This window comes from Salmo trutta, chromosome 24 (genome assembly GCF_901001165.1).
Source record: "Salmo trutta chromosome 24, fSalTru1.1, whole genome shotgun sequence".
NCBI classification, from domain to species: Eukaryota; Metazoa; Chordata; class Actinopteri; order Salmoniformes; family Salmonidae; genus Salmo; species Salmo trutta.
In genome coordinates this window covers 33,621,487-33,682,434 of record NC_042980.1, presented here as the reverse complement: position 1 = coordinate 33,682,434, position 60,948 = coordinate 33,621,487, and the positions used below count along the sequence as shown (strand labels likewise).

The window sequence follows — 60,948 nt, the reverse complement described above, 5'->3', positions numbered from 1 at the left end:
GAGTCGCTTCTGAGGAGAAATTTTATTCGGCTGTTTAGGCTCAATGCATACTCCCGGTCGGAATATTATCACTTCTCTACGACATAAATGGCATAAAAATTGGTTTTAAACAGCGGTTGACATGCTTCGAAGTACGGTAATGGAATATTTAGACATTTTTGACACGCCAATGCGCCATGCGCAAAACCGGGAAGAAGCATTCTAGAACTCACGAACAAAACGTCGCTGTTTGGATATAACGATGGATTATTTGGGACCAAACCAACATTTGTTATTGAAGTAGAAGTCCTGGCAGTGTATTCTGATGAAGAACAAGCAAGGTAAGAACATTTTTCTTATAGGAAATGTGATTTTGGTGGATGCTGACCTGGGTGGGTATCTAAATAGCTAGCCCTGTAATGCCGGGCTATGTACTTAGATTATTGCAAAATGTGCTTCATCCGAAAAGCTATTTTAAAATCGGACATATCGAGTGCATAGAGGAGTAATGTATCTATAATTCTTAAAATAATTGTTATGCTTTTTGTGAACGTTTATCGTGAGTAATTTAGCAAACTGTTAGTAAATTCAACGGAAGTTTGCCGGGGGTTATGCGTTTTCTGAACGTCACATGCTATTGCAAAAAGCTGTTTTTTGATATAAATATGAACTTGATTGAACAGACATGCATGTATTGTATAACACAATGTCCTAGGTGTGTCATCTGATGAAGATCATCAAAGGTTAGTGCTGCATTTAGCTGTGGTTTGGGTTTATGTGACATGATATGCTAGCTTGAAAAATGGCTGTCTGATTTTTTCTGGCTGGGCACTCTGCTGACATAATCTAATGTTTTGCTTTCGTTGTAAAGCCTTTTTGAAATCGGACAGTGGGGTTAGATTAACGAGATTCTTGTCTTTAAATAGCTGTAAAATAGTCATATGTTTGAGAAATTGAAGTAATAGTATTTCTAACGATTCAAAAATCGCGCCACTGGAATATCAGTAGCTGTTACGTAGGTGGGACGAAATCGTCCCACATATCCCAGACAGGTTAAACTTTTAGACTATTGATACCGACAGAATAATAACAAGTCTTTGATATTAATTACTAGTCTGCAGCTAGAAATTCGGTGTCATTGAACGCGAAGATCGTCGAAACATCCATCTATAACGACATTAATGAATGTCGCTTTGAAAAATCCATTCTAACCGAGAGAGAGAGAGAGAGGGAACTCTCCAACAGGACGAACCTTTCCAACAAAGATCACGACGACACACTGAGCGTAAATATATATATTGATTGCAATTGTTTCCGAATGAGTGAGCGTTCATGTGCAAAGGATTAGCATATCAATTGGTAACAAGATTGATTATTTTTAAATGCTATTATTACTTAATCATAAAGTTGATCTGCTAGCTAACACAGAGGACGGATCTGTTTATGGCTATGCAGCTATGTTGGAGGCTCAGACACTGAGACAGCAGTGTAAGTAACTATTATTGTAAGTCTGATTAGGCCAAGGGAGTATTTTAAATGTGTAGCTAGTATATGTAGTATATATTTTTTGATGAATTCTGGTATTTAAACAGCTGGATTGCTAAATGAGTTACCAGTGTCGTGTCTTTGGCTATGCCGGATTAATTGATATGACATGCTATTCTATAAAATCCTTTCTCTGTAATTAATATTACCTGATTAAGCTAATCATGTAAATGTAATTAACTAGAAAGTCGGGGCACCACGAAAGAGTGTTTATAGAGCTGTTATCTTCCGTATAAACTCTTATAGACCTAGTAATATTTTACATCAATAGCAGTCAACAAGAGGTTACATTTTTGTCAAGGGCTTATATAGTGGAGGGAGAGAAGGGTGTGTTTCATAGTTTATAACCAATGTCTCTTCACAGGGGCGGGCCACTGTGAGCAGAGCTCTAACCTTATGAAAACCCAATTCTCTCATTTGGAAGCTAAGATTGCATTTCATCTTTTCACAAATAGTTTCAAATTTAAACATTTAAATTGCACAAAAATTCCATGTGAATCTGATAACTAGAATGTGTAGACTTTCCACGATACAGTTTGTCATCCTATTATTAATAAGAATGTCTCAGGTGACAACCGAACTGACATCATATTCATTAAGTACCAACGCATATTCTCCACTGGTTGGATTACCGAAATATAGTTCCTTTCCCCCCACCGCTTCATGTTCCCAGACTCTCTATGTTTAACAAAGGCTATTCAAGAGTCCTTCAGTAGAGTCAAGGGAGAGAGGGAAGGGAGAAAGGTATTTATGGGGGGGGGGGGTCATAAACCTTACTCACAGGCCAACGTCATGACACCAGTTAGCTTGCTAACGTTCCTTAGCCTCAAACCCCAGCCATAGCTGCAGTGAACGGCGCCGTCTTGTGAAGTTTTTACAGGCCTACTTGAAAAAACATGTAAATTGTTCACTTTTACAGCCACTGAAACATGACATGGCTATGCTTTAAGACTAGCTACATAAAGGTGACTTAATATCGAGGACTACTGACGTCAAACATCTTTTTGTATTTGTAGGCAAAACAACAGCTGTCACGATTCCCACCGACGGTGGCGCCCCCTCCTGCTCGGGTGGCGCTCGGCGGTCGTCGTCACCGGCCTATTAGCTACCACTGATTCCCTTTTTTGGTTTTCCCTTTTTTTGGTTTTGTGCACCTGTGTTTAGTGTGGTTAATTAGCGGGGCTATTTATGTTAGCTGGTCCGCTTCCGTGTTGTGCGGGATTATTTCTAGGTTGACGGTTCATGTTCGTGTCGGCGCTATTTTACGCCGTGTGTACTTTCTCCCCTGTGTTTGGGAATATTTTGTTTCAGTAGTGAGTGTACATTAAATACGCCACTACCCTGTGCTCGCTGCTTCCTGTGCCTCATTCCTTCACCACGACTGCCAATCCGTTACAACAGCTGAAGGTCTAAAACTTCAGGCAGGCTGGCTGGCTAGCTATAATTTCAATACTACATAGCCTTAGCTGTGCTAGCTCACGATTAGCATGAAAACATTTACAAAGCTCACATATTACTCATTTGATCTAGGACAACCCTGTAAAAACGATGCTAATATCTACAACATATCAGCTTTCTAACAGCACATATATTACTTTTGAATACCATTTGAAATATTAATATTTCATCTAAGCCTATGATGTAGAAATGAACAACTTCAGACATAAACCAGGAATGTTAACGTTAGTACTATGGCACTGTTTGAACAGGAATCGCAGTTCCATGGTCTCTATTTTCATAAAACTGTCGTCTTGCAGAATGGAAACCATGCAGAGGAGCCTTGAGTGGGCTAGGGGGAGGCTGATAAATGTTGCTTCAGCAGATGACCGAACTGATCAAGTATCTCAGTTCATTCAGGAGATTCGTACCTCTGGCTAGCATGCACAACAATGTAAGCAGCATTGTAGTGGATGTGGCTGGGCTTACTGTTGAGCAATCAAACCAGGTAATGTGATAGGCCGTAGATTTCTTTCCACTCTTTGTTCTCCTGCTGCCCATTATATTCGTTTTTGGTCAACATTTCTATTTATGTCTTTAAAGTCCAATATTATAAAATGTTACTTGGCCACAATTTATGACAGTTACTATAATTTAAAAGTATTTTTGGAATGAGGGGGGGCGGGCGGTGTCACAATACATTAATAGCCTAAACACAGTGTTGTACAATTTTTTTCAGAGGCAATACAGGCAAGTGTGTGGCCTACAGCCTCCTGTGCCAGAACTGAAAGAAATTGCGGAATATGACTTCAGAGAGAAGTTGGAGAAGGTAAGTGACTTTATACTGTTGATGGATGTTATGTTACTGTTAATTTGCACTAAGTAAAACAAATAAAGTAGGGTTGTAGTTGTTCATGAATACTTTTCCACATGGATTTGGTTTCCTTTTGTTGGCAGTCAATCTTTTTAAGGGTAGTGATAATCAGTTTAGTGTTTTGCTAATTTGTCCCAAAACACTGTTATTTAACTATCTAAGACCCAGTTACCTTGCCGTGTTGTGCATGCCAACCAGGTGAGAATCACCAGAATTAACTGTGATTCTTGGTGAATCAGGTCTTCTCTGCTGCTTTATCAGCCTCCCCTTTGACCACTCCAAGCTCCTCTTCATGGTTCCCTTCTGAATGACACAATTGTGTGAAAATAAAGCGGAAGGAATGGGAACCGTATTCCTTTGAAGCAGTAGTATATAGTACTGTGTATATGCCTAAAGTTGTTATTTTACCCTAATACGCTTAGATGGAATGTAAATATTCCAAAAACAAAGTGAACGTGCACATTAAAGTTTAATCTGTTCGAAAGCTGAAATGTTGTTGATGTTAGCAAAGGTTTCACAAGGTTGTCACTGGCCAAATTTGCTTTATGTGAGCTTTTCAGTGTCTTCATGCTAATCGTGAGCTAGTGCAGCTAACGCTAGCATTGAAATGACAGCCAGTCAGGCTGAAGAAGTTGCCTACCTTCAGCTGTTGTTTTGCTATTACAAGGCTATGGGTTAAAAACGTAACTCGATGTCCTGCTTCAGATTTTATTTTATTTATTTATTTCACCTTTATTTAACCAGGTAGGCAAGTTGAGAACAAGTTCTCAGTACTAGCCGAAAAGTCACATTTAGGTAGCTTTCTTCCTTTAGTCAATAATAAAGCAAAATACAGACAACATAGTCCAAAAATCAACAACTACCAGGATTTTGAGCAGGATGTTTTTGGAGTACCTCCATTGTCTAATATATGTATGCCTGGCCCTGCATTCAAGCAACAATCTTGCTAGAATGTAATTTACCTCGATAGTATTAACATAGTTCAATAGTCACACCCTGATCTGTTTCACCTGTCTTTGTGATTGTCTCCACCCCCTTCCAGGTGTCGCCCATCTTCCCCATTATCCCCTGTGTATTTATTTATACCTGTGTTCTCTGTTTGGCTGTTGCCAGTTCGTTTTGTTTTGTCAAACCTTCTAGCGGTTTTCCCTCTGTTCCTGTCTCTCGATTGTTCCTGTTTTCTAGTTTTCCCGGTGTTGACCATTTCTGCCTGCCCTGACTCTGAGCCTGCCTGCAGTCCTGTACCTTTGCCCCTTTGTTCCATATCCAGTGTGTGCTCTGAACGCTTTGAGCTGAGTGGACTCTGGCAATCCAGATTGAATTTACCAACATACCAATGGTTGTGAGCTCAAGTTTGTGCTAAAAGCATTGTGCTTATTTATACATATTGTACATAGTTAATGAGAGACTAGGTTGGATGAGAGACATGGAAAAATGCAAAGAAAAATAAATATTTAAAGAACAACAACCTGAGGTTCAAGGAGGACCTACGGGTTTGTTCCATAACCAGTAGATGGTGGTACAGGCTTTCAAAGAGGTAACACACAGCCTATAAAAAGCCAGGAGTCTGCTAGTGGGGTGGAGACTAGACTCTCTCATCCATGATCCACCACATGGCTCCTATAGCTGATGTGGCTTTCCTACTGGAGGACATTTTTCTGTCAGCATTACGGCAAGAAACAAATGTCTCGGCTACTTCAGCAGAGGAACTTACAATCATCAAAGGTTAGTGGCCTATTACGTTTACAGATGCATCAGTTCTGTTCCATTATTACTGACCAATGTAGACCCGTTTGTTATTTTGTGAAAAGGTTTGGGCTACATTGCAAAATGTTTATAGTCTTCAACATAGAGTTATGATTGCAGACCATTGATCGAATAAATTGCATCTCATTCAACATCATTTTACATTTGATATAGCTTAGCCTATATAACGGTCTTACGTAAACAATGAATAGGTCCTCATTAAACGCCAATCTCAAAATGCAATATAATTCTATAATTACATTTCCCCTATGACCCTAGAAATGAGAAGAGCAAAGCATGTTACTGAAGCTGTGCTGTGTGATTCTACTCATCATCCAGAGGGATACCGAAAGTAGGTTTCCAATTGATGTCATGTTTTTGTCTCTTTTTTTCTTATTGACACTAGGCTAGCAATAAAAATCCACCAAACACACAATCCCATCATTAAATTGTAGTTATGGTCCTTTTAGGGAACAATAAGACACACACATCAGCTCAGTATGTTACTATGCTTTTAACTCAGTATGTTTACCATGTTTATAACTCAGTATGTTTACTATGTTTTTAACTCAGTGTGTTTGCTATGTTTTTAACTCAGTACGTTTACTATGTTTTTAACTCAGTAGTTTTGAGACATGTTAAACAGGCACAAGTATCTGGGAATGTATTGAATATTTTACTCTTGATTAAGTGTTAGAATAGAGTCAGGGCTTTTGGCTTATTATTCTAATATATTTTTTTATTTCACCTTTATTTAACCAGGTAAGCTAGTTGAGAACAGCTTCTCATTTACAACTGAGACCTGGCCAAGATAAAGTAAAGCAGAGCGACACAAACAGCACAGAGTTACACATGGAATAAAAAAGCTTACAGTCAATAACACAAAACAAAGAAAGTCTATATACAGTGTGCAAATGGCGTGAGGTGGTAAGGCAATAAATAGGCCATAGTAGCAAAGTAATTACAATTTAGCAGATTAACACTGGAGTGATAGATGAGCAGATGATGATGTGCAAGTAGTAAAACTGGTGCGCAAAAGAGCAGAAAAGTAAATAAAAACAATATGGGGTGAGGTAGGTAGATTGGGTGGGCTATTTACAAATGGACTATGTACAGCTGCAGCGATCGGTTAGCTGCTCAGATAGCTGATGTTTACAGTTAGTGAGGAAAATGTAAGTCTCGAGCTTCAGCGATTTTTGATATTCGTTCCAGTCATTGGCAGCAGAGAACTGGAAGGAAAGGCGGCCAAACGAGGTGTTGGCTTTGGGGATGACCTGTGAGATATACCTGCTGGAGCGCATGCTACGGGTGGGAGTTGTTATCGTGACCAATGAGCTGAGATAAGGAGGAGCTTTACCTAGCATAGACTTATAGATGACCTAGAGCCAGTGGGTCTGGCGACAAATTTGTAGCGAGGGCCAGCCGACAAGAGCATACAGGTCGCTGTGGTGGGTGGTTTAACCTGTTGGGGATAGGGGGCAGTATTTGCACGGCCGGATAAAAAACATACCCAATTTAATCTGGTTACTACTCCTGCCCAGTAACTAGAATATGCATATAATTGTTTGATTTGAATAGAAAACACCCTAAAGTTTTTAAAACTGTTTGAATGGTGTCTGTGAGTATAACAGAACTCATTTGGCAGGCCAAAACCTGAAAAGATTCCAAACAGGAAGCGCTCTCTCTGACTATATCTTGGCCTTCTTGATCATCTCTAACCAAAACAGGGGATCTCTGGCATAACGTGACATTTTCTAACGCTCCCATAGGCTCTCAGAAAGCGCCAGAATGATGAATGGTGACTTTGCAGGCCATGGCTGAAAAACAGTAGCGCATTTGGATAGTGGTCGATCTGAGGACAATGAGACTAGAGGCCCGTGCACGAGCCGACACCATGTTTACTTTCTCTCTCTTTGAACGAAAACAACGACTCCCGGTCGGAATATTATCGCTTTTTTACGAGAAAAATCGCATAAAAATTGATTTTAAACAACGTTTGACATGCTTCGAAGTACGGTAATGGTATATTTTGAATTTCTTTGTCACGAAACGCGTCGGGCGCGTCACCCTTCTTTACCCTTCGGATAGTGTCTTGAACGCACGAACAAAACGCCGCTATTTGGATATAACTATGGATTATTTTGAACCAAACCAACATTTGTTATTGAAGTAGAAGTTCTGGGAGTGCATTCTGACGAAGAACAGCAAAGGTAATCCAATTTTTCTTATAGTAAATCTGACTTTGGTGAGGGCTAAACTTGGTGGGTGTCTAAATAGCTAGCACGTGATGGCGAGCTATCTACTCAGAATATTGCAAAATGTGCTTTCACCGATAAGCTATTTTAAAATCGGACATAGCGATTGCATAAAGGAGTTCTGTATCTATAATTCTTAAAATAATTGTTATGTTTTTTGTGAACGTTTATCGTGAGTAATTTAGTACATTCACCGGAAGTGTTCGGTGGGAATGCTAGTCACATGCTAGTCACATGCTAATGTAAAAAGCTGTTTTTTGATATAAATATGGACTTGATTGAACAAAACATGCATGTATTGTATAACATAATGTCCTAGGACTGTCATCTGATGAAGATCATCAAAGGTTAGTGCTGCATTTAGCTGTGGTTTTGGTTTTTGTGACATTATATGCTAACTTGAAAAATGGGTGTCTGATTATTTCTGGCTGCGTACTCTGCTGACATAATCTAATGTTTTGCTTTCGTTGTAAAGCCTTTTTGAAATCGGACAGTGTGGTTAGATTAACGAGAGTCTTGTCTTTAAAATGGTGTAAAATAGTCATATGTTTGAGAAATTGAAGTAATAGCATTTCTAAGGTATTTGAATATCGCGCCACGGGATTACACTGGTCCATAGAGGATAAGGGGCTTTGGTAACAAAATGGATGGCACTGTGATAGACTGCATCCAGTTTGCTGAGTAGAGTATTGGAAGCTATTTTCTAGATGACATCGCCAAAGTCGAGGATCGGTAGGATAGTCAGTTTTACTCAGGTAAGTTTGGCGGCGTGAGTGAAGGAGGCTTTGTTGCGAAATAGAAAGCCGATTCTAGATTTGATTTTGGATTGGAGATGTTTGATATGAGTCTGGAAGGAGAGTTTACAGTCTAGCCAGACACCTAGGTATTTGTAGTTGTCCACGTATTCTAAGTCAGAACCGTCCAGAGTAGTGATGCTAGTCGGGCGGGCGGGTGCGGGCAGCGATGGGTTGAAAAGCATGCATTTGGTTTTACTAGCGTTTAAGAGGAGTTGGAGGTCACGGAAGGAGTGTTTTATGGCATTGAAGCTTGTTTGGAGGTTAGTTAATACAGTGTCCAAAGAAGGGCCAGATGTTTACAGAATGGTGTTGTCCGCGTAGAGGTGGATCAGGGAATCACCCGCAGCAAGAGCGACATCGTTGATATATACAGAGAAAAGAGTCGGCCCGAGAATTGAACCCTGTGGTACCCCCATAGAGGCTGCCAGAGGTCTGGACAACAGGCCCTCCGATTTGGCACACTGAACTCTAATAACATATTCACTAAGTAGTTTCAGCCTAGACTGGACCCAGATCAGTATGTGCTCTGGCCATCTCCTCTGACTATGGCTACCCAAATGTGGTTCGGGTCAAAAATTGAGCAATTGGCACATTTTGTTTTTGCAATAGCCACATTTCAGCATCAATAAGATATCATAGTTCATAAGCACAGCTAAATACTAATAATGGTCTTGTCTATGTGTTTAGGTAATCTCTCTGTTTATTAGAGTTCATAAGCATCTATTCTACAGGTATCTTTTGGACTGTATTTTTGGCTTGTGTTTCTCTTTAGGTACACAGGTGATTGGAGGACGCAGGACTGTGGTACAGGGGGAGGATGTGGACTTATCCTGCAGACTGATAGAGACAACCGAGGATCTCGAACAGATAACGTGGCAGAAAAGTACTTTGGAAGAAACACCGAACCATAATTTTATGCTAATTTATCCCAATGGGGTTACTAAGTTTATTGCACCAAATGGATTGAGTGGTAGAGTCGAGTTTATAGGGAACCCATCAGAAAACCTTGGATCTATTCGAATAACAGCTGTCAGACTGTTGGATGAAGGCAACTTCAAATGTATCTTCAGTGTTTTCCCCAGTGGAGCATACAATACAGAGATACCTCTGACTGTGCTTGGTAAGAACTCTTCCTTTGCTCTTTGCATCACTGTTTCTACTTTTGACAGTGTAGAAAAACTGCATATGATAATCAATACTAGAAAGCTAAAAAGTTGTTAAGTGAAGCAAGACCAGAAACCTCATTTATAGGTTTTTCCTTACCACAGAAAATCCATCTTCTCCACACTTAGAAAAAAGGGTTTCCAGAGGGTTTCCAGAGGGATATGATCGATCTACAGTGGTTTGCAAAAGTTTTCACCCCCCGTGGCATTTTTCCTATTTTTGTTTCCTTACAACCTGGAATTAAAATGGATTTTGGCGGGGTTTGTATCATTTGATTTACACAACATACCTACCACTTTGAAGACCCCCCCCCCCCCCAAAGTCAATACTTTGTGGAGCCACCTTTTGCAACAATTACAGCTGCAAGTTTCTTGTGGTATGTCTCTATAAGCTTGGCACATCTAGCCACTGGGATGCTTGCCCAATCTTGAAGGCAAAACTGCTCCAGCTCCTTCAAGTTGGATGGGTTCCGCTGGTGTACAGCAATCTTGAAGTCATACCACAGATTCTCAATTGGATTGAGGTCTGGGCTTTGACTAGGCCATCCAAGACATTTAAATGTTTCCCCTTAAGCCACTCGAGTGTTGCTTTAGCAGTATGCTTAGGGTAATTGTCCTGCTGGAAGGTGAACCTCTGTCCCAGTCTCAAATCTCTGGAAGACTGAAACAAGAATTTCCCTGTATTTAGTGCTATCCATTATTCCTTCAAATTCTGACCAGTTTCCCAGTCCCTGCCAATGAAAAACATCCCTACAGGCTGATGCTGCCACCACCATGCTTCATTGTGGGGATGGTGTTCTCGGGGTGATGTGAGGTGTTGGGTTTGCGTCAGACATAGCGTTTTCCTTGATGGCCAAAAAGCTACATTTTAGTCTCATCTGACCAGAGTACCTTTTTCCATATGTTTGGGGAGTCTCCCACATGCCTTTTGGCGAACACCAAACATGTTTTTTTCTTTAAGCAATGGATTTTTTCAGGCCACTCTTCTGTAAAGCCCAGCTATGTGGAGTGTACTGCTTTAAGTGGTCCTATGGACAGATACTCCAATCTCCACAAAGCTCCACAGCTCCTTCAGAGTTATCTTTGGTCTCTTTGTTGCCTCTCTGATTAATGCCCTCCTTGCCTGGTCTGTGCATTTTGGTGGGCGGCCCTCTCTTGGCAGGTTTGTTGTGGTACCATATTCTTTCCATTTTTTAATAATGTATTTAATGGTGCTCCGTGGGATGTTCAAAGTTTCTGATATTTTTTATAACCCAACCCTGATCTGTTTTTCTCCACAACTTTGTCCCTGACCTGGTTGGAGAGCTCTTTGGTCTTCATGGTGCTGCTTTCTTGGTGGTGCACCTTGCTTAGTGGTTTTGCAGACTCTTGGGCCTTTCAGAACAGGTGTATATACAGTGGGGCAAAAAAGTATTTAGTCAGCCACCAATTGTGCAAGTTCTCCCACTTAAAAAGATGAGAGAGGCCTGTCATTTTCATCATAGGTACACTTCAACTATGACAGACAAAATTAGAACAAAAAAAATCCAGAAAATCACATTGTAGGATTTTTAATGAATTTATTTTCAAATTATGGTGGAAAATAAGTATTTGGTCAATAACAAAAGTTTATCTCAATACTTTGTTATATACCCTTTGTTGGCAATGACACAGGTCAAACGTTTTCTGTAAGTCTTCACAAGGTTTTCACACACTGTTGCTGGTATTTTGGCCCATTCCTCCATGCAGATCTCCTCTAGAGCAGTGATGTTTTGGGGCTGTCACTGGGCAACACGGACTTTCAACTCCCTCCAAAGATTTTCTATGGGGTTGAGATCTGGAGACTGGCTAGGCCACTCCAGGACCTTGAAATGCTTCTTACGAAGCCACTCCTTCATTGCCCGGGCGGTGTGTTTGGGATCATTGTCATGCTGAAAGACCCAGCCACGTTTCATCTTCAATGCCCTTGCTGATGGAAGGAGGTTTTCACTCAAAATCTCACGATACATGGCCCCATTCATTCTTTCCTTTACACGGATCAGTCGTCCTGGTCCCTTTGCAGAAAAACAGCCCCAACGCATGATGTTTCCACCCCCATGCTTCACAGTAGGTATGGTGTTCTTTGGATGCAACTCAGCATTCTTTGTCCTCCAAACACGACGAGTTGAGTTTTTACCAAAAACTTCTATTTTGGTTTCATCTGACCATATGACATTCTCCCAATCCTCTTCTGGATCATCCAAATGCTCTCTAGCAAACTTCAGACGGGCCTTGACATGTACTGGCTTAAGCAGGAGGACACGTCTGGCACTGCAGGATTTGAGTCCCTGGCGGCATAGTGTGTTACTGATGGTAGGCTTTGTTACTTTGGTCCCAGCTCTATGCAGGTCATTCACTAGGTCCCCCCGTGTGGTTCTGGTGGTTCTTTTTGCTCACCGTTCTTGTGATCATTTTGACCCCACGGGGTGAGATCTTGCGTGGAGCCCCAGATCGAGGGAGATTATCAGTGGTCTTGTATGTCTTCCATTTCCGAATAATTGCTCCCACAGTTGATTTCTTCAAACCAAGCTGCTTACCTATTGCAGATTCAGTCTTCCCAGCCTGGTGCAGGTCTACAATTTTGTTTCTGGTTTCCTTTGACAGCTCTTTGGTCTTGGCCATAGTGGTTTGGAGTGTGACTGTTTGAGGTTGTGGACAGGTGTCTTTTATACTGATAACAAGTTCAAACAGGTGCCATTAATACAGGTAACGAGTGGAGGACAGAGGAGCCTCTTAAAGAAGAAGTTACAGATCTGTGAGAGCCAGAAATCTTGCTTGTTTGTAGGTGACCAAATACTTATTTTCCACCATCATTTGCAAATAAATTCATAAAAAATCCTACAATGTGATTTTCTGGATTTTTTTTCTCATTTTGTCTGTCATAGTTGACGTGTACCTATGATGAAAATTACAGGCCTCTCTCATCTTTTTAAGTGGGAGAACTTGCACAATTGGTGGCTGACTAAATACTTTTTTGCCCCACTGTATACTGAGATCATGTGACAGATCATGTGAAACTTAGATTGCACACAGGTGGGCTTTATTGAACGAATTATGTGACGTCTAAAGGTAATTGGTCGCACCAGATCTTATTTAGGGGCTTCATAGCAAAGGGGGTGAATACATATGCACGCACCACTTTTCCTTTACATTTTTTATTACATTTTTTGAAACAAGTTTTTTTTCATTTCACTTCACCAATTTGGACTATTTTGTGTATGTTCATTACATGAAATCCAAATAAAAATCAATTTAAATTACAGGTTGTAACGCAACATAATAGGAAAAACGCCAAGGGGGATGAATACTTTTGCAAGGGACTGTATAACCTTTTTCATCCTCTTTGGAAGGCAAGAGGGGTTCCACATAGAAAATGTGAATAAATGTTTTATTATAACGTTTTTCTTTCTTAAATATTGCTGAGCATTAGTGTTAATCTAATTTAACCTTTAACATCAGGTTTTAAAATATAATGTTTTAAACTGTACCTACAGTATTCGGGAATATTTGTGCATATGATTTGTGCAATGATTCCCTTAATCATTTTACAAATTCAATACTGACATAATCAATATTTTTGCAATGATTTCTGTATTTCAAATGAGTATTTTCGGTAATTGTATAGAGCAGAGAGTGGGAGAATAGAAGGAAGTATGAGTGAACCATATGTATGGTACACAGAACATTTTACAGTTTTACCTCATGTTTATATTTCAGTGTAACATTTATATTGTTGTTTCAGGAGTTAAATTAAGTTAACACTCAGTGGTGTAAAAGAAAATCAGTGTTGGTGTTAATAGCCAGAATTGAGTGTGATTGTTGCATTTATTCTGTTTGGAGCATGGATGGGCACTTTGATTGGAGTCACAAAAATCTGAACTTATTGTAAGGGGCCACAGTTGCTCGTGAAGAGAAATGTTTTCAGTTTTAGAGTTTGCTGCAATTCTACACATTTGCCATGGAGTGTAGACAAGATTTAGCATTTTTATAACTAGCTGCCCATCCCTGGTGTACAGTAAAACACTCAAAACCACACCCATCATTATCATATTTCCCAGCATGCTCTATTGGTGTAACGGGTTTCATATAGAGGAGACCAAGGCGCAGCATGTTGAGTGATCAGCGTTATATTTTAATGAAAACGAACACTAGACACAATTAACAAAATGACAGAAACAGTTCCGTCAGGTTATACAAACTAAACAGAAAGCAACTACCCACGAAAACCAAGGGAAAAAAGGCTGCCTAAGTATGGCTTCCAATCAGAGACAACGATAGACAGCTGCCTCTGATTGGAAACCATACCCGGCCAAAACATAGAAATACCAACATAGAATGCCCACCCCCCTATCACACGCTGACCTACCTAAACAGAGAAAAAACAGCTCTGTAGGTCAGAGCGTGACAGTTGGAGGTAGATTTGTTTGTTTCAATATCTGTGTTTTTGTATGTGCAATGATTACTTGATTAACTTTTATTCTATACAAATATAAATAACATAAGACATTTCTCAACTAATCCAATCTGTTACTAGTTGGACTTCTTGCACCTGTTACTGAGATAGTTGTTCGAGATTAGATTATTTAGGTAGATATTTTATCAAATTTCCCTAACCTGGCAGTCTTTCTAAAATGCATATTGAAGGTGATTAAAAGTTCCAATTGTTGGATATCTTCATTCTGGCTGAGGAAGACACTTAACCCTAGCTTGCTCCAGCTGTGCTGTACTACTATGTCTGACCCTGTAAAACAACACATTTCACTGCAATTATCTGGTGTATGTGACAATAAAACATTTTAAAATAGATTTTATTATTTATAGAGGGTTCTAGGCAGAACCATTTTACAATGGGATTTACCTAGCACCAAAAAGGATTCCCCTGTGCGGACAAGAACCCTATGTGTTTGTACTTAGAATCTGTATCTCTAAGAGTGTATCCTCTTACTCAAGCTGTAACCAGGAGAGCACAAGCACCAATAGTTTCCCTAATGGTGGAAAATATGTTGGAATATACAGAATACACCACTATATCCAGCATTCCTTAACGGCATAATCACTGGGCTGTGAATGCTTTTCAGTGGAACTGGTGAAGCTGAAAAAACGATTTTGGGATGTTTGTGTGTGTGTGTGTGTGTGTGTGTGTGTGTGTGTGTGTGTGTGTGTGTGTGTGTGTGTGTGTGTGTGTGTGTGTGTGTGTGTGTGTGTGTGTGTGTGTGTGTGTGTGTGTGTGTGAAACTTAATACCTGATATGCAGGTACCTCTCATCAGGGTGAGCTAAAACCTGTTAAAACTTGATTGACCATACCTCCAATACAGTAAATGTGTAGCTACTAATGGTGTATATTGCAATTGGCTAGATAGATAACATGATTGGGTTTATTTAAAGTTTTTTGGTCATGTAACATGAACATTTGGATAAGTTTCACATGATGGGCTCTGTGTGTTTGGGTTGTTCTTTCATTTATAGTTCCACATTCATCATTGGTGCCTGTCTACTCTCTGAATGTTTGATTGTTTGTGTTCTGGTCATAGTTCCTCCAGTGGTGAATGTGACAGTCGATGTTACTCCTGTCACTGGGGAGAATGAGGTTGTCTTGGCAACCTGTGTGGCTGCTGGTGCCAAGCCACAGGCAGATGTGAGGTGGAAGACAGGTGCATTGGGCAGTTTGTTGAGGACAGTGACTAACTCCACCCAGCACGCCAACGGCACCACCACAGTACTCAGCCACCTGCTTGGGGTGCCAACCGGAGCAGCCAATCAACAGCAGGTTCAGTGTGTGGTCAACCAGTCTGCCCTGGTAACAGAGGAGACCTACAACTACAACATAAACATCCACTGTAAGTATAAACTCACTGTAGCTGCTATCTAGAACCAAAAAAGGTTATTTGATTGTCTCCATATTATAATCCTTTGAATAACCCCTATTAGATCCAGGTAGAACCCATTTAGTTCCAGGTAGAACCCTTTTGGGTTCCATGTAAAACCATTTCCAGAGAGGAAAGCCTTTGATCTAACCTGTAACAACTGTTATTTTATTTAGCTTAAACATAGTTCTGAGGCACAGAGTGGTATGGACCTTTACAAGGCTTTCATTGTACTGCTCCTCTAATGCAAGTAATCAAACTGAAATGAAGGAAGACCAGGTTCACAAACAACTGAATTCTTTGTTTTGCCTCATCTGTTGAATAAAAACTTATTCGGGATCGGTGTCCCTTCCACGGGACGGTTGAGCTATCGTAGGCTAATGCGATTAGCATGAGGTTGTAAGTAAAAATACAATTTCCCAGGACATAGACATATCTGATATTGGCAGAAAGCTTAAATTCTTATTAATCTAACTGCACTGTCCAATTTACAGTAGCTATTACACTGAAAGAATACCATGCTATTGTTTGAGGAGAGTGCACAATTTTTAGCATTACAAGTTATTAATAAACAAATTAGGCACATATGGGCAGTCTTGATACAACATTTTGAACAGAAATTAAATGGTTCGTTGGATCAGTCTAAAACTTTGCACAGCCACTGCTGCCATCTAGTGGCCAAAATCTAAATTGCACCTTGGCTGGAATAATACATTATGGCCTTTATCATGCATTTCAAAGATGATAATAAAAAAAGAAAGGTAGATTTTTTTCTTTGTATTATCTTTTACCAGATCTATTGTGTTATATTCTACTACATTCCTTTCACATTTACATAAAATCCAAAGTGTTTCTTTTCATATTCTTGGTACCAAGAATATGCATACCCTTGCTTCAGGGCCTGAGCTATAGGCAGTTAGATTTGGGTATGTCATTTTAAGGTTGAAAATTGAAAAAAAAGGGACTAATCCTTAAGAGGTTTAAAGTTCCACCTACTGCTCAGAGACTGGGTGTCATATCTCTGTCTTGGTATGGGTGTGTGAGTGTCGGTCTATTTAATTCTATATCTGCAGTAACTGTAACCACCTCGCTGTCTCTCTTTCACTTGCTGTCTCTCTCAATGTCTTTCTCTATCAAATCAAATGTGCCGAATATACAAGCATTTCGGTACACCCGCAATAACATCTGCTAAACGTGTACGTGACCAATACAATTTTATTTGAACTCAACTGGTGTAGACTTTAAAGTGAAATGCTTGCTTACGAACCTTCCCAACAATGCAGAGTTAAAAAAAACATTATAATAAATAAAATAGTAACTAACACAAGAGGAATACAAAAAAATACACAAGAATGGGGCTATATACAGGGAGTACCAGGACCAGATCAATGTGCAGAGGTACAGGTAGTTGATGTAGATATGCACATGAAGGCAAGGTAAAGTGACTAGGCATCAGGATAGATAATAATAAGAGTAAAATAAGGAACAGAGTAGCTGCAGAAAATGATGTGTAGAAGTGTGTGCGTGTTTCTGTGTTGGTATACATGTTTGTTATGTGTGTGTGCGCATATGTAGTGTTTGAATGTGTGAGGGATGTGTGTGGGAGTGACAGTGTAGTGTGGGTGTGTGAGTGTGTAGATGGTGTGTACTGTATTTAAAGTCTAGTGAGTGTGCGTAGTGTCAGTTCAAGATAGTCAGTGCAGATAGTTTGGGTACCATTAATTTACTATTTAGCAGTCTGGCTATTTAACAGTCTTATTGCTTGGGGTAGTAGCTGTCTCTGAGCCTGTTGGTCTGAGAGCCGATGCTCCGGTACCGTTTGCTGGACGGTGGCAGAGTGAACAGTCTATGCTTTGGGTGGCTGAACTTTTTGGCAATTTTTCGGGCCTTCCTCTGACACAACCTAACAGAGTCCGCAACACCTTTTTTAGCGCTTTACTTTCAAGGGCGGTACAATTGCCATACCAAGAGGTGATGCAGCCAGTCAAGATGCTCTCGATGTAGAACCTTTTGAGGATCTGAGGGCCCATTCTCTTCACGACTGTGTGGGTGTGTGTCGACCGTGTTAAGTCATTACTGATGTGGACGTCAAGGAACTTAAAGCTCTCGACCCAATCCACAACAGCCCTGTCGATGTGGATGGGGGCGTGATCTCCCCTCTTTCTCTTATAGTCCACGATCAACTCCTTGGTCTTACTGACGTTGAGGGAGAGGTTGTCCTGGCACCACACTGCTATGTCTCAGACTTTCTCCCTATAGCCTAACACTCTCTCCTTCTCTCTCTCGCTCTCAGATCCACCTCAGGCAGTGAACATTACCCTTAGTGAGGCCTCTAAAGCCACAGTCTTCCTATGTGTAGCAGATGGCAACCCACAACCCAACTACACCTGGAGCAGGTACTCACTCCTATGTAAACTAGTTCAAACCAGTTTAATTGTAAATATTAGCTGCACATGTAAAAGAGTGGGGTCACTTAGAAATGTCCTTGTTTTTGAAAGAAAAGCATTTTTTTTGTCCATTTAAAATAACATCAAATTGATCAGAAATACAGTGTAGACATTGTTAATGTTGTGAATGACTATTGTAGCTGGAAACAGCAGATTCTTTATGGAATATCTACATAGGCGTACAGTAGCCCATTATCAGCAACCATCACTCCTGTGTTCCAATGGCACTTTGTGTTAGCTAATCCAAGTTTATCATTTTAAAAGGCTAATTGATTATTAGAAAACCCTTTTGCAATTTTGTTAGCACAGCTGAAAACTGTTGTTCTGAATAAAGAAGCAATACAACTGGACTTCTTTAGACTAGTTGAGTATCTGGAGCACCAGCATTTGTAGGTTCGATTACAGGCTCAAAATGGCCAGAAACATAGACCTTTCTTCTGAAACTCGTCAGTCTATTCTTGTTCTGAGAAATGAAGGCTATTCTAAGTGAGAAATTGCCAAGAAACGGAAGATCACAGAACTGCGCAAACTGTCTCTAGTCAGAATAGAAAGACGAGTGGGAGGCCCCGGTGCACAACTGAGCAAGAAGATAAGTACATTAGAGTGTCTAGTTTGAGAAACAGACGCCTCACAAGTCCTCAACTGGCAGCTTCATTAAATTGTACCTGCAAAACACCAGTCTCAACGTCAACAATGAAGAGGCGACCCCTGGGATGCTGGCCTTCTAGGCAGAGTTGCAAAGAAAAAGCCATATCTCTGTCCAGTGTCTGTGTTCTTTTGCCCATATGAATATTTTATTTTTATTGACCAGTCTGAGATATGGCTTTTTCTTTGCAACTCTGCGCCTACGTATATAGATATTCCATAACAAATCTGCCTTTTCCAGCTACAATAGTCATTTACAACATTAACAATATCTACACTGTATTTCTGATCAATTTCATGTTATTTTTATAAATAAGAATTGCTTTTCTTTAAAAACAAGGACATTTCTAAGTGGCCCAAAACGTTTGAATGGTAGTGTAAGCTTGAATCATCAGTATGTTCATTTCTAAAGGACAGTTGTTGAATTGTGCTGGCAGTCAAATCATGCCATTGTCTTACACACACACACACACACACACACACACACACACACACACACACACACACACACACACACACACACACACACACACAAATAAAAATCAAATGTATTTATATAGCCCTTCTTACATCAGCTGATATCTCAAAGTGCTGTACAGAAACCCAGCCTAAAACCCCAAACAGCAAGCAATGCAGGTGTCGAAGCACGGTGGCTAGGAAAAACTCCCTAGAAAGGCCAAAACCTAGGAAGAAACGTAGAGAGGAACCAGGCTATGAGGGGTGGCCAGTCCTCTTCTGGCTGTGCCGGGTGGAGATTATAACAGCACATGGCCTAGATGTTCAAATGTTCATAAATGACCAGCATGGTCAAATAATAATAATCATAGTAGTTGTCGAGGATGCAACAAGTCAGTAACACAAGAGTAAGTGTCAGTTGGCTTTTTCATAGTCGATCTTTGAGAGTATCTCTACCGCTCCTGCTGTCTCTAGAGAGTTGAAAACAGCAGGTCTGGGACAGGTAGCACGTCCGGTGAATAGGTCAGGGTTCCAGCAGGTCTGGGACAGCAAGTCTGGGACAGGTAGCACGTCCGGTGAACAGGTCAGGGTTCCATAGCTGCAGGCAGAACAGTTGGAACTGGAGAAGCAGCATGGCCAGGTGAACTGGGGACAGCAAGGAGTCATCAAGCCAGGTAGTCCTAAGGCATGGTCCTAGGGCTCAGGTCCTCCGAGAGAGAGAAAGAAAGAAAGAAAGAAAGAAAGAAAGAGAGAATTAGAGAGAGCATATTTAAATTCACACAGGACACCGGAAAAGACAAGAGAAATACTCCAGACTGACCCCAGCCCCACGACACATAAACTACTGCAGCATAAATACTGGAGGCTGAGACAGGAGGGGTCAGGAGACACTGTGGCCCCACACACACACACACACACACACACACACACACACACACACACACACACACACACACACACACACACTCAGACCTTCTCCTCTCTCTCTCTCGCAGAGTGGGCCAGCCATGGCCTGTGTCTTCAGTGAGAGCAGAGGGAGACATACTGCACCTCCTCATTCTCAGCTCTGAGCTGAATGGTCTTTATGTCTGTGAGGCCTCCAACCCCTACGGACGAGCAACTGGCTCCCTCTATGTTCACACATCCTCTGGTGAGAAGCACCTGAGACACACACACACATTATTCATACTTGTTGACAGTGGTGGAAAAGTACCCAATTGTCATACCTTAAAATAAAAAATTACTCACATAAAAGTGAAATTCACCCAGCAAATTTCTACATAAGTGAAAGTCTAAGTATTTGGGTTTAAATACACTTAAGTATCAAAAGTAAATGTAATAGCAAAATAATACTTAAGTATCAATATATTAAGCAGACCAGATGGCACAATTGTCTTGTTTTTTTCCTGTCCTGCTAAGCATTCAAAATGTAACAAGTCCTTCTGGGTGTCAGGGAAAATGTATGGAGGAAAAAGTACATTAATTTCTTTAGGAATGTAGTGAAGTAAAAGTAAATGTTGTCAAAAATATAAATAGTAAAGTAAAGTACAGATACCCCCAAAAACTACTTAAGTATTACTTTAAAGTATTTTTACATACATAGTTTACACCACTGCTGGTTGCTTAACTGGTTTCTTGTACTATTTTATAAGTTGCTTAAAATTGTTATGCTATCGATTGATTGGTTTGTTGATTTGATTGCTTGATTTATTGAATACTTTCTTGTCCCATAGGGAAATTTGTCTGGCAAAGATACAGGTATTCCTGTCATACACATATATGAGGTTGAGAAATGTGATGTAGCATGGATAACATAGTTGAGCCAGATGCTCACTTATCTTTCAATGCATGTGTTAGTATCAGACTAGTGGCATTATTCCCCTTTCTACAGGAGGTTACTGTATAACCACCAACTAAGATGGTCACGATACACACTCATCTCTTACTGCATATGTATATGTCTTATAACCTGGTATTATCTCTTTGCTTTCTGCAGGAAAGTGTTTGCATTAGAGCCATGATGGTTGCTAGGGCAACAAGATTACGTGTAATTATAAATATAGACTGTTTCTTATAATAACTGTATTCCCTATCTCTTCACAGAGACCTCTGCTGTCTGTTGGGTTCTACTGGTCATTCTATGTCTGATTGTTTCTGCTGCACTTGTATGGTACCGTTGCAAATACAGACACTTTCCTTGGTAATATCAACTACTGTAATATCATGAACTGAATTTTGCATTGTGAAAATAATGCATTTGCATTAGATGATCATATATTGATTTTGTTCAAGTTAATATATTTTATTTTCCTGGACAATATTTTCTAGGAGTTCAATCATGGCCAAGGCACCAGAACAGGTATGCTGTGGTTAGTGAGTAGTTACAGATGTAGGATCTTAATTTGAGTCAGTTTGCTACAGCAGGAAAATAATCGTGCAGCAACAGGAAATGTGAATTATTATGAAAATTATAATTCATAGACATTTTTGTAAGGGTTGATACATTTTTCATGAGGAAAATCTAATCTGAAATTTCAAAGTGGAAACTGCAAACTTTAGAAGCCTTTTTAAACCTCAAATATACTACAAGTGTTAAATGTCCTACATTGCAGGGAATTTATCCATTTCCCTCAACTGGGTGATCAAATGAAGTTGCTACATATGTATTTCACTGACCTCCATTGTTTTGTGACTAAACTTACGAATTAGGTTTCTCATTTGCCAATGGTTTCTATGTAATGATACTGTAATAATGTCGGTTTGATTCCAGACTATATCAGTATCTTCCAAGACGAGGAGACATGACAAGGTTGAGGATGGTGAAGATGACTCATTGGCTGCAACTGTCCAAACCAGGAAGGAGCCTGAGGAGGAGGAAGAAGTATCATGATGTATGGAACAATATACCTTATTTGTTTTTTGGAAACATTTTTTTTTAATTTGTATTATTCCAAATGTTTTATATGTTTGATAGATTGTCTGTTCATTAAGTATATTTATTGTGTTAGCTCAAAGAAATTGCCAGACAGGTTTAAGGGAATGCCAGAAAAATCTCATTCTCCAATGTTCTAACCATCTGCAAAGAATAGGCACTAGAGATCCTGGTTCGAGTACAGGCTCTGTCGCGACCGGGAGACCCATGGGGCAGCGCACAATTGGCTGGGTTAGGGGAGGGCGTGGCTGTCAGGGATGTTCTTGTCCCATCGTGCTCGAATGACTCCTGTAGCGGTCTGGGTGCATGCACGCTGACACGGTCGCCAGGTGTACAGTGTTTCCTCCGACACATTGGTGTGGCTGGCTTCCGGGTAAAGCAGGCATTGTGTCAAGAAATAGTGTGGCTTGGTTTTGTCGGACGCATGACAGTGTGGCTTTTGTTCCAGAGGACGCATGGCTCTTGGCCTTTGCCTCTCCCGAGTCCGTACGGGAGTTGCAGCGATGAGACAAGACTGTAACTACCAATTGGATGCCATGAAATTGTGGAGAAAAAGGGGTCAAAAGTTTTTACAAATTATACAAAAATAAAACAGAATAAACACATTCTCCAACCATCTAATGAACAATATCTTCTAGGACATTGGAAATCTCGATTCCATCACCGCTTCACCCAGTGCTGATCCTCGTTTCAGATTTTTGTTCCCCTCTCTTGGACTCCGCCTTGCCGTGGTTGAGGGGCTTTGTTGCTTCAGCGGGAACAACAACTCTCATGTATGTATGTATGTATGTATGTATGTATGTATGTATGTATGTATGTATGTATGTATGTATGTATGTATGTATGAATGTACAGTATGTATGTACAGTGCTTTCAGAAAGTATTCATACCCCTTGACTTATTACATATTTTGTTGTTACAGCCTGAATTTCAAATGGATAAAAAATATTTTTTCCTCACTCATCTACACATAATAACCCATAATGACAAAGTGAAAACATATTTTTTGAAATGTTTGCATATTTATTGAAAATGAAATACAGAAATATCTAATTTACATAAGTGTTCACAACCATAAGTCAATACATGCTAGAATCACCTTTGGCAGTGATTACAGTAGTAAGTCTTTCTGGGTAAGTCTCTAAGAGCTATTCACACCTGGATTGTACAATATTTGGACATTATTACAATTCTTTAAGCACTGTCAAGTTGGTTGTTGATCATTGCTAGACAGCCATTTGCAAGTCTTACCATAGATTTTCAAGCCAATTTAAATATCATGCAGAAGTTTGAGTCTGTTTTATTGACCTATTAAACATGATGTGTGCAGTATGTAAATAATTAGATTTTTTTTTAAACTTTTATTTAACCAGGAAGTCCCATTGAGGTCAGAAAAGGGAGACCTGGCCAAGAAGGCCAGCTATAAAAGAAAAAAAAAACATAATTCAACAGTACAGTGCAAAAACATAAATAGCTATATCAAAAAATCATATCATAGAACACTATTGTGCCATTTATGTCAGAGGTTCAGTCATGAAATTAACTTCTTAAGGACAGACGTTCCGCTAGCCAACAGCCAATGGCATTGCAACAAAACGAAATACAAAACCAACTAAAATACCACAATTCAATTTTCTCAAACAATCAGCTATTTTTTACCATTTTAAAGACAAGACTCTCGTTAATCTAAACACATTGTCCGATTTCAAAAAAGCTTTACAGCGAAAGCAAAACATTAGATTATGTTAGGAGAGTACATAGCCAGAAATAATCACACAGCCATTTTCAAAGCAAGCATATATGTCACAAAAAAACAAAACCACAGCTAAATGCAGCACTAACCTTTGATGATCTTCATCAGACGACACTCCTAGGACATTATGTTATACAATACATGCATGTTTTGTTCAATCAAGTTCATATTTATATCAAAAAACAGCTTTTTACATTAGCATGTGATGTTCAGAACTAGCATACCCACCGCAAACGTCCGGTGAATTTACTTAATTACTCACGATTAACGTCCACAAAATACATAACAATTATTTTAAGAATTATAGATACAGATCTCTTTTATGCAATCACGGTGTCAGATTTTAAAATAGCTTTCGGCAAAAGCACATTTTGCAATATTCTGAGTACATAGCTCGGCCATCACGGCTAGCTATTCAGACACTCGCCAAATCGAGGCTCAGTAAACTCAGAATTACTATTACAAAAATTGGATTACCTTTGCTGTTCTTCGTCAGAATGCACTCCCAGGACTTCCACTTCAACAACAAATGTTGTTTTGGTCCCAAATAATCCATAGTTATATTCAAATAGCTCCGTTTTGTTCGTGCGTTCAGGTAACTATCCGAAGGGTGATGCGCGGGCGCATTTCGTGACAAATTTTTTTGAAATGTTCCTTTACCGTACTTAGAAGCATGTCAAACGCTGTTTGAAATTAATTTGTATGCTATTTTCCTCGTAAAATAGCGATAATATTCCAACCGGACGATGTTGTATTCATTCAAACAGGTGAAGAAAAACATGGAGTACTCTCGTGCCCACGCATCTCCAGGCTCTGAGCCACTAGGCTGACCACTCACAAACAGAGCTCCTAAACCTTGCCCAGAGACAGCAGAGATCCCATTCCACTTTCTGGCACCTTCAGAGAGCCTATGGAAGCCTTAGAAATTGTCACGTTACAGCAGAGATACTGTATTTTTGATAGAGAGGCAACCGAAGGACCAGAAATTATCAGACAGGCCACTTCCTGTATGGAATCATCTCAGGTTTTGGCCTGCCATATGTGTTCTGTTATACTCACAGACACCTTTCAAACAGTTTTAGAAACTTTAGAGTGATTTCTATCCAAATATACTAATTATATGCATATTCTAGTTTCTGGGCAAGAGTAGTAACCAGATTAAATCAGGTACGTTATTTTCACCCGGCCGTGAAAATACTGACACCTAGCCATAACAGGTTAACATGTGTTGACAAAATATGGAAATGGAAGATTAGTTAAGTTTTATCTGTCTCTCATGCTCCGGTACAAATGATTTTAATATATTTCCATCACCTCAGCGCTGTTGTTATCCGGTGGTCAATGCCTGAAATAGAAATGCTGTACATTCTCTTCCCCACACAACTTTTGTTTAACCGGGAGGTGTCACACCCTGATCTGTTTCGCCTGTCTTTGTGCTTGTCTCCACCTCCCCCAGGTGTCGCCCATCTTCCTCATTATCCCCTGTGCATTTATACCTGTGTTCTGTTTGTCTGTTGCCAGTTCGTCTAGTCTCGTCAAGCCTACCAGCGTTTTTATTTTATTTTTATTTTTACTATTTTCTACATTGTAAAATAGCATTCCAGGTGAAGCTGGTTGAGAGAATGCCAAGAGTGTGCAAAGCTGTCATCAAGTCAAAGGGTGGCGACTTTGAAGAGTCCTAAATATATTTTGATTTGTTTAACACTTTTTTGGTTACTACATGATTCCATATGTCATTTCATATTTTAGATGTCTTCACTATTATTCTACAATGTAGAAAATAGTAAAAATAAAGAAAAACCATGGAGAGTAGGCGTGTCCAAACTTTTGACTGGTACTGTAATTCCACAGTGCAGACATAGCAAGAGCATAAATAGCTATATCACAAAATACCCATCATCATAAAACACTTTATGTCTCACGTTCAGTCATGAAATCAACATGTGTTGACTGAATATGGAAATTGGAGATGAGTGAGCTAAATAAAACCAAACTTCCCACTTCAAACTAAAAAGAGTGCAGGTACCTATAAACAGCTCATTTAAGGTTACAAAACTATTGGTAGTAAGCCTCTCTATAGACCCTGAATGGGAGAGGCAGTCAGGTGAAACTCACTGATACATGGATAGTAGGATAGGGTTAATAGAAGTATCTTTGTCCTGAATTAATGAGGATATGTATTCTACAGCTGGTATGTTCTCAATGTGGGCAAAATGCATCACTCATAATTAATTTAGGGTCTTCTTTCTCACCGGTCTATTTTTTTAGATTATTTCTGGTGTGATTGGAACAACAAGATCACATGAGCATCAGAAGGCCACTCAACCCACAACGCTAGATTTATTTTTAGGCAGCCTAAATTCTGGCAGAAAATAAATGGTGACAGACAGAAGTTCCAGTGACAAAGGCGTAACAAAATATATAAAAAAAAATACTTTAAAAAGAACTATCATGAACAAGAGGTCAGATAACAACAAAGAAGTCACTGTTTACAAGCCTCTGCCTTCTACACCAGATTCAGAACTGAATGCTAGTAGCTAAGCCTCCAGCCAGGTTCCTAACTTGATTAATATGCTGTTACTCTAAGAACATACATTTCAATCTAATGTGGACTAGTGGCTGTGATGGAAAGACCCGTGACGTGATCCCTATGGTAACGGCAGAGATCAGTAGAGCATGGGAGTGCCTCAACCTCACTAACATGGCTTTATTTATGTGAAGCATTCAGCTGTATCCCTCTGCTCACTACTTTCTTTGTACACAAAGGAGAGAGAAGGCAAGAGCAGTTGCACTGCTGTAAATAATGATAACCATTCAATAAAAATGTCAATAGTTATCTATTTTCCAAGCGCAGGAAATGACCTGATTTTCAATTTGCACATGTATTGAAAAACAACGTTTATTTAACAGTTTGACACATTCACCAAGTCTTTCCCAGGCCTCTCTATACCACTTCGTCTTTCTCCCATCACGGTGTGACCAGTGGCCTTAAGTTGTCATTCTGCAGTGAGCATGTTTCTCTATATGTGTACACATTACAGTAGTTGTTCTTCACTCATGTTGTTATTCATAATGGACAAGATTTTCATTTTTTTGTTGGTGCTGTTATTATGTAGATCTAGTTCCTTACACCCAACTACCAGGCCTTCTTGTTGCTTATGTCTATTTCAGGGCCTGGACATATATTAACTGGGTGGTGTCACGAATCCCACCGAAGATGGCTCCCCTGCCTGCTCGGGCGGCGCTCGGCGGTCGTCGTCGCCGGCCTACTAGCCACCGCTGATCCCTTTTTCCTTTTCTGTTTGTAATGTCTTATTGTTTGCACCTGTTCCCTATTGTGTGTCTTGATTTGTGTTTATTTAAGCCTGCTTAGCCCACCCAGGTTTGTGCGGGATTATTGTCTGTCATTGTGTTTTTGGATGTGCTGGCTATTCACCGTTTATTCTCTCTCCGAACTGTGTGCCCGTTATTACTGGGTTGGTCGTTTTTGTTCACGTGCCCGTTGTGTTGGCGTTGACCGTTTTGTACCGGGAGGAATAAATGTATTATTACCTTACCTCTGCTCTCTGCGCCTGACTCCTACCACCACTCCTAGCATCTCGTGATAGGTGGATACATTATTTGAATAGTCTTCTGAATTGAAAAATAAAGCAGGATGCCACTGCTGTCTAGAAACAACGTGTGACTTTCTGAGATATATTGCATTTGAGCCATAGATAAAATCCCATGGGCTTGTTGTTTCTCTGTAAACAAGCCTTAGCTTTTGTTGGGTTCTGAGAATATGAAATATACTTATTCATGTCACTGAGGGAGTGCTTAGGTTTAGGGGTCTACACCAGAATGTAATGGTTATCTATAGGAGGAAAGTATATGGTGGGGGCAATTAAGCTGAGTGTAGGGAAAGTGATCACGTGGCAGGCATTGATAAGGGCAGAGAGCCATGGATTAGTGATAAAAGATGGCGCCGAAGAACATGGCTGACGTTTTACATTCTCCCAACCAATTGTGCAATTTTGCTATTATTTTTGCGTAACTTATTTTTTTAAACTTATTGTGTACATAATGTTGCTGCTACCATTTCTTCTGACTGAAAATAACTTCTGGACATCAGAAAAGTGATTACTCACCACGGACTGGAAGAAACCTTTTCCTTTAACGAGTCCGACGAGAAGGATATCCTACTTTCACTGGAACAGGCCCAGATCTAAGCCTTTTGCGTGAAGAAAAGACACCGTAAAAGGGGACGCATGTCGGGGATCCTTCTGAGAAGCCGGAGGCGAGCGAGTAAACTCCTAATGCCTTCCATTCTCCTTGCTTACGTGCAATTTTTAGAAAATAAAATTGATGACCTACTATTATGATTGTCCTTCCAACGGAACGTTAAAAACTGTTACATTTTATGCCATCTATTTACCACCACAAAGCGAAGCTGGCACTAAGACCGCTCTCAACCAACTCTAAAGCCATAAGCAAAGAAGAAAATGCTCACCCAGAAGCGGCGCACCTAGTGGCCGGGGATTTTAATGCAGGCAAACTTAAATCAGTTTTACCAAATTTTTACCAGAGACCACCTTCACTCCACACACAGAGATGCATACGAAGCTCTCCCCCACCATCCATTTGGCAAATCTGACCACATTTCCTCCTGATTCCTGCTTACAAGCAAAATCTAAAGCAGGCAGTACCAGTGACTCGCTCAATATGGAAGTGGTCAGATGACGCGGATGCTACACTACAGGACTGTTTTGCAAGCACAGACTGGAATATGTTCTGAGATTCATCCAATGGCATTGAGGAATACACCACCTCAGTCACTGGGTCAATAAGCGCATTGATGACGTCATCCCCACAGTGACTGTACGTACATATCCAGACCAAAAGCCATGGATTACAGTCAACATCCGCATCGAGCTAAAGGCTAGAGCTGCTGCTTTCAAGGAGCGGGAGACTAATCCGGAAAAATATAAGAAATCCCGCTATGCCCTCAGACGAACCATCAAACAAGCAAAGCGTCAATACAGGATTAAGATTGAATCCTACTACACTGGCTCTGACGCTCGTCGGAGATGTCAGGGCTTGAAAACTATTATGGACTACAAAGGGAAACTCAGACGCGAGCTGCCCAGTGACGCGAGCCTACCAGACGAGCTAAATGCCTTTTATAATTACTTCGAGGCAATCAACACTGAAGCATGCACGAGAGCACCAGTTGTTTTGTTTGACTGTGATAACGCTCTCGGTAGAAGATGTGAACAAAACCTTTAAACAGGTCAACATTTACAAAGCCGCTGGGCCAGACGGATTACCAGGACATGTACTCAAAGCATGCGTGGACCAACTGTCAAGTGTCTTCACTGACATTTTCAACCTCTCCCTGACTGAGTCTGTAATACCTACATGTTTCAAGCAGACCACCATAGTCCCTGTGCCCAAGGAAGCGAAGGTAACCTGCCTAAATGATTACCGCCCTGTGGCACTCACGTTGGTAGCCATGAAGTGCTTTGAAAGGCTGGTCATGGCTCACATCAACAGCATCCTCCCGGACACCGTAGACCCACTCCAATTCGCATACCGCCCTAACAGATCCACAGATGACCCAATCTCAATCGCACTCCACCCCACCCTTTCTCACCTGGACAAAAGGAACACCTATGTGAGAATGCTGTTCATCGACTACAGCTCAGCATTCAACACCAGAGTGCCCATGAAGCTCATCCCTTAGCTAAGGACTCTGGGAATAAACACCTCGCTTCTCTATAGAGTCAGCATGTCAGAGGCAGGTTGTGTGTTGAACATCTGTACTCCTGAGTAACAGAGAGCAGAGAGAAAGCCTCTTTGTCCTGAATGAATGAGGATATGTATTCTACAGCTGGTATGTACTCACTCATCATTAGTTTAGGGTTTTCTTTCTCACCGATCATTTTTGTATTATTATTTCTATGGTTGGAACAACAAGATCACATGATCATCAGAAGGCCACTCAGCCCACAACGCTAGATTTATTTTTAGGCAGCCTATATTTTGGCAGAAAATAAATAGTGACGGTCAGCAGTAGGCTTACGCTAACACAATGTTCACCTTTATGTCTTTCCCTAACACTAACTGTTACCTCACTGAAACTGTACCAAACCTTAACCTTAATTTACTTTGACCCCTATCTCTAAACTTCTGTTTTTGAAAAACTTACACTTCCTTATTTATAACTATCACTGAGAAGCCAGAGATGGTTATCAGCCTGATAATGATTGATCATGCACTTCATGTTGTCCCTGACATAATTTTTTTAAATTGTTTTCATTTAACCTTTATTTAACTAGGTAAGTCAGTTAAGAACAAATTCTTATTTACAATGAAGGCCTACCTGGCCAAACCCAGATGACGCTGGGCCAATTGTGCGCCACCCTATGGGACTCCCAATCACAGCCGGATGTGATACAGCCTGGATTCAAACCAGGGACTGTAGTGAAGCTTCTTGTACTAAGATGCAGTGCCTTAGACTGCTGCGCCACTCGGGAGCCCATAATCTATTCCTTGGAGAATGGCGGGTTTCCCTCTGGGATGTGTAACCAGTGACAGAGGGGTCACTGGTTAAACAAAATATATAAAAAATATATACTATAAAAAGATATATCAGATAACAGACATTGAAGTCACTGTTTACAAGCCTCTACACCAGATTCTGTAGCTAAGCCTCCACCAACACTCCTTACCCCCCTAAGATCCATGTCCTCGCCCCTGCAGAAATCGAATTAGCATCATAAATAAATCCCATAAAAATCTGTCAGTTTAAGCTAGAGATATGTTATTTTTTTGCTTTTCATGCACCTCAATCCACTGCATCCGCCTATGTCTCACTTCCGCATCGGTGGTGAAAGGTGACAGAGAGAGTGGTGTTTGTCAGAACATTAGACATCCCGAAAAACAGTTTTCTTGCAAAATCGTCTGTAGCTTCTGAAAAGTTTGTGTGTGTGTGTGTTTATTTGTTTATCCAATAGCTTTTTCAGAAGCAGCAGCTACTATTCCTGGGGTCCACAAAAAAACACAAAACATGACAAGTAACAAAACACTAATAAACTGATATACAAGGACATATAGACACATTTTAAATACAATGATATTCAAACAATAGAACAAAAACAATATGTGTGTGTCTGTGTATGTGTGTGTTTGTCATTAATAACTAGACACACCTCTGGCTGACGGTACTTCTTTATGTAGTCTTAACCAGTCTTGGTACAGAGAGCAGTTACAAGAAAAACCATGAAATCAAGGGTGTGACTAGTGGTCCACCGAGAACAGTGGCTCCAAATGTAATTCCTTCATATTATGCACTTATGCAGTCTTGGTACAGGGAGCAGTTAGTTATAAGAGGAACCATGAAACCAAGGGTGTGGCTAGTGATCCACTGGGAACAGAACCGCCACTAACAGCTGCCTCCACCAACAGCTGCACATTAATCCGATCCCTGATGAACCCTGTATTGTTTGTTGTTTTAGACTAGCATTAGTGTAGCATGGCATGTTTGTCCACCAGTAGTTACTGTAGTTAGTTAGTGGATAGAATTCAGCGGTTTTCACTACATTAGTAGTTAGAATGCAGGTCTTTTCACTATGGGAGTGCCTCAACTTCACTCACATGGCTTTATTGCTGTGAAGCATTCAACTCTGCCCCTCAGCTCACTTCTTTCTTCGTACACAAAGGAGAGAGAAGGCAGGAGAAGTTGTACTGCTGTAAATAATGATAACTATTGATGTTTTTTGGAATGGTGATCTATTTACCAAGTGCAGGAAATGAAACAATTTTCAATTTGCACATGTATTCAAAAACAATGTTTATTTATCAATTACCAGTGCTCAACCCCTAAGCACCACCTTCTGACTATATGATATAGAAGTTTTTGTCTCATGCTCTGGTACAAATGATGTCTATATATTTCCATCACCTCAGCACTGTTGTTATCATGTGGCCATTGCCTGAAATAGAAATGATGTACCTTTTCTCACCCACACCACTCTGTTCTCCTGTTTACTCTCCCTCATTTTCTCTCAGTGTTATGGGTCCATGTTGACAGTGTTGTGCAGCATCCGTTGCTAGACTGTTTTCATAAATCACCCCCTCATTGCATTCCTGCTGCACCTAAGAAAACAACAAACGTGAATGACATTATAGAGCGATGGAACATAAAGAGCAGACTGGGTAATTCCTTCGGTTCAACATTGGTTTCAGTTGGCCCCAGGCTAATGAAATATCATACCTGACCGATGAAGACCTACAGACGCCTGTGTCAAACCATTACACAGTAAAAGGTAATTACATGTAAAAGCTCTTCCCTGAGTGCTGTTTCCTTGGCGTTTGTGGGGAAGCTTGTGTGTTTCAGTGATCCTGAAAGCTATACAGGCAGGGTTTTGTCCCCAGGCAGGTTCAACCATGCTTGGCAGGTTCCAGGTGAGAGGCCAGACTCAACACAGCACCTGGTCATCCAGGTTGGGTGTTGGGTGTGGGGCTAACAAACCACATTGTTATAGAAACATTCGATAGTGTTCACCGTGAGAGCTTATGGAGGATCCTTGGAGCCTACGGAATACCAACCAAGATTGTCAACCTCATTGGGAAGTTCTATGAACACTTTGAATGTAGTGTCATCTTTGATAGTTATTTTAGAGTCATTTCAAGTTAAGTCTGGTGTCAGACAAGGCTTCATCCTCACGCCAATCCTTTTCTTGTTACAATCGACTGGGTAATGCGTCAAACAACAATTGACCATGCCCGAGGAATCCAGTGGACCCTCTTTTCCCATCTGGAGGACTTCAACTTTGCTGATGATGTGGCCTCTATATCATCTAAACATATCCACCTACAGGAGAAGTCAGACAGACTCAGCATCTCTGCTAAACAGACTGGTCTCCATATCAACATACAAAAGACACAAGTGCAGGCCAAAAACAACATGGCAGTTGACAGTGGTAGTTGACCTGAAAGAGATGGGTCTCTCATGGGACAGAAGATTGTTGCAACCGTATATCACACCTGAGACGAAGAGGACAAAGTAATTAAATACATGTAAAAGCTAATGTAATTTCAGTAACATTATTTTGACCTACCATTTTTACTGCCAGGGTTCTATCTCTTAGCCTCGCAGTTACCAGACTGATTACCACTTCCCCCCGAAGCAGAATGTTACTTCACAAGCCTTCCTTGGTTGTATGAGGTTAGTTAACTGCGCAATATACAGTATATTAACAGCAGGGAAAACCAACAGGGAGAAAAGTATTTTATTTCAGGACAGTCTTGAGTATTCATTCTCAAGAAGTACAGTGGCCTAATATAATCTTAGGTTTGTTTTTTTGGGTGTTTTTATACACTGCTCAAAAAAATAAAAAGAACACTTAAACAACACAATGTAACTCCAAGTCAATCACACTTCTGTGAAATCAAACTGTCCATTTAGGAAGCAACAATGATTGACAATAAATTTCACATGCTGTTGTGCAAATGGAATAGACAACAGGTGAAAATTATAGGCAATTAGCAAGACACCCCTAATAAAGGAGTGGTTCTGCAGGTGGTGACCACAGACCACTTCTCAGTTCCTATGCTTCCTGGCTGATGTTTTGGTCACTTTTGAATGCTGGCGGTGCTTTCACTCTAGTGGTAGCATGAGACGGAGTCTACAACCCACACAAGTGGCTCGGGTAGTGCAGCTCATCCAGGATGGCACATCAATGCGAGCTGTGGCAAGAAGGTTTGCTGTGTCTGTCAGCGTAGTGTCCAGAGCATGGAGGCGCTACCAGGAGACAGGCCAGTACATCAGGAGACGTGGAGGAGGCCGTAGGAGGGCAACAACCCAGCAGCAGGACCGCTATCTCCGCCTTTGTGCAAGGAGGAGCAGGAGGAGCACTGCCAGAGCCCTGCAAAATGACCTCCAGCAGGCCACAAATGTGCATGTGTCTGCTCAAACGGTCAGAAACAAACTCCATGAGGGTGGTATGAGGGCCCGACGTCCACAGGTGGGACGTGCAGGACGTTTGGCATTTGCCAGAGAACACCAAGATTGACAAATTCCCCACTGGCGCCCTGTGCTCTTCACAGATGAAAGCAGGTTCACACTGAGCACATGTGACAGACATGACAAAGTCTGGAGACGCCGTGGAGAACGTTCTGCTGCCTGCAACATCCTCCAGCATGACCGGTTTGGCGGTGGGTCAGTCATGGTGTGGGGTGGCATTTCTTTGGGGGGCCACACAGCCCTCCATGTGCTCGCCAGAGGTAGCCTGACTGCCATTAGGTACCGAGATGAGATCCTCAGACCCCTTGTGAGACCATATGCTGGTGCGGTTGGCCCTGGGTTCCTCCTAATGCAAGACAATGCTAGACCTCATGTGGCTGGAGTGTGTCAGCAGTTCCTGCAAGAGGAAGGCATTGATGCTATGGACTGGCCCGCCCATTCCCCAGACCTGAATCCAATTGAGCACATCTGGGACATCATGTCTCGCTCCATCCACCAATGCCACGTTGCACCACAGACTGTCCAGGAGTTGGCGGATGCTTTAGTCCAGGTCTGGGAGGAGATCCCTCAGGAGACCATCCACCACCTCATCAGGAGCATGCCCAGGTGTTGTAGGGAGGTCATACAGGCACGTGGAGGCCACACACACTACAGTGCCTTGTGAAAGTATTCAGCCCCCTTGAACTTTTCGACCTTTTGCCACATTTCAGGCTTCAAACATAAAGATATAAAACTGTAATTTTTTTGAGAAGAATCAACAACAAGTGGGACACAATCACGAAGTGGAACGAAATTTATTGGATATTTCAAACTTTTTTAACAAATAAAAAATTGGGCGTGCAAAATTATTCAGCCCCTTTACTTTCAGTGCAGCAAACTCTCTCCAGAAGTTCAGTGAGGATCTCTGAATGATCCAATGTTGACCTAAATGACTAATGATGATAAATAGAATCCACCTGTGTGTAATCAAGTCTCCGTATAAATGCACCTGCTCTGTGATAGTCTCAGAGGTCCGTTTAAAGAGCAGACAGCATCATGAAGAACAAAGAACACACCAGGCAGGTCCGAGATACTGTTGTGGAGAAGTTTAAAGCCGGATTTGGATACAAAAAGATTTCCCAAGCTTTAAACATCTCAAGGAGCACTGTGCAAGCGATAATATTGAAATGGAAGGAGTATCAGACCACTGCAAATCTACGAAGACCCGGCCGTCCCTCTAAACTTTCAGCTCATACAAGGAGAAGACCGATCAGAGATGCAGCCAAGAGGCCCATGATCACTCTGGATGAACTGCAGAGATCTACAGCTGAGGTGGGAGACTCTGTCCATAGGACAACAATCAGTTGTATACTGCACAAATCTGGCCTTTATGGAAGTGGCAAGACGAAAGCCACTTAAAGATATCCATAAAAAGTGTTGTTTAAAGTTTGCCACTAGCCACCTGGGAGACACACCAAACATGTGGAAGAAGGTGCTCTGGTCAGATGAAACCAAAATCGAACTTTTTGGCAACAATGCAAAACGTTATGTTTGGCGTAAAAGCAACACAGCTCATCACCCTGAACACATCATCCCCACTGTCAAACATGGTGGTGGCAGCATCATGGTTTGGGCCTGCTTTTCTTCAGCAGGGGCAGGGAAGATGGTTAAAATTGATGGGAAGATGGATGGAGCCAAATACAGGACCATTCTGGAAGAAAACCTGATGGAGTCTGCAAAAGACCTGAGACTGGGACGGAGATTTGTCTTCCAACAAGACAATGATCCAAAACATAAAGCAAAATCTACAATGGAATGGTTCACAAATAAACATATCCAGGTGTTAGAATGGCCAAGTCAAAGTCCAGACCTGAATCCAATCGATAATCTGTAGAAAGAACTGAAAACTGCTGTTCACAAACGCTCTCCATCCAACCTCACTGAGCTCGAGCTGTTTTGCAAGGAGGAATGGGCAAAAATGTCAGTCTCTCGATGTGCAAAACTGATAGAGACATACCCCAAGCGACTTACTGTTGTAATCGCAGTAAAAGGTGGCGCTACAAAGTATTAACTTAAGGGGGCTGAATAATTTTGAATGGCCAATTTTTCAGTTTTTTATTTGTTAAAAAAGTTTGAAATATCCAATAAATTTCGTTCCACTTCATAATTGTGTCCCACTTGTTGTTGATTCTTCACAAAAAAATACAGTTTTATATCTTTATGTTTGAAGCCGGAAATGTGGCAAAAGGTCGAAAAGTTCAAGGGGGCTGAATACTTTCGCAAGGCACTGTACTTAGCCTCATTTTGACTTGTTTTAAGGACATTACATCAAAGTTGGACACAACAGAATGCATACCTTTGTTCTTGTGGTGAATGTGAATGAAAACAACCGTTTTGATAATGGTTTTCATACACATACCTTGTCGATAATGTAGAGACCTATGGGATATTCATTGAAGAGGTAAGGGAGGAGGATAGTAAATGTGATCTGCATAACATACCAATTGACATGCCTTTGCATGCCTCCTTGTTTGTATACGTGCAGACACAGACATAAAAGTGAGCAGTTCAGTCATCTGCACACAATACAGCTAGCCTTCAACATATTCTTATAGCCTACATGTTCTTACCTCTGTTGATTGATATCCATTGAATTGTGTCCATTTCCTTTTTTACAAAGATTGACACAAATATGAAAAGATAGATGGTATCATGAAACAATATAAATTTAGATTATACAAGGGACCAACCTTACCTTAAATTGAGGAGATCTTTACATTTTTCAGTTAAGTGACTGCACCTGCTGTTCTTTCAAATCAAAATGTTTCAGTTGGGCAGTTAGTTTCCTGCAATAACCACCATTAACTAAGTAGGTTCCTCTATGAACCCCACCTCCTATTGGGTTCTTGAAAGAAACTTTGGGGAGCATTTTCAGTGCCAAGAACCTTAATTAAGGCTCTTTTGAAGAACTTTGAGGATCTTGCTAGAACCCTTGTTGAACCCCTAATTTTAGAGTGCATGTTGACTCCAATGCTTCCCACAGTTGTGTCAAGTTGTCTGGATGTCTTTTGGGTAGTGGACCATTCTTGGAACAAATGGGAAACTGTTGAGCGTGAAAAACCCATCACAGACTGGAACATGTTCCGGGATTCTTCCGATGACATTGAGGAATACATCACATCAGTCACTGGCTTTATCAATAAGTGCATCGATGACGTCGTTCCCACAGTGACTGTACGTACATACCCCAACCAGGAGTCATGGATTACAGGCAACATTCGCACTGAGCTAAAGGGTAGAGCTGCCGCTTTCAAGGTGCAGGACTTACAAGCTTACAAGAAATCCCGCTATGCCCTGCGACGAACCATCAAACAGGAAAAGCGACAATACAGGGCAAGATTGAATCATACTACACTGGCTCCGACGCTCGTCGGATGTGGCAGGGCTTGAAAACTATTACAGACTACAAAGGGAAGCACAGCCACGAGCTGCCCAGTGACACGAGCCTACCAGACGAGCTAAATCACTTCTATGCTCGCTTCGAGGCAAGCAACACCGAGGCATGCATGTGAGCATCAGTTGTTCCGGATGACTGTGTGATCACGCTCTCCGTAGCCGACGTGAGTAAGACCTTTAAACAAGTCAACATACACAAGGCTGCAGGGACAGACGGATTACCAGGACGTGTGCTCCGGGCATGTGCTGACCAACTGGCAGGTGTCTTCACTGACATTTTCAACATGTCCCTGATTGAGTCTGTAATACCAACATGTTTCAAGCAGACCACCACAGTCCCTGTGCCCAAGAACACAAAGGCAACCTGCCTAAATGACTACAGACCCGAAGCACTCACGTCCGTAGCCATGAAGTGCTTTGAAAGGCTGGTAATGGCTCACATCAACACCATTATCCCAGAAACTCTAGACCCACTACAATTTGCATACCGCCCAAACAGATCCACAGATGATGCATTCTCTATTGCTCTACACACTGCCCTTTCCCACTTGGACAAAAGGAACACCTATGTGAGAATGCTATTCATTGACTACAGCTCAGCGTTCAACACCATAGTACCCTCAAAGCTCATCACTAAGCCAAAGAACCTGGGACTAAACACCTCCCTCTGCAACTGGATCCTGGACTTCCTGACAGGCCGTCCCCAGGTGGTGAGGGTAGGTAGCAACACATCTGCCACGCTGATCCTCAACACTGGAGCTCCCCAGGGGTGCGTGCTCAGTCCCCTCCTGTACTCCCTGTTCACCCACGACTGCATGGCCAGGCACGACTCCAACACCATCATTAAGTCTGCAGACGACAACAGTGGTAGGCCTGATCACCGACAATGACGAGACAGCCTGTAGGGAGGAGGTCAGAGACCTGGCAGGGTGGTGCCAGAATAACAACCTATCCCTCAACGTAACCAAGACTAAGGAGATGATTGTGGACTACAGGAAAAGGAGCACCGAGCACGCCCCCATTCTCATCGACGGGGCTGTAGTGGAGCAGGTTGAGAGCTTCAAGTTTCTTGGTGTCCACATCAACAACAAACTAGAATGGTCCAAACACACCAAGACAGTCATGAAGAGGGCACGACAAAGCCTATTCCCCCTCAGGAAACTAAAAAGATTTGGCATGGGTCCTGAGATCCTCAAAAGGTTCTACAGCTGCAACATCGAGAGCATCCTGACCGGTTGCATCACTGCCTGGTACGGCAATTGCTCGGCCTCCGACCGCAAGGCACTTCAGAGGGTAGTGCGTACGGCCCAGTACATCACTGGGACTAAGCTGCCTGCCATCCAGGACCTCTACACCAGGCGGTGTCAGAGGAAGGCCCTAAAAATTGTCAAAGACCCCAGCCACCCCAGTCATAGACTGTTCTCTCTACTACTGCATGGCAAGCGGTACCGGAGTGCCAAGTCTAGGACAAAAAGGTTTTTACCCCCATGCCATAAGACTCCTGATGTGCCCCCCAACCCCTCTTTTATGCTACTGCTACTCTCTGTTTATCTTATATGCATAGTCACTTTAACTATACATTCATGTACATACTACCTCAATTGGCCCGACCAACCAGTGCTCCCGCACATTGGCTAACCGGGCTACCTGCATTGTGTCCCACCACCTGCCAACCCCTCTTTTTACGCTGCTGCTACTCACTGTTCATCATATATGCATAGTCACTTTAACCTCTTACATCTAGACGTTCCGCTAGCGTAACACCTGCTCCAATATCCAATGATGGGCGTGGCGCGAAATACAAACTCCTCTAAAATCCGAAAACTTCAATTTTTCAAACATATGACTATTTTACAGCATTTTAAAGACAAGACTCTCGTTAATCTAACCACACTATCCGATTTCAAAAAGGCTTTACAGCGAAAGCAAAACATTAGATTATGTCAGCAGAGTACCCAGCCAGAAATAATCAGACACCCATTTTTCAAGCTAGCATATAATGTCACAAAAAACAAAACCACAGCTAAATGCAGCACTAACCTTTGATGATCTTCATCAGATGACACTGCTAGGACATTATGTTATACAATACATGCATGTTTTGTTCAATCAAGTTCACATTTATATCAAAAACCAGCTTTTTACATTAGCATGTGACTAGCATGTGACTAGCATTCCCACCGAACACTTCCAGTGAATTTACTAAATTACTCACGATAAACGTTCACAAAAAACATAACAATTATTTTAAGAATTATAGATACAGAACTCCTTTATGCAATCACGGTGTCCGATTTTAACCTGTTGGGGATAGGGGGCAGTATTTGCACAGCCAAATAAAAAACGTACCCGATTTAATCTGGTTACTACTCCTGCCCAGTAACTAGAATATGCATATAATTGTTTGATTTGGATAGAAAACACCCTACATTTTCTAAAACTGTTTGAATGGTGTCTGTGAGTATAACAGAACTCATATGGCAGGCCAAAACCTGAGAAGATTCTAAACAGGAAGCGCCCTCTCTGACCATTTCTTGGCCTACTTTGACATCTCTATCCAAAACAAAGGATCTCTGCTGTAACGTGACATTTTCTAAGGCTCCCATAGGCTCTCAGAAGGTGCCAGAACGTTGAATGATGACTGCAGTTACTGGCTGAAAAACAGTAGCGCATTTGGTAAGTGGTCGATCTGAGAACAATGAGACGGGCGCGCGCATTCATGTGAAGAGTCCATTTTCTTCTTTGAGTCTTTGAACGAAAACAACTTCTCCCGGTCGGAATATTGTCGCTATTTTACGAGAAAAATTGCATAAAAATTGATTTTAAACAGCTTTTGACATGCTTCGAAGTACGGTAATGGAATATTTTGGAATTTTTTGTCACGAAACGCGCCGGGCACGTCACCCTTCGTTACCCTTCGGATAGTGTCTTGAACGCACGAACAAAACGCCGCTATTTGGATATAACTATGGATTATTTGGAACCAAACCAACATTTGTTGTTTAACCTGTTTGGGATAGGGTGCAGTATTGAGAATTTTGGAAAAAATATGTGCCCATTTTTAACTGCCTCCTACACCAACTCAGAAGTGAGAATATGCATATTATTGTTCAGGTTTGGATAGAAAACACTCTGAATTTTCTAAAACTGTTTGAATTGTGTCTGTGAGTATAACAGAACTCCTATGGCAGGCAAAAACCTGACAATGTTTCAAGCAGGAAGTACCCTGTCTGACAAGGAGTCGTGCGTCTTGCATCTGTTTATTGAAAAGTAAGGATCTTAGCTGTAACGTGACAATTCCCAGGGCTCCGATAGGCTCTCAGAACCCGGGAAATACCTGAAGGTTTACGAGGCAGCCTCAGGCTGAAACACATTATCGCCTTTGGTAAGTGGCGACTCAGAGGACCTTTGAATGAGGCGCGTGCACGATTCGCTCCTGAGGAGAAATTTTATTCGGCTGTTTAGGCTCAATGCATATTCCCGGTCGGAATATTATCACTTTTCTACGAGATAAATGGCATAAAAATTGGTTTTAAACAGCGGTTGACATGCTTCGAAGTACGGTAATGGAATATTTAGACATTTTTTGTCACGCCAATGCGCCATGCTCGAGACCGTGATGTAGCATTCTGATAGTGTCTAGAACTCACGAACAAAACGTCGCTGTTTGGATATAACGATGGATTATTTGGGACCAAACCAACATGTGTTATTGAAGTAGAAGTCCTGGCAGTGTATTCTGACGAAGAATAAGCAAGGTAAGAACATTTTTCTTATAGGAAATGTGATTTTGGTGGAGGCTGACCTGGGTGTGTGTCTAAATAGCTAGCCCTGTGATGCCGGGCTATGTACTTAGATTATTGCAAAATGTGCTTCATCCGAAAAGCTATTTTAAAATCGGACATATCGAGTGCATAGAGGAGTAATGTATCTATAATTCTTAAAATAATTGTTATGCTTTTTGTGAACGTTTATCGTGAGTAATTTAGCAAACTGTTAGTAAATTCCCCGGAAGTTTGCGGGGGTAATGCTTTTTCTGAACGTCACATGCTAATGTAAAAAGCTGTTTTTTGATATAAATATGAACTTGATTGAACAGACATGCATGTATTGTATAACACAATGTCCTAGGTGTGTCATCTGATGAAGATCATAAAAGGTTAGTGCTGCATTTAGCTGTGGTTTGGGTTTATGTGACATGATATGCTAGCTTGAAAAATGGGTGTCTGATTATTTCTGGCTGGGCACTCTGCTGACATAATCTAATGTTTTGCTTTCGTTGTAAAGCCTTTTTGAAATCGGACAGTGGGGTTAGATTAACGAGATTCTTGTCTTTAAATAGCTGTAAAATAGTCATATGTTTGAGAAATTGAAGTAATAGTATTTCTAACGATTCAAAAATCGCGCCACTGGATTTCAGTGGCTGTTACGTAGGTGGGACGAGTTCGTCCCACATGCGCCAGAGAGGTTAAACACACAGACACATTCTTCTCGTTCCCAGTCCAACCTTGTTCGATTTATGCTTAACCCTTTAGTTACTCATTCTACATGCTATATAGACCATATCCCTACTAGTTAAGTTTCAGGGTAGAATTATTTAATCATTACATTCAAACATATAAATCCCTTAAAATATATTTTCGGTGAAAGCACATTTTGCAATATTCTGAGTAGATAGCCCGGCCATCACAGGCTAGCTAATTTGACACCCACCAAGTTTGGTACTCACCAAACTCAGATTTACTATAAGAAAAATTGGATAACCTTTGCTGTTCTTCGTCAGAATGCACTCCCAGGACTTCTACTTAAGTAAACACCAAGAACTGTTAAACTGTGGTTGACCTGACCTAGCTAGAACTCTGAGTGTTTATGATATGGGAGGGAGTACCCCTCAAGGTTTCCCTAATCTCAGAGGAATGAAACTGTCGGCTGGGTAATGATCTACAGGGTTAAGAGATCAGCGGCCTTAATGTTTGTGTGTATGTGTGTGCGTAAGGAAGGATTGAACTATAAAAATGATGTCTCTGTACAATGGACTTCAGAGCGCCCTCGTGAATAAACATTTTTGACTATTGTAAGCTGTGACTCTGTCTGTGTTATTCAACCAGAATCTTACAAATTCGGGGTTGCAGACTGAGTATTTTAATTGAAGTTCAGTTTACGAACATTGAGAACAAAATTCTCGTAACATACTGTTATTTTCAAATGTCTTTTTACTGTTGTTTTATTTCTTTACTTACCCCCCCCCCCCCCCCCCCCCCACACACACACACACACACACATTCCTTTTTTCGCACTATTGGTTAGAGCCTGTAAGTAAGCATTTCACTGTAAGGTCTACTGTTGTATTAGGTGCACGTGACAAATACACTTTGATTTGATTTGAAGTGAGTTTGTCTGAAACATCACAGCCATTGAACTCCGAGACATAACACATACCCACTCAGCATTTAATTACTGAGGGATTTACTGGATGCTCAGAGTTGGATTTCAAAGTGAATTTCACATTCAAAATATCCAAATTAATTTGATCCCCCAAAACTGTCAGACTGGCTAATAGCTTCTACCCTCAGACCATCAGGCTGCTGAATAGCCACTAGGCAGTTTCTGCTCTGCCTGTCCCCCTCCTGCCCACCACACTTCCTCCCCCTCCCCCATTGCTGCTCCCCCTATGGATATTCTCCACCCCCCTCCCATTTTTTTTTCTTTACATTTGGGATAAAAATGATCAACTGAAGAGTCTGCCTATATTCTCATGTGATCTATTGGTAACCATACTTTGTTTTGTTATTTTTGTTAGTTTATGTGTGTACTTTCACATACAGCTTTTGATAAGATACACGGTGAACCATGCATAAGAATGGCAGGCAGGGATTGTCAAACTGATACTGGATGTGCTTGTGTCGTCTTAGAGAAAGAGAGGGTGAGAAAGAGTCTACTTGTTGCTCATGATCTGGTGCTTCTGTCCCCAACCAAGGAAGGCCTACAGTAGCACCTAGATCTTCTGCACAGATTCTGTCAGACCTGGGCCCTGGCAGTAAATCTAAGTTATACAAAAATAATGATGTTCCAAAAATGGTCCAATTGCCAGGAGCACCAATACAAATTCTATCTAGACGCTGTTGCCCTAGAGCAAACTATACATACCTCAGCCTAAACATCAGCGCCATATGTAACTTTCACAAAGCTGTGAACGATCTGAGAGACAAGGCAAGAAGGGCTGTCTACACCATCAAAAGGAACATAAAACACAAAGCCATCACCTACAGAGAGATGAACCTGGAGAAGAGTCCCATAAGCAAGCTAGTCCTGGGGCTCTGTTCACAAACAGAACCCACAGAGCCCCAGGACAGCAACACATATAGACCCAAACAAATCATGAGAAAACAAAAAGATAATTACTTGACACATTGGAAGGAATTCACAAAACACAGAGCAAACTAGAATGCTATTTTCCCCATAACAGAGAGTACACAGTGGCAGAATACCTGCCTACTGTGACTGACCCAAAATGAAGGAATGCTTCGACTATGTACACACTGCGAGCATAGCCTTGCTATTGAGAGAGTCCGCCGTAGGCAGACCTGACCCTCAAGAGAAGTCAGGCTATATGTCCACTGTCCACAAAATGAGGTGGAAACTGAGCTGCACTTTCTAAACTCTTGCCAAATGCAAACATGTCTAAAAACCTGTTTTCGCTTTGTCATTATGTGGTAGTTTGAGGAAAACAAATGTTTAAATCTATTTTAAAATAACGCTGTAACGTAACATAATGTGGAAAAAGTGAAGGGGTCTGAATACTTTGACAGGACTGTATATATTGATAATTATTGTGTACTTTCCTCACCTTTCAAAATATTTTTGATGGTTTTGAGTCCATGAACATTGAGCTGTCTGAAGAAACCTCTACAAGGCTGGATTCCCTTTGCTTCTCTAACCTGGTGAGATCTGTCCTCATTGCTTTAATTTTGCAGCACATTTTTGATACAAATACAATTTAGCATTTTGAAGGGGGATTGCACATTTTGCTTTGATTTTTACTTTTTTAAACATTTTTATTGGCAGTAAGAGAAAGAGAGAGCTGTGGAGAAAGAGACAGGTACAGAGCATGATGTGAGGAGAAAGAAACAGGGGAGGGAAAGAGAGATTCTTACATTGCGGAAAACACAGCATTACAGTTGGAACTAAACCTCTTACATCTAGATGTTCCGCTAGCGGAACGCCTCACCAATATCCAATGATAGAGCGTGGCGCAAATTACAAACACCTCAAAAATGCAAAAACTTCAATTTTTCAAACAAATGACTATTTTACACCATTTTAAAGACAAGACTCTCCTTTATCTAACCACATTGTCCGATTTCAAAAAGGCTTTACAACGAAAGCAAAACATTAGATTATGTCAGGAGAGTACCCAGCCAGAAATAATCACTCACCCATTTTTCATGCTAGCATATAATGTCACAAAAACCAAAACCACAGCTAAATGCAGCACTAACCTTTGATGATCTTCATCAGATGACACTCCTAGGACATTATGTTATACAATACATGCATGTTTTGTTCAATCAAGTTCATATTTATATCAAAAATCAGCTTTTTACATTAGCATGTGACGTTCAGAACTAGCATACCCACCGAAAACTTCCGGTGAATTTACTAAATTACTCACGATAAACGTTCACAAAAAACATAACAATTATTTTAAGAATTATAGATACAGAACTCCTTTATGCAATCGCGGTGTCCGATTTTAAAATATATTTTCGGTGAAAGCACATTTTGCAATATTCTGAGTAGATAGCCCGGCCATCACAGGCTAGCTATTTTGACACCCACCAAGTTTGGCACTCACCAAACTCAGATTTACTATAAGAAAAATTGGATTACCTTTGCTTCGTCAGAATACACTCCCAGGACTTCTACTTCAACACCCAATGTTGTTTTGGTTCCAAATAATCCATAGTTATATCCAAATAGCTGCGTTTTGTTCTTGCGTTCAAGACACTATCCGAAGGGTGACGCGCCGGCGCATATCGTGACAAGAAATTTCTAAATATTCCATTAACGTACTTCGAAGCATGTCATACGCTGTTTAAAATCAATTTTTTATGCAATTTTTCTCGTAAAATAGCGATAATATTCCAACCGGGAGACGTTGTTTTCGTTCAAACACTGAAAATAGAAAATGGAGTCTTCACATGCACGCGCGGCCAGTGTCATTGTTCTCAGAACGACCACTTTCCAAAAGCCCTACTGTTTTTCGCCCAGGGACTGCAGAGTTATCCTTCCCCGTTCTGGCGCCTTCTGAGAGCCTATGGGAGCCTTAGAAAATGTCACGTTACAGCAGAGATCCTCTATTTTCAATAAAGAGGCTACAGAAGGCCAAGAAATGGTCAGACAGGGCACTTCCCATATAGAATCTTCTCAGGTTTTGGCCTGCCATATGAGTTCTGTTATACTCACAGACACCATTCAAACTGTTTTAGAAACTTTAGGGTGTTTTCTATCCAAATCAAATAATTATATGCATATTCTAGTTTCTGGGCAGGAGTAATAACCAGATTAAATCGGGTACGTTTTTTATCCGGCCGTGAAAATACTGCCCCCTATCCTAAACAGGTTAATTTGGCCAAAGAAAATGGCTAACAGATTGAAACAAAACACTTGCGAACTGGTTTAAACCTTGTCAAAAGTTTTGAACAGGCTATATTGCAGCAATTACCAACAAAGGCAACAATAAGTTAACATTATTTATTTTTATAATAGACCTACTTATAACCCATCTTAAACTAAATATGGAGTACACAAAGACAGATCTAACTTAATTTAGCCAATACAAATGTCTCAACAGAATTAAACAAAACAGGTTTTGCAAATTTAAATAACTGGTTTCGATTAATAAATAGGCCTAACATAATATCACTTCTATACAACAATAATAATGGTAAAACAAATTGCATCCTCCAGAATAGCAAGTTGTACAGTAGCCTCCATTTGACTGCTCCAAACGTTCTTCTAATCTTTGTCCACTGCAATATTAAGATTTATATTACTCTAACTTTTGTTATACTTCAATGAAAAAGGCCTCCATCGCAATCAAGGCCAAGGCTCTAATCTCACACTCTCTCTCGTCAGCATCAGGCAGTGAGACAATGGTGCAGAAGCACAAATTCGTCTTGTACGTTATGATCGACAGCCTCTCCTGGACAATATTTTTTTTTATCTTCCAAAAGCCGGCAATTACCTGCTAAAGGAATCAATGGCGCATTTTCCCATCAGAGTTACGTTTGCATCAAATTGACTTGTTGTGGATAAAAGTCTATGCGTAAATACGTAGCGCACATAAAAATAACTTAATAACTTAAATTCCCATGTACCAAGAAAAAAAAAAGTGAAATTGGTTTCCATTGCATCTTTTACTCGAGGCCTACAGATGCTTTTGTCACAAAAAATAAATGATTTACTCGCATAAAAAGGTTGGATGGAAACCTGGTTAATGTCAAACCAGGATGCTGGAATTATATTTTGGATGAACGTATGCAAGCCTACAGGAGACTTTTGAAGTAGTCTAATCAGACTTAAACATATTGACTGGTTGTTTTTATGCCACATATAAAAGGTAATACATTTGTTAAATGATAAATATTAAGACTATACTGAAGCGTTAGGTCCTAGGTGCATGAGGAATAGCCGCTTGGATTGGAGAGGAGGTAGAATGCGTCTTAAACATTCCTGAATAACTGGGAAAGCCGAGAGCATATTTGGCCACATTATAGGGCGACTTGGGAGAATGATGATCTGCAAAAAACAGCGTATTCAGTATTAGATTTAAAAATACAGCCAGACCGCACTGCTACTGTGCCTTTTTAGACTATATATTTGCAATCATTTATTCATCAAAAATCAACAGAAATGCAATTCCATAGTGCAGAAATAATATGTACACCCCTAGCTTCAATAGCTTGTTGCCCTCTTTGGCTGAAATAACTTAATGTAGACATTTCTTGTAACTGTCTATCAGTCTCTTACATAGACTGGGGGAAAAATGTTCCACTCTTCTTTACAGTACTGCTTTAACTGTGTCATGTTCGAGGGCTTTCTTGCATGCGCGGCCCGCTTCAAGTCCCCCCACACAGCATTTCGATAGGATTGAGATCTGGGCTTTCACTCGGTCATTCCATAACCCTCCATTTCTTCTTCTTTAGCCATTCTGTTGTAGCTTTGCTTTTGTGTTTTGGATCATTGTCATGTTGCAAGATCCATGTTCGGGTTCAGCTTCAGCTTTTTGACAGATGGCGTCACATTCTCCTCAATAATTCTCTGGTACAATATAGAATTCATGGTTGACTCAAATTGGCCAGGCCCTGAGGCAGCAAAGCATCCCCAAAAAGCTGAGTCCTATATTGGCATAACCTGAAAGGCCACTCAGCAAGAAAGAAGCCACTGCTCCAAAACCGCCATAAAAAAAGCCAGACTACGGTTTTCAACAGCACATGGGTACAAAGATTGTATTTTTGGTCTGATGGTCTGATGATACAAAAATAGAACTGTTTGGCCATAATAACCATTGTTATGTTTGGAGGAAAAAGGGTGGACGCTTGCAAGCCGAAGAACACCATCCCAACCGTGAAGCACAGGGTGGCAGCATCATGTTGTGGGGGTGCTTTGCTGCAGGAGGGACTGGTGCACTTCACAAAATAGATGGCATCAGGAGGCAGGAAAACTATGTGGACATATTGAAGCAACATCTCAAGACATCAGTCAGGAAGTTAAAGCTTGGTCGCAAATGGGCCTTCCAAATGGACAATTACCCCAAGCATACTTCCAAAGTTGTGGCAAAATGGCTTAAGGACAACAAAGTCAAGGTATTGGAGTGGCCATCACAAAGCCCTGACTTCAATCCTATAGAAAAGTTGTGGGCAGAACAGAAAAAGAGTGTGCGAGCAAGGAGGCCTACAAACCTGACTCATGTACACCAGCTCTGTCAGGCGGAATGGGCCAGAATTCACCCAACTTATTGTGGGAAGCTTGTGGAAGGCTACCCGAAACGTTTGACCCAAGTTAAACAATTTAAAGGCAATGCTACCAAATACTAAATGAGTGTATGTAAACTTCTGACCCACTGGGAATGTGATGAAAGAAATAAAAGCTGAAATAAATAATTCTCTAGTATAATTCTGACATTTCACATTCTTAAAATAATGTGGTGACCCTAACTGATCTAAGACAAGGAATTTTCACTAGGATTAAATGTCAGGAATTGTGAACAACTGAGTTTAAATGTATTTGGCTAAGGTGTATGTAAACTTCCGACTTCAACTGTATCTCTTTTCTAAGCAATATTAAATGTCTCACTTGTGCTCACCAGAAATGTGGTACATTGTAAACAGGTCTAGCTGTTTGGTCGCTAACTTATGTTTTGTTTTTTTGTTATCACAACCTGTTGTTTAGACTGGTTTATGAACAAAAGTATGTGGACACCTGCTAGTCGAACATCTCATTCCTAAATCATGGGCATTAATATGGAGTGGGTCCCCCCTTTGCCGGTATAACAGCCTCCACTCTTCTGGGAAGGCTTTCCACTAGGTGCTGGAACATTGCTGTGCGGACTTGCACAATAACAACACTTACAGTTGACCGGGACAGCTCTAGCAGGGCAGAAATGTGACTTACTGACTTGTTGGAAAGGTGGCATCCTATGACGGTGCCACATTGAAAGTCACTGAGCTCTTCAGTAAAACCATTCTACTGCCAATGTTTGGCTGTGTGCTCGATTTTATACACGTCAGCAATGGGTGTGGCTGAAATAGCTGAATCCACTCATTTGAAAGGGTGTCCACATACTTTTGTATATATAGTGGATAATTTTTTTTAAATACTTTATTTAACTAGGCAAGTCATTTAAGAATAAATTCTTATTTACAATGACGGCCTCATCAGAGAGAGGGGTCCCAAGCCATACAGATTCTGGCCTGTTGTTGTATTTGAGATGATTTTTCTTAAATAAAATAAAGAACTTTGTCCCATATTTCTTGTTTGTTTGTAATCAGGCCTATGGGTATGTTTCATAACCTGTAAATGGTGGTACGGGCTTTCAAAGAGGAAGCACACAGCCTATGAAAAGCCAGGTGTCTGCGAGGGGGGTGGAGACTGGACTGTCTCATCCATGATCCACCCCATTGTGCGATAGCTGCTGTGGCTTACTGAATTAGTGTTTTCCAACAGTAGCACAAACGGCAACAAACAAATGTCTCGGCTATTTCAGCAGGGGAACTTCCATTCATCAAATGTTAGTGGTCTATTAAATTTAAAGATGCAAATGTTTTGTTCCATTATTACTGACCAATATAAGCCTGGTTGTTTATTTTTGTGAAAAGGTTTGGGCTACATTGCAGGATGTGCATAGTCTCCATCAAAGAGTGATGATTGCAGACCATTGCTCGAATAAATTGCATTGCATTCAAAATGATTTTACATATAGCTTAGCCTACATAACCATATTACATAAACAATAATAGGTCCTCATTATTACAAAACACCGTAAATATATTCCACTACCACAGTCCTACACTATAAACATCCACTGTAAGTATATTCTACTTCCACTGTCCTACAATTTAAACATCCACTGTAAGTATATTCTACTACCACTGTCCTACATTATAGACATCCACTGTAAGTATATTCTACTACCACTGTCCTACACTATAAACATCCACTGTACGTATAGACTCTCTCTGCCATCACGGGCTGTAGCCTAGTAGTCCCTCTAACCTGTCTCTGTCTGTCTATAGTAGGTCCTACTCTAAATGTGGAACCTGTTCTGTGGCTTCTTCCCTGTCCACTGCTATGCCTGTCCCTTTGATTTAGCCTGTAACAACTGTTATTGTCTTTAGCTTAAACATAGTTCTGAGACACAGAGTGGTATGGACCTTTACAAGACTTTCATATTTCTCTCTCTCTCTCTCTCTCTCTCTCTCTCTCTCTCTCTCTCTCTCTCTCTCTCTCTCTCTCTCTCTCTCTCTCTCATATATATCCACCTCAGTCATTGAACATTACCCTTAGTGAGGCCTCTAAAGCCACATTCTTACTATGTGTAGCAGATGGCAACCCAACTACACCTGGAGCAGGTACTCACTCCTATGTAAACTAGTTAAATCCAGTTTAAATGTAAATGTTAGGTGAACTTGTTTAAATATATGAAACAGATTAGCTTGAAGCTTCAGTATGTTCATATATTATGCTGGCTGTGAAATGATGCCTTTGCCGATCTCACACACACTCACACAAAGCCCTTCTCCTCCTCTCTCTCTCTCCCCCAGGGTGGTCCAGCCATGGCCTGGGTCTTCAGTGAGAGCAGAGGGAGACAAACTGCACCTCCTCAGTCTCAACTCTGAGCTGAATGGTCTCTATGTCTGTGAGGCCTCCAACCCCTACGGACGAGCAACTGGCTCCCTCTATGTACACACATCCTCTGGTGAGAAGCACCTGAGAGAGAGACACACACACACACACACTATTCATGCTGGTTGCTTAACTATATGCTTATAGTTGTTCTATGATTGATAGATTGATTTAATTCTTTATTATCCTATATGGAAATTTGTCTGGCAACAATATAGGCATTCCTGGCATACACATAAAACCCATATATGAAGTTATGACTAATGTGATGTAGCATGGATAACAAAGTTGTGCCAGATGCTCACTTATCTTTCACTGCATGTGTTAGTATCAGACTTATGGCCTCATTACCCTTTCTATAGGAAGTTACTGTATAACCACTAAGATGGTCATGATACACACTCATCTCTTACTGCATATGTACATGTCTTATAACCTGGTATTATCTCTTATCTTTCTGCAGGTAAGGGTTGATATCAAAGCTATAATGATTGCTAGGGCAACAAAATTACATGGAAATGCAGTTGCTAGGAAAACAAAATTATATGTAATTGTAAATGCAGACTGATATTAACTGTATCCCCTCTGTCCTCACAGAGACCTCTGCTGCCTGTTGGGTTCTACTCGTTGTCATTCTATGCTTGATTGTTGCTGAAGCAGCAGTTTTATGGTACCAGTGCAAATATGGACAGTTTGCTTGGTAATATCAACTACTGTAATATTATGAACTTAATTTTGCATTAAAAAAAATAATGAATTGTCATTAGATTATCATATATTGATTTGGCTCAAGTTCATATACAATTTTTTGGGGGACTATATGCCAGGAGTTCAATCATGGCCAATCACCAGTTCCAGGCACCACAACAGGTATGTGACTATGTTAAAGTCCACCATTGTTGCGTGATTAACATATCTCATCAGCCACCTTTTACTATGTAATAATACTGTTATAATGTCTAATGACAAGGTTGAGGAAGATGAACCTGGGACGTCTGGGTTCTGACACTCCATACCAGGAAGACGGATAAGGAAGTATTGTGATGTAAGGAACACAAATTATTTGTATTTATTTTTAAATATTATTTCAAAAATATATTGTATGTGTTATTGTCTATTCATGAGGCATATTTATTGTACTATTTTAAAGAAATTGCCGGACAGGTTGATAGCGGATGCCAGAAGAATCTCAGACATGCACTGGGTGTGGGAAGATTTCCAGTCTGCACATTCTCCAATGTTCTAACCATTAGCAAAGAACAGGCACATTCTCCAACCATCTAATGAACAGAGACCCTATGCAGTATTCACTGTGACATTAGAAACCTCAGCTCGGCCCCTCCTCCACCACCTCTTTACACAGTGCTGGCCCTCGTTACATTTTTTTTATCCCCTCTCCTGGACTCCGACTTGCCCTGGTGGAGGAGCTTTGTTGCTTCAGAGGGAGCAACATCACTCCTGTATGTATGTATATATGAATGGTGCATGTTGAAGCCAACTAAATGGAGGCCAGGTATAATCTAAATAACATGTACAAATGAAGAATCTTGTCAGTAATGACTAGCCAAGCCCTGACTGATGCTGGTGCTTGTAGCTGCTCAAACATGTGTTCCTTCATATTATGCAGCCTTATGTAGTATTGTCCCAGACGGCGTTGGCCCATACCAGGGCTCTACCCGTGAGACACGAGACGAGGACACTGACACTCTCCTCCTCCGAGGGAGGAGGATGGACGGTCGCTAGGTACAACTCCAGCTGGAGTAAGAACCCCTTACACCCAGCGGCCGTTTCATCATACTCCCTGGGAGGGGAGAGTTTAACCCCGCTGGCACTGGCTGCTGGAGATGCTGGTTGAGGTGCCGGCTGTTGGACCGGCTGGTTAGTGGGACCGGAAGCGCTTCGGTCCCAACTCTCTAGGCATGCCCGTACCTGGTCCATGGCAGTACCCAGACGGTGGAGGAGGGTGGAGTGTTGATCAATCCGCTCCTCTATGGACGGGGCTGGTGTTGAAGTTCCTGCTGACTCCATGAGAGGTGCGGGATTCTGTCACAACGGGTGGCTTGTGGATTCAGGAGAGTCAGGAGCAGGAGACAGAAAGATTCCGTGAAACTTTTACAAAAGTTTCTAAACTTTATTAGGGTAATGTCAAAAGTAAGTCAAACCATCGTTTATAGGGAAAATATGAGTGGGCTACTATATTGCTGCAAACACATTTGGCCAAAGAAAATGGCTTAACAGAATGAAACAAAACCCTTGCAAACTGGTTTAAACGTTCACAAAAGTTTGAACAGGCTATATTGCAGCAATTACCAACAAAGGCTAGTGCCTACTGTACCCAACAAATAACAGCAATAGGCTTATGTTATTTATTTTACAACAGACCTACTTATGACATATCTTAAACTAAATACAAAGTAAACAATTAAAAAGATAGATCTAACTTAATTTAGCCAATGAAAATGCCTCAACAGATATAAACAAAACAGGTTTTGCACATATGGTTTCGATTAATAAATAGGCTTGCAATAATAACAATCACATACAATAATAACAAAACTAATTATTATAAATAAATAATCTAAAAGCCGGCAATTGCCTGCTAAAGGAAACCACGGCACATTTTCCCATCAGAGTTATGTTTGCATCAAATTGAGCTATTGTTGATAATATAAAATGTTAAATTGGTTTCCAGCGCATTGTTTACTCTAGGGCTATAGATGGATTTGTCACAAAAAAATTATTTACTCGCATGAAAAGTTTGGATGGAAACCTGGTTAATGTAAAGCCATTTTGAGGATCCTGTAATTATATTTCGGATGAACGTATGCATGCTTATAGGAGACTTTTGAAGTAGCCTAATCAGATTTAAACATTGTGACTGGTTGAAGCGGGGGTTCGCCCAAGGAGCCATACAAGCATTCACCGCTACTGCAGAAAGAGAGGCTTCTGTGCAAGGCAGAGATCAACATGTGAGCTGTATAAGTGAGAGAGAGAGAGCATGCCCAGAGAAAGAGGGACAAGAAACAGATCCAGAGCGAGAGGAACACAAACAGATCTAGAGAGGGAGGGACAACAAACAGATCCAGAGAGGGAAGGACAACAAACAGATCCAGAGAGCGAGGGACAACAAACAGATCCAGAGAGCGAGGGACAACAATCAGATCCAGAGAGGGAAGGACAACAAACAGATCCAGAGAGGGAGGGACAACAAACAGATCCAGAGCGAGGAACAACAAAAAGATCCAGAGGGAGGGACAACAAACAGATCCAGAGAGGGAGGGACAACAAACAGATCCAGAGCGAGGGACAACAAACAGATCCAGAGTAAGGGACAACAAACAGATCCAGAGAGGGAGGGACAACAAACAGATCCAGAGAGGGAGGGACAACAAACAGATCCAGAGAAAGAATGTAAACCAGCAGCTGCAGCAACTCCTTCTGGAAATGAGAGCGGTTTAGGTGACAAAGACACTGAAGCTGAATAGCTACCCACACAAAAGTTTTGGTACACAGAAAAGGGCATTTCAGCACTGCTGGTTTGAGAAATACAATTGGGTAGAGTACTCTGTCTACAAAAACGCAGATTTCTGCTTTCCATGTAGAGTTTTTAGCAAAAACAATACATTTGATTATTTTGACAGTAATGGCTACAAAAATTTGAAACAAGTTTGTTTATCTTCGGTAAACATGAGATGGCACAAACACACAGAGACAGTGTTGTGGCATAGCAAAGCTACCAGGCAACTAGTAATCATGGAAACATTGCTTAGATTTTAACATCTGCCCATGCTAGTGATATTGTAGAGAGAAGGGAGTATCTGAGTAGAATTGTTGCAGTCACTCTCTTTCTGTGCCAATGATGAATCTAGTGAAAGCACACATAGAGGGAACTTTCTTGAATGTATGTAGCTTTTGAAGGAGTTTGACTCTTTCCTGCAAAGGTACAATACTCCATCAAATGTGACGTATCTCTCTCCAGAATCTCAGAATGACATGATCAAATGCTGTACTCAAGAGATTGCGGAAACCATAGTCTCTGAGATGTCAAAGTCTGGAATGTATGCCGTTATGGCGGATGAGGCCAGGGATGGGCAGTCTGAACAGTTGGCTCTGTGTGTTAGGTATGTGACAGAGTGGACAGTTAAGGAGTGTTTACTAGCACTAGCAGAAATCAAGTCATTTGATGCTTAATCGATAGCAAATGAGTTGCAACAGCAGCTCCAAATGAGAGGGGTAGCAGGCCTAAAGTGCGTTGCACAGACCTATGATGGTGCAGCTGTCTTGAGTGGTTCCAAAGGAGGTGTACAAACACATTTCAGAGTGCTGCATCCGGAGGCAATTTATATACATTGCTACTGTATGCTCATGAGCTTAATTTGGTGTTGTGTCATACTAGCAGGGCTATTCCGGAGGCTGCTGAGTTTTTCTGTTTCTTGGAGAATGTGTATTTGTTTTTCAGTACATCCCTAGTTAACCACCATAAGTTCAAAGAAGCTCAGTCCAAACTTAGAATAGCATCAGCTGAACTTGTGCAGCTCTCAAAGACTCGCTGGGCATGCCAGCTGTGGTCCATAAATGCAGTCCTGGACATTTTAACTGCTATTTTTGATTATCTATCTGCCATTGGATCCCCCATGGCTGTTGGTCTGAGAGCAAAGCTTCATATGTTCTCCACCGTGTATTTGCTACTGATGTTTCAGTCCCTTCTTTCTATAACTGAGGGACTACACAAGTTCCTTCAGAAAGAGACTGTAGACCTGGCAGAAGCTTGTTTCGGCAAACAAGCTGTGTGACACACTGATAGGCAAACGCACGGATGCATTTGCCACAGAACTTTATGACAGAACCAAAGCACTGAAATTCACAATATTCCAGAGGCAGATGCAGCAAGAAAGCGCAAATTTTGCGAGATTTTGTGGTGGAGACCTCCTTGGGCACAGAATTGTCATGTTCCGAAACAACGAAAACAGAGTGGTTGCTCCCCTGCTTGGACAGGATGGTGTGTGAGCTTGACCAGCGATTCTCGACTGTAGATGCAGGTCTGCTCATGCATACAGGCATGCAGCCCCAACTCAAAAACCTTCCTAGATACATGCTTAAATGAGTTTGCCAAGCACTAAGGTATTGATGTTAAAACAAAAGAGATGTTGGTGGCCAGAAACTTTCTTGGCTGGAAATGAGAGGCTGGATGTCCTCCAAAAGATATGCTTTCTGTGCATAACCTCCTGAATGATGATATGTTTCCTTCTCTGAAGGAAATCATTCAGGTTGCCCTCACAATTCCTGTGAGCAGCTGCTCCTGTGAAAGGTCCTTTAGTGCACTGCACCAGCTGCACTCCTGGTTGCGTAAGACAATGGGTCAGAAAAGGCTGGCAAGTCTTGCAGCCATGTCCATTGGAAAAACGCACTACCCTGTCCAGGGAAAAAATGCACTACCCTCCCTTGTGCCCAATAAAAAAAAACACAACCATTTCCAAAGCAATAAAAATGTTTTACAACCGTCACTTATTTTGGACTACTCCTCCACCCTAGTTAATTTCGATCTGTCCCTACTTTTCTAATGGAGATTTATCTCTGTCATATGAAACGGCTTGTATCAGATGTGTCTTTTACAACAGTGTTTTTTTACATTTTGGCAAATGTTTCAAAAAGGTGTATTACATTGTCTGCTTCATTACAGTAGTTGATAGACTTGCTATTGTGTATGTTTTTCCTGTTGGTCATGTAATTGTAATGTTTAAAAACGAATTTAACCATTTATTAATCGGTAAATGGGGGTTGGTTAGTCAGCAGCAAAATGTACCGAAATTTGTAGCCCTAGTTACTCCCCAACCCTGTAAAAACATCAGGTGTTATCTTTTTCCCATGTAGTACAACTGCTCTTACCTTCTTTCTCCTTCGTGTTGAAAACAATTACTGAACTGTGGAATGACAGCTGAATGCGTCAAAGCCATAAAGCCGTGTGGGTTGGGTTGAAGCACTCCAATTTCAGCCACTCCCATGAGGATCATTCCATGGGGACTTTCCAGAGACAGCCTAACAGCCACTAGTCTATGGTTTCATGGTCTGTTCTCAGTGTAATAGCTTAGCAATCAAGTTAGGAGTCTGGGCAGAGGCAGTGTTCTGAATCTGATGTAGAGGGCAGAGGATGTAAACAGTAACTTCTTTGAGGGGAGGAACATTTTTTTGTTATTACAGTGTCTGATGTACTGTGTTTTTCTTGTTATATTTTGTTAAAACTTCCTCAGCAACTCAGTATCATGCCTCTGTCACTGGTTGCACATCACAGGGAGGGAAACACCCCATCTCCATGGAATAGAGCCAAATGGTGGTCAAACATCTTGGCTAGGTTTGTGGCAGTCCTGAAATCTTGTCAGCCCATGATTGTCATTCAAATAACTGCCGGTCTCACTGTAATTGACATAAACACGTTTAGCATCCCCTGGCTTCCATGCATAGCCTACAAGCCACTGACGCAGACCTTTGGAACATCTACATTTTAAAGAGTTTAATAAATCTATTTAATATAGCCCACACCATCACAATACATCCATTATTTAATTTAGACAGGTCTAAAGAAACATGATATGAAGAAAATGTAGCCTATTTCAGCAGAACAGAATAGCATATTCTGAGGTGTCCTTATGTTATGCCCTGATCTGGCTATGCCATATGACTGTGGGCTACACTAGTTCATTTAGCAGACAAGATATGTAAGGTTCTGTATTTATTTTCTTAGTCAACCTTGTGTTCTGTTCCGTTGTGTTCTTAAACGTAGCCCTGTTTCTTTGTGTTCTTGAATGTAGCCCTGTCTTTCATTTTTGTTATTTGATTTCACCTGTGTTAGTTAATCACCTGGTCTCATCAGCTCCTTATTTAGTTCAGTTCATTCTGCTTGTGCCTTTGTGAGGTATTGTTTGTTTTGACTCTATAACCTGCCTGTTTGCCTACTTGTGTATGACCATTGCCTGCTTGTGACCACGGTTCCTGCCTTCTGCAAAGGCAAAATTAACACCTGCCGCGCTCTGTGTGTGAATCAACACCTTTTTCTCCCTGAGTATTCATTACAAGATTATAGGCTACACCGGTTGTAAAGTGAATTAATGTGTTTTATTTTAAGAATTTAGCAAAAAATATAGCAGCGCAAGATAGCTGTAATCCTCTTTTAAATAGTGGCCAGTCTAAGTACCAATGGACTTATAAAACTGGGTTTATAAGAACATGTTTCACTAGGCTCTGTGCTCTCCCACCGTGTTCCATGGGGTCCTACTGTACGCCTATAGGCTACGTTTGTATTATTTGGCCACTTTAGTTGTGATACAAACCTTGTCAAAACATATACACTGCCTCCAGAAAGTATTCATACCCTTTGACTTATTCAACGTTTTGTTATAGCCAAATTCAAAATGTATTAAATTGGAGAAAAGGTCTCACCCATCTAGACACAATAATGACAAATGACAAAGAGAAAATATGTTTAAATGTTTTGGGGAAAATGTATCAAATGAAATCCAGAAATATCTAATTTACATACATTATCATTCAAAAGTTTGGGGTCACTGATTTTTAATGGAATATCTACAGAGGCCCATTATCAGCAACCATCACTCCTGTGTTCCAATGGCGAGTTGTGTTAGCTAATCCAAGTTTATCATTTTAAAAGGCTAATTTATCATTAGAAAACCCTTTTGCAATTATGTTAGCACAGCTGAAAACTGTTGTTCTGATTTAAAGCAATAAAACTAGCCTTCTTTAGACTAGTTGAGTATCTGGAGCATCAGCATTTGTGGGTTTGATTACAGGTTCAAAATGGCAATTAACAAAGAACTTTCAACACTCATCAGTCTGTACTTGTCCTGAAAAATTAAGGCTATTCCATGCGAGAAAAGGCCAAGAAATTGAAGATCTCGTACAATGCTGTGTACTACTCCCAAAACAGAATGCTTTGCACTCAGGACTTAAAGTTAATTTCTTTGCAACATTTACTTTGCAACGTTTCTTACATTTCTTGCAACATTTCTTTGCATGTTTTGGAAAATTTGTATTCTGTACAGGCTTCTTTCTTTTCACTCGGTCATTTAGGTTGGAATTGTGGAGTAACTACAATGTTGTTGATCCATCCTCAATTTTCTCCAATTACAGCCATTAAACTCTGTAACTGTTTTAAAGTCACCATTGGCCTCACTGTGAAATCCCTGAGAGGTTTCCTTCCTCTCCGGCAACTGAGTTAGGAAGGATGCATGTATTTTTTTTAGTGACCGGGTATATTGATACAACATCCATAGCGTAATAACTTCAACATGCTGAAAGGAATATTCAATGTCTGCTTTAAAAAAAACACCTACCAATAGGTGCCCTTCTTTGCGAGGCATTGGAAAACCTCCCTGGTCTTTGTGGTGGAATCTGTGTTTGAAATTCACTGCTCAACTGACAGACTTAAGACTTAACAGATAATTGTATGTATGGGGTACAGCGATGAGGTAGTCTTTCAAAAGTCATGTTAACCACTTATTGCACTCAGAGTGAGTCCATGCAACTTATGTGACATGTTGTAATTGTGCTGCTGTAATTGTGCTATGCTTCTTCCTGAAGCCCGATTGGTACATTGATAAAATAGAGTTCGTACACAGTCGTGGCCAAAAGTTTGGAGAATGACACAAATATACATTTTCATAAAGTCTGCTGCCTCAGTTTGTATGATGGCAATTTGCATATACTCCAGAATGTTATGAAGAGTGATCAGATGAATTGCAATTAATTGCAAAATCCCTCTTTGCCATGCAAATGAACTGAATCCCCCAAAAACATTTCCACTGAATTTCAGCCCTGCCACAAAAGGACCAGCTGATATGTCAGTGATTATCTTGTTAACACAGGTGTGAGTGTTGACGAGGACAAGGCTGGAGATCACTCTGTCATGCTGATTGAGTTCAAATAACAGACTGGAAGCTTTAAAAGGAGGGTGGTGCTTGGAATCATTGTTCTTCCTCTGTCAATCATGGTTACCTGCAAGGAAACACGTGCCGTCATCATTGCTTTGTACAAAAAGGGCTTCACAGGCAAGGATATTGCTGCCAATAATATTGCACCTAAATCAACCATTTATCGGATCATCAAGAACTTCAAGGAGAGCGGTTCAATTGTTGTGAAGAAGGCTTCATGGCGCCCAAGAAAGTCCAGCAAGTGCCAGGACCATCTCCTAAAGTTGATTCAGCTGCCGGATCGGGACACCACCAGTACAGAGCTCAGGAATGGCAGCAGGCAGGTGCGAGTGCATCTGCACGCACGGTGAGGCAAAGACTTTTGGAGGATGGCCTCGTGTCAAGCAGGGCAGCAAAGAAGCCACTTCTCTCCAGGAAAACATCAGTGACAGACTGATATTCTGCAAAAGGTACATGGATTTGGACTGCTGAGGACTGGGCTAAAGTCATTTTCTCTGATGAATCCACTTTCCGATTGTTTGGGGCATCTGGAAAAAAGCTTGTCCGGAGAAGACAAGGTAAGCGCTACCATCAGTCCTGTGTCATGCCAACAGTAAAGCATCCTGAGACCATTCATGTGTGGGGTTGCTTCTCAGCCAAGGGAGTGGGCTCACTCACAATTTTTCCTAAGAACACAGCCATGAATAAAGAATGGTACCAACACATTCTCCGAGAGCAACTTCTCCCAACCATCCAGGAACAGTTTGGTGACGAACAATGCCTTTTCCAGCGTGATGGAGCACCTTGCCATAAGGCAAAAGTGATAACTAAGTGGCTCGGGGAACAAAACATCGATATTTTGGGTCCATGGCCAGGAAACTCCCCAGACCTTAAAACCTCTTATGGACGGGCGTTCCGCTAGCAAAATATTCCATTACCGTACTTCGAAGCATGTCAAACACTGTTTAAAATCAATTTTTTTGCGATTTTTCTCGTAAAATAATGATAATATTCCAACCGGGCGACGACGTATTCGTTCAAACACTGAAAGAAAAAAATGGAGTCGTCTCGTGCACGAGCGCCTCAGTGTCATTGTTCCCAGAAGGACCACTCACCAAAACCCCTGCTGTTTTTCGCCCAGAGACTGCAGAGCTATCATTCCACTTTCTGGCGCCTTGCTAGAGCCAATGAAAGCCTTAGAAAATGTCATGTTACAGCAGAGATGCTGTATTTTTTATAGAGAGGCTACAGAAGGACAAGAAATGGT

The 60,948-nt window shown here is 41.1% G+C and overlaps 1 protein-coding gene and 2 long non-coding RNA genes across 9 annotated transcripts; all 3 read left to right on the top strand.

Moving 5' to 3' along the window:
- Positions 1-2,876: 2,876 nt before the first annotated feature.
- Positions 2,877-3,839, top strand: LOC115161177 (uncharacterized). The gene is made up of 2 exons (XR_003869200.1): positions 2,877-3,469; positions 3,701-3,839. It is a non-coding gene; the product is annotated as an uncharacterized LOC115161177 (long non-coding RNA).
- Positions 3,840-5,038: 1,199 nt separating this feature from the next.
- LOC115161157 (nectin-3-like) lies at positions 5,039-52,298 on the top strand. 6 transcript variants are annotated; one of them, XR_003869190.1, is made up of 11 exons: positions 5,041-5,560; positions 5,861-5,933; positions 9,406-9,753; positions 15,347-15,652; positions 17,973-18,075; positions 20,223-20,377; positions 21,331-21,427; positions 21,556-21,586; positions 21,998-22,118; positions 22,854-22,932; positions 27,084-27,468. XR_003869190.1 is itself a non-coding variant. In XM_029711930.1 (10 exons), the coding sequence occupies exons 2-9, from the start codon at positions 5,879-5,881 to the stop codon at positions 51,764-51,766; spliced, it is 1,143 nt and encodes a 380-aa protein (XP_029567790.1). In that variant the 5' UTR covers positions 5,041-5,560; positions 5,861-5,878; the 3' UTR covers positions 51,767-51,805; positions 51,911-52,298. The 6 variants fall into 6 exon arrangements, 3 of the variants coding, with proteins under 3 accessions (XP_029567790.1, XP_029567788.1, XP_029567789.1); XR_003869191.1 differs by having other exon boundaries at positions 22,798-22,932; XR_003869192.1 differs by lacking the exon at positions 9,406-9,753 and having other exon boundaries at positions 5,039-5,560.
- On the top strand, positions 49,496-51,534 carry LOC115161176 (uncharacterized). Of its 2 annotated transcripts, none has more exons than XR_003869199.1 (3): positions 49,496-49,645; positions 50,679-50,833; positions 51,358-51,534. It is a non-coding gene; the product is annotated as an uncharacterized LOC115161176 (long non-coding RNA). The 2 variants fall into 2 exon arrangements; XR_003869198.1 differs by lacking the exon at positions 49,496-49,645 and adding an exon at positions 50,403-50,486.
- Positions 52,299-60,948: the final 8,650 nt, after the last annotated feature.

Excerpts from the sequence above, each read along its gene's own strand:
- LOC115161157 (XM_029711928.1), top strand. The coding sequence starts at position 5,879 with ATGTTACTGAAGCTGTGCTGTGTGATTCTACTCATCATCCAGAGGGAT. Across the intron at positions 5,934-9,405 it reads CATCCAGAGGGATACCGAAA|GTACACAGGTGATTGGAGGA; the intron begins GTAGGTTTCCAA and ends GTTTCTCTTTAG. Across the intron at positions 18,076-20,222 it reads CCCAACTACACCTGGAGCAG|AGTGGGCCAGCCATGGCCTG; the intron begins GTACTCACTCCT and ends TCTCTCTCGCAG.